Raw genomic sequence first — 71,654 nt, forward strand, 5'->3', positions numbered from 1 at the left:
ATGTGGAAGTTATGAACATGAACTATCTTGTTGAGCTTTGCCAGAGTGATGTGAAGATTGGTCATGTCATAGGGATGCTACATTTTTTGTAAACAAATTCAAAAAGTTTACTGAAACTCAATTGCCGCCAAGATTGGATATTCCACCGAAGTGAGAGGCTATCTAGTCAACCACACATTCTACACTGCAACTCATACAGGAACAATTAGCCGGTTGGCGCTCAATGAATAGGAACACATTGCGTCTGCAAGTAGTTGACGCTCGAGCAATAGGATCACATTTCGGCCATAGCGTGGTACCCCCACCCCAGTCGGTTGGCGCATGATTCGAGGACGTCGTGAGTTTAGGCCGGCCCATGTAATGGTGGGGTGCCCTGTGCTTTTTTGTTTCGTTTTTTGTTCCTGTTTGTGTCTTTTTCTTCGTTAAAAATGTTCAACATTTCAAATGAAATTGAATTCAAAACTCTTCAAGAATTAAAAAAATGATCGTGATATTGAAAAAAATGTTCTTAAATTTGAAAGTTGTTCGTGAATTAAAAAATGTTCGCGCATTTGGAAAATGTCTGTGATTCCAAAAAATGTTCCCGAATTAAAAAATATGTTCGTGTGTTTCAAAGAAATGTTTGTGAATTCAAAAAAATGTTTGTTATTTTGAAAAATGTTCACGATTTCAGAAAATGTATGTGGATTCGAAAAATGTTCATGGTTTGAAAATTGCTGATGATTTCAAAAAAAACTTAATTTAGAGAAATGTTCATGACTTCAAAAAGTGTTTGCAAATTTGTAAGAAATGTTCCTGATTGCAAGTTTTGAATTGGATGAACAATTTACGAATTAGATAAACAATTTTTGAATTTGATGAAAATTGAAGAACATTTTCTGAATTTTGATGATCATGTTTATTTTAAAAAAAATATGAATTCCGTATTAATTTTTTGAATTCGATAACAAAAAATCTTTAAAAACTTGAACTAAAAAAGGAAAAAAAATAAGAGAAGAAAGAAAAAGGCCGAAACCGGAAGTGGATCTACGCTATTGGGCCGGCCGAAAACACGTAGCGAGCGGAATAGAAGGTGGGTTCTCTCTACCTTCAAAAAAAAAAAAGGTGGGTTCTCTCAAGAAAAAAAGTAACTGGAGGTGGGAGGCCGGAGACGGAGAGGGGAAAGAGAGCGACAGAAGGGCGACCATGGCGGCGGTGGATCTGTCGAAGCTGGTCAAGGAGAAGCGGTTCTGGGCAGCCTCCTTCCTCATCGCGTGGGCGGCCGCGCTGCAGGTTCCATCTCATCTCCTTCCTTGCTCCCCTCCCCTCTGCTCCAGAAATCAGTCAAGACGGGATCTTTAACGGCGGCGGGACGGGAAATGGCACTGTTTGCAGGGGCACATGATGTGGTTGAAGCGGCAGGACGCCTTCAAGGACAAGTTCGGCGACCCCGAAGCCCCCAACAAGGTCACAGAGCAGGGGCACCAGCAGCCGCCGGCCGGCGAGCAGGGGGAGCTCACCGCCGACGCCGAGATCAGATAGGTATCTGGGTAGATGGATGAGTAGGAGATCCCTCTTTTATTTTGCCCTTTTTACCTTGACCGGTCGATCACCAGGGGCGCGTCTATCTCTGTGTAATTAGTACTAGTTCTTGCAGTGCAAGCTTGCTCACATAAATAATGTTGGGAGTTGTTATAATACCTGCTGTCTCTCTGAAGGTAGGAAATTGCTGCTGTTCATCACGGCTAATTAGAGCATCTCTTAATCTTGTGAACATCAAATTATCATCATCCCAAAGCTGCTCTGCTTTAGCCTCCTCATTGAATGCTGGATTGCAGTTTCTGTTTGGTTTTCCTGTCTGAAGTACGAAATCTGGGAGTGTTTGTTTTACTACTCGTAATTACAAGTAGCAATCTGTGACCAGATTAACCATCCCAAACCCGCTTTTCTTGGGCTTTCTTCATCTTAGCCAGCAGCTTCTCAGTCCTGCCTCACTCACTCACTCTCCACTGCACTTTCTGATTGGCTTTTCTTATCTCAGATCCCAAAACAGAGTAACAGACCGGCCATTATAAATCTGGGAGTGTTTTCTAGTGATGTGTAAGAACCCGCTATCTCAGATCACCGTTCTATTTTGCCCAGTTTTCCTAGACCGATCGATCGCCAGGGGGCGTAAGTAGCACTGCCAGCGCAAGCTTGCTCAGATAAATAATGTTTGTTTGTTTGTTAGACTGCGGCTGTTCCTCACGACTAATTAGGGCTTCACCTATCCCGTGAACATTGAATTATCATCATCCCAAACCCGCTTTGCTTGGGCTTAGTACATCTCACTCAGCAGCAGCTTCTCAATCCTGTCCCACTCACTGAATGGATCGTAATCTCTGTTTAGTTTCCTTATCTGAATTCGGAGGTGCATTGTCTGCTCACGATTTCAGAAGAGAATCCGGGGAGTGAATTCTTGTGACCTGTAAAAACAGAAACTTCTGTGGTTCTGTCACCGGATAAATCATTAGCAGCCTCCTTCACAGTCCTGCCTACCTCACCGAGCTGCAATTTCTGACTAGTTTCCGTACCCTGACTCTTGGAGTTACTGATGCCTTCAAGCACAAGCTCAGTGACCGCGACGGCTCCACCGAGGTCACTGAGCACGGGCAGCTCCTGACTGGCGAGCAGGAGAAGCTCACTGCCGATGCTGAGTTCAGAACTTCAGAAAGTTTTTTTTTTTGAGAATCACCGCGCGGGGGGGGGGGGGGGGGGGGGGGAGTTTCCCCACCTGAATATATTACTCAAGTGGCCAAAATGCCAGATTGGTGATCCGGTTTATAAGGAAAACCGGATCGAAAACCTTAACAAATTGACCCCGTTTATAAGGGAAACCGGGCCGAAAACCGTACAAGGCACGGCCTAGCTAGCAGACATAAGACCATCACCATGAGAGACACAAGTAGATGTGGGGTGTCGTCGAGAGATCACAATACCAGGACTTTGCAAACAGCCGAACGCATCGGCGGGTATACCGGCCCCATGGCACAACTCAGGAGCATCCATAATCAACGAGTGTCATCCCAGACATGAACCTTTACTGGGGCTCCGCCATAGAAAGAACGGAACGAATAGCAGTTTGAGAGGCTTGCGCCGTCCTTGAGCAAAGATGAGTTGAGACAACACCAAGAGCACCAAGCTCGCCGCAACACAACGGTAACCATGAGAGGGTCTTGAGCAACCATTACCAACCTGAGCCGCACGAGAACACCACCACCATAGACGAAGAGCTCCAATCAACCGAGACCATCCATGATGCCTCAAGGCTATTGGTGCAGCCGAAAGGCAATGAGCGACCGAGTCCACACCCGGACGAAGAGTCACACGCTGCCGAGTCTACATCACAACAGCGGCACCGCCGGCGAAGCCGAAGGGCATCAAGGAGCCGAGTCTACACCCGGATCGCTTCTCCGAGCACACCAGCAGAAGCCGGCTGCGCCACCACCACCGTCCAACCCGCAGTGAGCAGCCACCGCACAATCCAACAAGCTGATGCCTTCAGGAAGGAATGCGACGCGAATAGCGCCGCCATCGGCCGTTCCGGACGAACCAGGAACATGGGTTTCCCCAGGAGCCTCGAAGGGGAAGTCACCATGACAGCGATGCCTCCAAGTAGGTAAGCGTCACCCGCGGGCGTCACCATCGCCGGCTCCGGCAGGAGCAGTGGCTTTCGCCCAAGTGAGCAGACCACCTCCGAGGAGCACCGGTAGACTGCGAATCGCTGCTCCCTGCACCACCACAGAGCAAGGGTCACTGCAGCCCGCCGCCGCACGTGACCAAATCCGGACCACCGCAGGCCAGATCCTGCTCAGCCGCCATTGAGCAGCACCACCGCCTCAGGAGCACCGCACCTTGCCACCGACGAAGTCGAGCAGCACCACCGCACCGCAGCCGTAAGCCTGCGAGCAGAGGACGGGGGGGCTGCCACCCCGCCCCATCGAGGTCGGCCAGATTTGAGAGCCGAGGCAGGGGCCCCACGCGCCGTCACACGAGCCGGTCCCTGACCGCCGGATCCGCTCCACGCCAGGCCTGGAGACACTGCCGGAGGAGCCACCCACCGGACCTGCTCCCAGGCCACCAGGACGATGCCGCCGGCCGCCGAGCAGACCGAAGAAGAGGCAACGCCATCCTTCACCGCGAGCACCCGGCGCGGCAGCAGCACCGCGCCCAGGCCCGACCACCACGCCGCCCGAGTGGCCGCCGTTGCCACACAGACCGAGGCCGCCGCCTCGGGGCTCAAGCTCCGCCTCGCCCAACGCTTCGGCCGGAGATCCCCCTCCCCTTAGAGGAACGGGGCCCGCCGCCACCGCGGCAGGGGCCGGCGGCGGCGGCGGCGGCAGGGGAGCAGCGGAGGGCCGGCCTGGCGGCGCTGGGATCTGGGGGCCCTCGGGTCGCCTCGCGAGGGAGAGGCTATCCGGCTGGGATTTCAATATGGATGGATGTGGCGAGCCGTATGAGTCTGTTTCTTCAGAAAGGTTTGGTTTTCTTGTATTAAGTCAATGGGTGTTGGGTATTTCACAAGAAAACCTGGGGAGTGTTGCTCTTGTGATCAGTAAGAAGAATCCGTGTTTTTGTTACCGGATCAGTCAGTACCTCTCCAGTGCGGCTACTCTGCGCCTATACAAATAAATATACATATTGAGCAGGGCAGCAGGAGAGCTAAGCTGCTGGCATTACTGCATTTCTAAAGAGAACCATGTTGTGTCAATGCCGCCAGGCTCAGTCTCCTCCATGCTTCTTTGTCCATTCATGAGGCAACTGATTTTGAGTACCAGCAGCAGCACTGCAGAAGAAGAAAATCAGGAAGAGGGAGTTTTGCTTCCAAGTCTGATGGATGGTGGATCACTCTCTTTGCTTCCGCTGGTGGATGGAGCATCTATCTAACTGATTTTATTTAAATTGGTGTAGTGGGAAGCTGGCTGTGTGCTTGAATTATGCCCTCCGCTCACTGAATGAGTTGCAATTTCTCCACCGGAAAGAGGTCATCATCTGTCGAAAAATCGTTATTGCCTTTCTAGTGACGAGTACCGGATCGACCAGTGGGTCTGCAGTAGATACTTGTGTGCTGAGTCTTTTTTTAAGCAAATTCTTTTTGCTCATGGCATTCATGGACGTACTGATTGCTTTGCTTGGCCTCGCTACATCAGTCAGCAGTTTCAGCCTTGCCTGACTTACTGAATGATGGATTGCAGTTTTTGTTGGGTTTGCTTAATTACCTCAACTCCCAGAGTCCAGGGCAGGGCAGACGCAAAACAGATCATTGTCATCTGTTTATTGTTATTTCAGAAGAAATCGCGGGTGTTCGCCTACGATTTTGTCCGTGACCGGATGAATCATTAGCTATGCAGTGTCGGCCTAGTTGGGTTCCGTTTGGTTTTCTTATCATAGTGGAGTAACTACCAAAACAGATGATTGGCGTTTACAGTTCCTGTTTGGATTTCCAGACCTGATTAATCATCCAAAGCTTTCTTTGCTTGGGCGTACCTATTCTCAGTCAGTAGCAGCTTCTCAGTTCTGATCCCACTCAATGTCTGAATGGACTGCAATATCTTTCTTTTTTTTCTTTCTTTATCTAAAATAAAATAAAATCTGATTGGCTTTTACTATTTACTCCCAAAAAAGGACCACTGGAACCTGATTAACACCTTCCTGCGTGGGTGTTCGTCTGATCACGAGCTAGGTACTTACTGCATTTTCGATCATCTGGAATGAATGGGTGAGTTCCCAAAAGAAAGACAATGTCTCTGATCGTTATCAGATCACACACCTTGTCAGCTCCTGCTGGAGACTTCATCGTCATCTCACAACTGTGAACGTCTTCAGGTTCACCGGTGCGTGCTCCTTTTCCCATCAATGAAGTACGTACAAGGTTTTCTGCATCTTTCTCGACGGACTTTGGTTCTGGTGGATCGCCTTTTATTTTTCTTCTTCAACTGAGGTATTTATGGATGGAGCTGGCATAGATTAAATTGATAAGAAGGCCTTTTATTTTTCTTCTTCAACTGAGGTATTTATGGATGGAGCTGGCATAGATTAAATTGATAAGAGGGAGAAGGACCTTCGGAACTGTGTGTGTGTGTGTGTGTGTGTTGTGGAATTATGCCTCGGCAAGTTGCTGGCACACACGAACCACTAATATGGGACATGGATCAAACTGGCTATTCTAGCGTTATTCTTTCTTTCCAACGCACATGGTACTCCCTCTGTAAAGAAATACAAGAGCGTTTAGATCACTACGGAGGGAGTATATTTGTAGAACCGAGCTTGTAACCCTTCAGCATGCGGTTACGCTGAAATTTATGATAGAAATGAGTGGTGAGAGATGGTGATGAATGATGATGCCTTGCTCGCTGTTGTTGGTTGAGTTGCAGGCTGCACATGGGGAGGGGGACGATCTGTCTAAGGGGGGAAGAGATAGATGCCAAGTCAAGCCACATATGTCATGTGTGTGCGCTTACTGATGTGTCATATGCGCGTGAATCATTCGATTCGATTCGATTCGACTGGTACATGCATATAAGTGGCATATTTCTTGTGCTTATAAACAATCTGATTTCGGTGGGTGCATCTTAATATATGGCAAGCTGTGAGCACTAAGCTAAGCATCTGTTATATCTCCCGCCGAACTGATAAAAAAGAAGATAAATTGAAAAGAAAGACAGGTGGATAGATGGATCGCATCGGTGTGGTTGTCGGTTAGGCGCGTAGTTGAGCTTGAGTCTCTATATCTCCCGCAATAAAAAAAAAGAAAAAAAAAGAGCTTGAGTCTGTATCCATGCCATGTGCGTGTGCCGCCAGCTATCCGTTGCAGTTCAGTCAGTCAGTCCACATACATACATACAGCAGGCCCCTTTTGCCCCCATTTAGTAGTAAGAATTATTCGTCCAAGGTCAAGAGCATTGCTGCTAATACTACGACCACTAAAAGTGTAGTGGACTGCCTGCCTGCTGGCTGCTGCATGTTTAACAGGGCAAGCGAGTCCAATAAAGGTAACTTGGACTGGATTTAATTTTTCCCTGATGCAGCTGTCGATGGCGTTCTTGAATTGAGAGATGCCGTTGTTCTCGTCCATCGTCATCAGCTGCTGCTTGACTTGTTAGCTTGCCCATAAGGCCGTAACAGCTACTGCATAGCTACATAGATAGGCAAGCCATTGCTCGATTCCATCTGCCGGCCAAAGTCTCACGAGGAGCACGCGCGTGCCAACGGCATATACTGCATTTTCGATGATCGATAACGATACCCCCGGCCAGCTCAAAGGGAGGTCTCGCGGCTCGTGCGTTTTCGCTTTCGGTGAGATTTACACTGACTGGATTTTAGCCATGTCAGTGCGTGTTGAGATGTTTACCTTCCGGTCGAAACATTCAAAGTAGTTTAAGTAACACAACATTTCAAACTATTATCATTATTTGTTTTTGAAATATTTAGTCGAATTTGCATCGAGTGTTTAGTTTAGGTCGTTTGGCTGAACCGTAATATTGTGCTTGTGTTTTGCTATCTTTCTGAAAGACAAACAAAAAGTTTGTCATGTGCATGCAATGCAAGCATAGTTTTTGAGGGAAAGACCTTCATGGCTAGCTTTATTAATTTAAACAACAGTTGCATCGTTCGCTAAAAGGCTGCAAATAAAATCCGGAGGTGAGTCCAACCACAAATTTGGCCGATCATCACGTCCATTATGAGCTAGCGCATGGGCAACCATATTAGATTCACGATTGCAATGCTCTAATAAGACCTCTCCGAAATCACTTAACAAGGATCGACAAGTTTCCAGTATTGGAGCCGCAACTATTGAGTGTCCAGAATTTTTCTCAAGGGCTTCTACAATGATCGATCACACTGTCTGATTGTACCAAGATAGAGTTAGCTCCAACTATGCTGGCAAGTTTAAGGCCTTCAGCAAGAGCCGCTTCAGCTGAAATCACGTCAGCCACATGCTCTAATTTTGCCGTGCGGCACCCACGAACATCCCACTACTATCTCTAATAATCGCACCGCAGGCCCCCGAGTTGTCTTCCTCTAAAAAAGAAGCATCCACATTGAGAATAAGCTGACCTTGCAGTGGTTTTCTCCATTGATTCAGTCTAGGAGCCATAGTAGGCTTACTAGCAGATCGCACAAAATTCAGTGTGCGAGCCCGAATGGCTTGGCTGGACCGGACCGGATTCTAGACCTCCTCCTGTCTCACCATTAGTCTCTTTGCCACCATAAGTACCAGCTAGCAACCGCAATCAACTCGGGCAACTCGACAGCATCCATATATTGCGTTTGATGCGCCGAATCACAAAGGAAAATTTCAACTATCTCTGCTCCCGATCTCCCATGTATTGCCGCATTTTCTATTATCTCCAGCCCTCCAAGATTCCTCCATATTTCCTTCGCTCGGTCAATGCATAGTTGGAGATATTTTGCTCCATCTATCCCGGCCGCTTGTTGCGTGGACAGACCATACATGCAGGGAGGGCCCTCTTGAGGAAGATAACAAGTAATCAACCTCTGCAGCAAATTGAAAAACTGGTTTCGTGGTGTAGTTGGTTATCACGTCAGTCTAACACACTGAAGGTCTCCGGTTCGAACCCGCGCGAAGTACGTCAACCTCTGCAGCTCCGGTGAGGAGAATTGAGCGTCCTTCTCCTCCACGGCGTCGTCTATTTTGCCGCGACCTCGCCGCCGTCGGATCCGACCCCTCTAGTACTACTATTAACGTAGTATGTAGTATGAACTATGTTTGTAGTGTGTTGATCATGTAAAATCTATGTAGTATGTGATGAACTACTATGTGCAATTTCTCCCGCGAAAGTGTTTTTTCAAATTATGCAATTTTAGATACGGTTTCTGTTCGGCCGCGCTAGTTTTCGACCCGCAAACGCGATCTTCGTGAAACCGCAAGTTTTGCGGGTCAAGTTTTTGCGGGGTCTGTTAGAGTTGCTCTTAGTGTCACATGACACTGATCAATGGGCCCGATATATCAGAAATTGGATTATTTCGCTTCAAATCGACCATCAGTGTATATTGAGAAAATTAGCCAGAAAACCGGTTGATTTTTGGGGGGGCCAAGAAAGGTGGTGGCAGTTCCAAAATTAAACTTGAAATGTGGTGGTTTTTTGCAATTCACTCCTGACGGACGAAGAGGTACAACGGACGTGGAGTGTGTGGTTGCAAAGCAAGGGGGGAAGGGGCGGAGTGGAAGAAAATGAGACCGAGAGGGTGGATTTATTGAGCCTCGGGTGTCAGAGTCCTACGTGGTTGTTGTCCGGTCTCCCGCAACCCCCCCCCCCCTACTATGTGTCCACTTTGCGCGAAAAATTATGTCCGGACCGCCGAGCGAACCGATACAAGGCCACGTTGGATGGCACAACACATCCGAACCGCATGGTTTGAACGATTGTGGACGGTTTGAGGGTCTGCGTTGAAGATGCCCTTAGTTTGCTATTATGCGTGACACGCGACTTAAGGATGCGTGAACTGGTCGGCGTAAGTTTTTTTTGGAAATGGAGGCGTACCCCCGGTCTCTGCATCATGGTGATGCATGCAGCTATCTTATTAAAAATCCTGGCGTAAGTATTAGCCTTCCTCAATTCGTGAACTAGGTATTTTGTAAGTATGCACACGGACGTGATCGTTGACTGTGCACATTGCAATGAAATGAAGGGATGATAACTAACTAAAGGTGTACCAATGTATGTATGTATGTACTCCTTCCATAATGAGATATAAGAGTATTTAGATCAGTAAAATAATGATCTAAACGCTCTTATATTTCTTTGCAGAGGGAGTATTACTCGTAGTCAAAGTAAACGATATGCCATGATGGAGATACATCAAGTGCTGCTGCATGTCGTGCAGCAGCAGACAAGAAAAAAAACAATCTCTACGAGTACAGAGGTGTAATTGTGCGTGTGACTGGTCTCGGGGTGTCTTTTTTGGTTAGCTAGATCACGCGTTAGTTAATTCTGAAAGTTGAATCGATTGCCTCCAACCGTCGACGTACTGCGCTGCTGTCTGTGGTGGCTTCAGTACATGACATATGAGACACAGACAAGCAGATTCAGATTCAGTTAATTTGCCTCCAAGTGGAGACGGTTAGACTTGGACGGGCAGACAGACACACGCATGGCTGAGTTGCAGGCAGGCTGCGCCCCGGGGAGTGATGGAGGGAGGGAGGGGGAGATCTATTGGCGAATCGAGTATCCGATGTTTTAATAATTTACTTATATGTGGCATATGCGAAGGAATATATCAGCTGATTCGGTTGGTACGACGGCATATTATTTATATGTATGGGTCGAAGTGGGAGTGAGCTAGTTGTGGATGCTAAATTGTTAAGCATCCCAAGGAAGGAACGAACCAGGAGGCAGGAAAAAAGAAAGAAAGAAAGAAATGTTGGGATATCATCAAGGATGACATCATGAAAGCCATCACTCTCTTCGGCAATCTCCGGACCACCAATCTACAATGGCTCAACTCCGCAAATGTAGTTCCCCTCCCGAAGAAGGAGGGAGCAGAAAGCATTCGGACAACCGCCCTATCAGTCTCATCCATGTGGTGGCCAAGATCATAGCGAAAGTTCTGGCCATCAGACTCGCCAGTCATATGCACACCACCTAGTCCCATGCCTAGAGTGCCTTCATCAAGACAAGGAGCATCCACGACAACTTCATGTAAGTTAGGAATTTTGCGCCAACTTCACAAGTGCAAGACATTGCGCTTCTTTTTAAGCTGGACATACACAAGGCTTTTGACTCGGTGAGGTGGGAGTACTTGCTGGACCTCCTGCAGAAACAGGGATTCCCACGTATCTTTTGAGACTGGGTCGCTGCCTAGTTTGCTCATCCTCCTCGCGCATCCTGCTAAATGGGGTTGCTGGCAAACCCATCACCCATGGTTGTGGCCTGCAGGGTGACAGCTTTGTCTCCGCTTCTCTTTGCACTCGTGATTGACCCGCTCCAGAAATTGCTCGAGGTGGCAACACAGAAAGGACTGTTATACAAAATCCGTGGTTGGGGCGCGGCCCTACACATCGTCCTCTACGTGGATGATGTTGTGGTCTTCTTGGCACCCATCAAAAGCGATGTTGACAACCTCTCCAGCATCTTGCGTCTTTTTGGGAACTTCACTGGGCTGTGCACAAATTTCCTCAAAAGTTCGGTCGTCCAAATTCGGTGCAGGGGCATCAGTTTGCCGCATGTCACCCAAGGCTTACCGGCCGTGAGAGCTTCTTTCCCCATCAAATACTTTGGCCCCCTCTCTCAGTGTGGCAGCTCAAAACTGTTGACTTTCAGTTCCTTCAGGATAAGGCGGCGGCCAAATTGGTTGGTTGGGGTGGTCAAAATATGACCGCTACTGGGAGAGCGGCCTTGGTCAAGTCCGGTTTTGTCCTCCCTGGCGGTCTACTTCATCACGCCGCTCATTGTGCCTACGAGCACCCTCCGACAACTCATTAAGCTTCAAAGGGCCTTCCTATGGGCTGGTACGGACAAGACAACAGGAGCCAAGTGCAAGGTCAATTGGGATATTGTGTGCAGGCCATCCGAGTTTGAGGGTCAGGTGTGCTCAACACGGAAAAATTCGCAAGGGCCCTTATAGACTGTGATGGCCTTGGTTTGAGTGGAAGGAGCCGTCCAAGATGTGGGTCGGTTTGTGGAACCCGTGTGACAACAAGGACTATGATCTCTTCTATGCCTTCACGACCGTCACTGTCGGCAATGGTGCCCGCACGCCTTTTTAGGATTCTCCTTGAGTGCAAGGTAGAAATCCCAAAGACATTGCTCCGCTCATCTATGATGCAACCGTAAGAAAGAATTGGAAAATCAGATAGGCCCTTTTGGACAATGCTTGGATATCCGAAACAAAATTGTCCAACAATTTCTCAATTGCTCACTTCCGTCAATTCCTCCAACTTTGGGCTAGCATTCGAGGCTTCCAGCTGCAACATGACATGGAGGACGAAATTGTGTGAAAACACACCGACAGTGGGCTCTACTCCGCAGCTTCCGCCTACAAGGCACAGTTCCATGGCATACTCCGCTTGCCATTAGAACAAGTGATATGAAATGCTTGGGCGCCTCCCAAAGTGAAGTTCTTCGCTTGGTTGGCCGCCCAAATTAGAGTGTGGACTACGAACATATTGGCCAAATGAGGATGGCCAAACTGTGGCCTTTGTCTCCTCTGTAGGCACGAGCAGGAAATGGTCAATCACCTTATTATCATATGTTGATTTTCTATTCGGCTTTGGGGCATGATCAAGGAATGGCTGCAACTCAAAATCTGGCATCATTTTGAATCCGCCAAAGCATGGTGGATCGTGCTCTCCGACTCCTCCGTCCCCAACAGGAAGGCGTTAGCCTCCCTTGCCTTGTTCACCTCTTGGGCCATCTGGAACGAGCTTAATGCACGGGTGTTTTGCCACAAAAGTGCACCGCCATTTGTAATTCTAGCCCTCATCAAAGGGGAGGCGGCACTTTGGGTTGTCGCCGGGGCTAAGAGGTTGCGTTCAATCATGCCGGGGGAGTAATCCCTTTGTTTGGCGGTGGAGTGTGTTGTAGCCCTAATAAATTCTAGGGAGAATGTCATATGGAAACCAACATTCGGTGAAAACCTGTGAAAACCACGAGAAGTAGATGTTTTAAAGTTTCAAAAAAATCTAAAAAAAAAATACGGGATGTTAAGAGGATGATGTTTTATTGCCACACAAAATTTTAAGTTGAAACATATTACGAGATGTGAGCTATGAAAAAGATAAAATCAGCGTTGAATAGTGCCGAACAGTAATGTCACTATTCAGGCCTGATTTTTTTAATAGCTTACATCTCGTAATGTGTTTCAAGTTGAAATTTTGCGTGACAATAAAACATCACCCTCTTAACATCCCATATTTTTTTCAGATTATTTCAAAACTTTAAAGTATGGTTTGCACAAAGTTTTCATTGAATATCCACGCCGCCACCGTCGTCGTCGATCAGTCACCACTTACCAGATGCTTGCCCGCAACAGCTACTGCATAGCTAGATAGGCAGGCGATGGGTCGATTCCATCTCCCGGCCGGCCGATCCAGCGGAACCGCAGACCACGCGCCGTCACTGCCCAACGTACGGACCAGTTTGGCACTAGGAAGCACCGTCGGTCAAAGAGAGGTCGTCTTAAAGCTCGTTGGTTTTCACTTTCAGTGAGATTTCACCGAGTGGATTTTAGTCACGCCAGTACATGTTGAAACAGTGGCGGACCCAGGCCCCAGGCAGCCAGGGCCTCGGCCTGGGGCGTGGCTGGCCGTTGCTTCGTTGGATGCGGGCATAGCTACAGTATTTTTCACTGTTTGGCACTGTACATACGTTGTTTGCCTGGGACGTCACTTTTACCTGGGACCGCTACTGCGTTGAAATGTTAATCTTTGGGTCAAAATATTTAAGTAGTTTCAGTAACACACAACATCGCAATTCATTATTTTGTCTTTTACTTCCTCCGTCCCAAAATAAGTGTTTCAACTTTCTACTAACTTTAGTATAAAGTTGTACTAAGATTGAGACACTTATTTTGGAACGGATGGAGTATAATATTTTGTTGAATTTGCATCGTATGTTTCTAAGTCGCTTGGCTTGACTGAAATCTTGTCTTTGTGTTTTCTGCTATCTATCTACTCCCTCTGTTCCTAAATATAAGTCTTTATAGAGATTTCACTACTGTTAATCTAAAAATGGGACAATGGTCATTGTACCTTATGATTTTCTTTGTTGACTATAGCTATTGTTCATTACTGTTAATTACTGTGTGAGGGTCATTTTTAGATTTCAGGCTCGAGGCCATGGCCAATATAGCCTGGGCCTGGCTACACACCCATACTTGTAGTGTGGATCAATAAGTCTTTCATAGGAGAAATGAGCAAATGTGAAGGCATGGATAAAGGCAGAAAGTAAAATTGATTTACAATATTGCACAATGAATAATCACAAATCTTGGATTAACAATGAACGAGTTTAGTGAGGATAGTCTCCATGCCATAATAAAAACAGGTGGAATATCGTGGCCTAAAAGATTAGCAGGAAGATGATTCATCATACAAGTAACGTCGAGGGGTAGTTTTGAGCAATAAGCATTACACACTAGAAAAGTAATAGAAATTTTGAGAAAGTTGCAAAAAGCTTCTAGAAGATTTTTGTGTGTTAGACACGAGAAAGATGTCTGAGAACAGGGCTCTAGAGGACATCAAGAACAACCATGAGATATTTTTAGAAAACCTCTAGGTCTATAGAATATTCTAAAGTTGTATGTTCTAGGTCTTGAATGTAGAATATTCATGGAACGGAAGTACCACGACATGATTAATTTAGAGAATTCCTTAGTAAGTTTGTTATGTACCGAAGAGATTGCAGTAGGGTGTTTCATATCTTGGATCTAGAATATTCATGAATTGGAAATATCTCGACATCATTACTTTAGATAACTCTACAATAAATATGTTATGTATTGAATGACCTGGATGGTTGCCACTTTTCATCAATCCGGTTACAACCCCTCCCACTTGTGTAATCTTATTATAACTATCAAATAATTCATATGTTGACGATTAGTAGGTTCCGAAATAAGAATACAATTGTTTTATTTACCAGTCGCATGAGAATTTCTTAGTATGTCATCAACGTTGAGAATATTAATCCAATGTTATGATTCATGCAAGATTCTACATTTTATTGCAGTTTATGAATAAGTAATATATATTTTCCCTAGATGAACAAATTGTTACAACATGGTGAACATTTATCATATTAAATTTTTGTAGATAAAACATTTTCTAGTTTCTATATTTTATTTTGTCCAAATGAACAAAGTATCATAATATGATGTGCCTACTTTTTATTTGTTTCAAACTTTTTGTAAAATCGACAGATAAAATCAGTGATTGCCCATTTCCAAACCGGGCTTATTTCTTTCCCAATTGATTCGATTTTTTGTCGAGCTTCTCACCGTCTGCTTCATTATTTATCACCATTAGCCCTTTCTTTCTCATCTCTTTAGAATAGGTACAAGACGAAGAAACATGAAGAAGCTCGCACTACTGCAACTGCTAGCCGTAGCCATTATAGTTGGAGCACTCCTCACGGCCTTTACACCAGAGACATCTCACCGCTACGACGCGGCGCAGGCGGTGGCTAAAAGTATCTTCGTCGACCAGACGGGCCGTGGTGACTTCAAGACTAGCCATCGACTCCGTCCCTTTCAGCAACAACCAATGGATCCGAGTCCACGTCGTCGCCGGCACTTACACGTGATCTGTGAATCTTTTTTTCACATATATAAACGTTGTCTCAAAAAATATATTTCATATATACATCATGAGCGTAGTTGATTGGTATAATAATGAAGCAGATTTTGACTATGTGTGTTTTTCTTATTCGTATTCTCATAATGGATACACCATGAAGTGAGAAGGTGACTGTGCCGTAATCTTGTGCTTGTGCATGCAAGCATAGTTGATACATTGTTCATTGATGAGTAAAATGCATCCGTGATCATTGAACTTGTGTCAAAAGCCCACTTTGGTCACTGTACTTATGAATACGATCAATACGGTCATTATATACGACTTGAGGTGATTATATGGTCACTGACTCAGCGTATAGCTCCGTATTTTACTCTGTTGACTGGTCAAACATCATAGCACCCTCTCTCTACCTTATGTAGGCCCCGTCAGTCAGTGAAAAAACGCTATGCGTTGCACGAGAATCGAACCAGCGATCATCTGCTAAGCCCACGTACGCTAACAATTGTGCCCACGCAACTTCGTTTTAATTTCTCAATAAAAAAACTCACCTTCATGTTAAACATATATACTCACAGAACACGCACACGCCCGAGACGCTGGTCGAGAATGCAAGACGAGATGGCACGAGAGACACTGCAACTGCAACTATATTCATCTGGATTCATTCACCGGCTCAACTGTATTCACCATCGTCGCATGAGAGAGAATGTACAGGGATGACAAGCACGTAGGTGCGGCCACTACGCTGACAACCTCCGTATCTAACTCATCTAGATAAGCTCACGCAATCATGATGTACATGAGACTAGGTCTAGTTGTTACAGTTTCTCTAAAAAAAGGTCTAGTGGTTACAGGGAGAGAGCTACGTGAATGAATCTCACGCTGGTGCAGCCGGTCTTCTAGGGGCATTCCAACAGAGAACACGCTATTCCTCGTTGTTGGCTGCGTGCATAAGCCTGCGCGTGGAGCTCAAGATGTGAAGAAGAGGATACTGGTACTTTTCGACGACATGTGACGAACGACGACGAATGACACTAACGATTCCGGTGAAGTTCCCTTACGCCGAGAGGTACCGTAGAATGCAAAGCTAGCTTGTAGTACTAGCTAGTCTGCTCCCGATCGATCGTTTAACATGCAATACCAAAAAACACACACCCGTACACAACGGCGAGCCGCCGGAAGACAAACGCACGCACGTGATATTTGGATAGTCACATGACCGTGTCGTTCCTGTTTATATTTATTTGCTTCACGTCTCGATGCAAAAAAAATTCAAGGGGATATAGGAGTATATATACTAGCTCTAACGGCTGCGCAATGCATGCGGCTATGGTGGCCGGCTCGTCGGTCGGAGTGCAGGTGGCGATGGCGTGCGGCATGGCGTGGAGCGGCGCCCTGGGGATGTGTCTGCGTGGGAGAAGACGGCGAACGTCCTACATACATACGTACGTAACATGCAGAGGGAGTAGGATGCCCCGTCCCGCCCGCGCACGATAGCATGCATGCACACACGCGGCGGCTACGGACACGACAAATTGTGCACTGCTTGATCCTACGGTGCTGCGGCTGATCCCTGGTTCTTTCCCCTTCAAAGCATAGTGTTTTATTTCTTTTTTCTGCTGAAAGGCGGGACCCACATAAAGGTAGAGGTAGGGTTCTTTGACGTTTGACCGATCAATAGAGTAAAATACGGAGCTATACAGTGAGGGAGTGACCGTAGAATCACCCCAAATCATATATAGTGACCGTATTCTTATGTAGAGTGATCAAAGTGAGCTTTTGATACAAGTTCAGTGACCATGAATGCATTTTACTCCTCATTGATCCCGGCCACTTCTTGTGTGGACTGTCAGACAGGTCTAATCCCCGGTAGAGATAGCCGGCAAGGTTTTGTGGTGTAGTTGGTTATCACGTCAGTCTAATCCCCGGTCGAAGCCATCCATTAACCAGCTGAGCTAATAGGCCTGTTGTCGTTCTTCATGCTTTTTCAAGTTAGATATTTAAACATATGGAATAAAACTTGTATATTACACAATAAGAAGACCACGGGAGCCTCTTTTGGTCCTTGTTATGTTATCTTATGGTTCCTCATACTGCTGGATCGATCGTATGGAGTGCTGGGTGTATTGCATTTTGAATACAATGGTTTCAATTTATCTAGTTTTTTGCGAGCCGACCGGGTTGGGTGGAAAACAAACAATGGTTCGACGCGCATCGATGGATGGAACCATGTGATCGGTGTCGTCGAAAAGAAGACCGAGCTGTGCAGGAAGAAAAGAACCAGCACGTAGCTAGCGTGTCGGTGCTGCAACATGCGCGCGCACGCACGATGAAAAGCACCTGCTTGGCAGTAGATTGGCATAATTGGATCCGTCCGTCCATCCGTCCGCAGTGGTGGTTGGCGTTGGTTAGATCACGCGCACGTTACTACTGTACGTTTTATCATTCCATGTACTATGATTCAGTCTAGAATAGAGTAAGGGAGGCCACCGACAGGAGACTGTGCCATGGAATAGGAGCATCGGTGCTTTACTCTTAAACAGAATTATTGGTATCTCTAGCAAGCAAGCCAAATTCAAGGTTACCTTGACTGCATTTGCTGAAGCCGTCCGCGGCGTGCGTGTGCGTACGCAGAGATGGTTTCAGATGGAAGTATGGATGGATATTCGATCTGACGGACGGGATATCCATGTATCATCATCGTCACCCGCTGCTCAATTAGCAGTTACTAGCTTGATTGGCCGTCACAACAAGCTAGATAAGATGGTTCAATTCCATCTCCCGGCGGATGGATCCAGCACGAACAGATACAAAATGCTGGGGAAAAAAAATCCTCATGCAAGCAAGCCAATGGAAAAATGACATTTGAGCTAGTGAAAAAAAATAAAATCCTAAAACCACAACACACACAAAAAAAAACGAGACACCACACCTAACATGAGACACCATAACAACACATACAACATATGTTGTGCCAACAATTAATTAATCACCCATTGTTGATTGCGTTTTCCTGTGCTAGATTGAGTGCCAACAAAGCATATTATGTATCATGCGGAGCGCGTGTGTGCCAACAGCAACAGGCAACAACATGCTACTCCCCTGCCTGCCTGCACCGACTATATACAATATACTTAATCAATGCAATTATTAAACCGTACGTGCCTAAAGTGTTCGCATTAAAGAGATGTTCAACTCTAACTAGCAGGTCTTGCAACTTAAATATTGGCTTAACAAACTTCATTGCAAGCGGCAGGTCACCGTCAGTCCTTGTTGTCGTACATCAATGGATTGTTTAGGAGTCGGTTTAATTATATACTCCCTCCGTCCCATAATATAAGATCGTTTTTGACACTAGTGTAAAAAACACTTTTATATTATGGGACGGAGGGAGTATTAGTTAAAAAGACCATGTACTTCTAGTACTACCTCCGTCCTGGTTTATTGGTTATCTTCGCATTTTGTTCTAAACTTTGACCTTAGATTTAACTAACAAAATGTTAATGCATGTAATAAAAAATAATATCACTGAAAACTATGTTCAAATACGAATCAAACACTATAATTTTTGGTGAAATGCATTATTATTTTCATAGTTAAATCTATGGTCAAATGGCACAAAATACTAAGGGGCCGGGACCAAAACCAGGATGGAGGTAGTAACACGCACGATCGAGCTGGAGCGATATATTTTGCTGGATCTCCCGGCCACTTAGCCTTTGTGTCTCGATACTCGCAGACACAACTCTCTCAACGGTGACAGCTATGCACCTCTTCTAAAAAAATGTAGTGCCTCTAGTACGAATCCAGGATGGAAGTCTGCAAATTAGTACCCACGCCATCGAGCAGCGGAGCTAGGGATTCAAATGATTGGCTAATGGAGCTCGGTTAATTAGCATGAATAGGTCGCCTTAAGTATATCCTCCTTAGTTAATTAAGTATGTATGTATATAGTTTGATTGTAACCAAACGTGCATCCATGTATGTATGTATGTATGTATGTATGTATGCATGTGTTAAGTCAAACGAACGGGCCGCGTCGATGATGGAGGAACTAGTCGTAGTACTTCTACTGCTTGTCGTGCAACAGCGGACAGGAAAATAATATTTTTAGTGCATGCACGCATGCACTCTCGGGGACGAGGGTGCATGCACTCTCGGGGACGAGGTGGCCTCATCAGACAGACAGACAGAGAGAGAGAGACTCTCGGGGATGCGGTTGGTGCCACGTGGATGCACGCCTTCATATACGAGGACTGATTGACTGGATGGCACGCCGGCAGACCAGCATCACGCATTGCACATATGTAGGGGTCCTAGACTCCTAGTGGGAGCTAGCTAAATTGCCAAGCATCTATTCTATTCTATTCTTGCCGAACGAACGAGCCTGTCCAACAGGGAAAAGAAGAGACAGACAGAGGGCAGCATGCATGCGATGCAGGAGGAAGATCCGAATGGGGATCGATGCCCCTGCTGGAATAATTGAGTTGGGGTTTCCGTGTCGGTGTCGGTGTCGGTGTCGTCGGTTGAGTCTGCAATTCTGTATGCCACCACCCGTTTCCAAGATAAAACTTCCAGGTGCTATTAATCCGTCACTGGTGGCCTGCTGGACTGTGTTCACCAGGAGCACAAACAAGCAAGATGAAGGTTAATTACTGTAGTTGGACCCGAGTTATTACTGGTAATTGGCTGCAGGAGCTGTTTTAAAGGACTTTGCGACATGAGTTCAAATATATAAAAAGTTTATAAATCGAAATGTTGGTTCAAGAATATGAATGATTTTAGATTAGCAAAGATGAAATAAGTTGATGAATTAGTTTGGGAGAGAGAATGGGCAGCACATGCATGCAAGCCATGTACCATCTGACTAAAAGTTGATTTCAGTGGGACCCATATACTATATTTGCAGGTGTATTCTTGAAGCAAAATAACTCGCTCTTAATAATGAACGGTGCCGCCGCACGAATTCTTGACATGAAAACAAGCAATTTTTCACTTTATCCCAGTCATCGTATGCAGGCTTTACCCGGACAACAGAACGCTCTCAGCTTGGTCTTAATGGAGACAGGGGTTGATCCAGTGCACCCCTCCAAAATTGTAAAATATTTTTTACTATGTACGTAACACTAAATACCCAATAAATTGTTGAGATTATGATGATGTTTAGTGTAAATTTTGAACCATGACACCCCAAACCTGCGATTCTAGGTCCGCCACTGAGCGGAGACCGCCGAGGGGTGGTACTAGTAGATCAATTCAAATTATTGAGTGCATTCAGGTCGATCGGTGGAGATGGGCGGACACGCGGTGCGGAGAGAACAGGTGCCGTGCATGCATAAATTGTTTTTTTACGGAGTGCATGCGTAAATTGTTAATTGCTAGTATTAATTATTTACTTAACCTACACTCCAGGTTTTGTTTGATTCATTATTTCTTGGGGCGGGAAGGAAGACCGCCCGGCCACGCGAGATGGACGATGGAGACGAGACCGACCGACGGAGCTGTGCACGCCAGCAGCAGCAAGACCAGATGGATCCAATCCAGCCAGCACCACAAGCGCGTCGTCCTAGTGGTTCGCGTGCATGCCACTATGTATGTATGCCAGTAAGTAGTAGTCGTACGTACGTATGGCATGCCGCACGCGCGCAGGAAGGACGAAAGCGTGCGCGTACCAGCTGCAATGCAATGCGTTGTGCGATCCAACTTTTTTGGGCTCGTTGGCGGTAGTAGCTGGATCACGCGTTTTAATAAGTTTGATTCTATTCAATCACACTGACCGTGCTCACAGGAGTAGTACTCCATCCATAAACTAATATAAAAGCGTTTAGATCATTATTTTTAGTAATCTAAACGACCTTATATTAATTTACAGAGGGAGGGAGTACAACATAAGTGGAACGGAAGGGAAGGCCACCGACACGCATAAAGAAAAAAAGAGAGAGAGGGGCAGAGGCAGGCGACAGTAGAGCTTTGACATCTTTGTGAAATGGGAGGATGAATGGCGTTCGAACCACATCAACAAACCAACCACTGAAGAAAAATAAATATTAGTCTTTTTAAACATTTCACTACAAACTACGTACGAAGCAAAATGAATAAACTTATACTATAGAAGGTGTCTATATACATCTGAATATAGTCTTTAGAGTGAAATCTCTAAGAGCATCTCCAACAGCAGCGCTATTTAAGCGCCGCGCCGGAAATTTGTCGTTTTTAGCGCGCGCGCAATCGTTAAGTGAGCTCCAGCGGACGCCCAATAACCGCGCACGCGGCATAAAGAGTTCGTCGCGCGGTCCGAAACGCCATTGCACGCTGTTTATTTGCTGCACCCGCTACCACGCGCCGCACACTCGAGCGCCCGCTCGCGAGTTCCACCTACCCCGACCCAGGAGCTGGCGCCGCCGCCCGCACCAGCCCATTTGTTCCGGCGACCATTCCGGCGCTTCCCCGGCCTGTTCCCGCGCCGCCGCCGCTTCCTCCTTCTTCCTCCAGTCGCCGCCGCCCCTCGTCCGCGTCATTCCTCCGAGAACAGCGCCCGGCCGCCCACTGCCGCTCGGCGCCCACAAGGTGTTCGACAAAACGCTTGCAAGGTATGTATTGCTTCAACTTAACATTTTTTACATAAATTTTGTGCATGTTGTTGTAGTCTTTACAACTAGTTTTAATTGAACATTGTAGATGAGTTCGTCATATGATTCTTCCGAAGAAGAATTTGATATTGAAAAGGAAGAGGATCTTGCAATGATCCTAGCTATGCACATCAATAAAAAACCGAAGCACGGTGGTTCGGTTATGGGTCGGCAAAAATTTGGAGCGATAGGATCGATGCCGACAACAGATTGGTTAGGCACTATTTTGCGGATAATCCCGTGTACCCCGAGTCGTACTTCCGGCGCGGGTTTAGGATGAGCACCGAGTTGTTCAGGCGCATTGCAGAGAAACTAGCGAGCCATGACCGGTTTTTTCAGCAAAGGAGGAATGCCGTCGGAGAGCTCGGGCATATCACCTTTCAGACAGCTGCTTTGCGTATGTTGGCATACGGTAATCCCGCTGATCTAGTTGATGACCACTTGGCCATGGGTGAGAGTGAAACCATCATGTGTGTCAAGCGCTTCGCAGTCGGAATTGTGCAAGTGTTTGGCCAGGAGTATTTGAGATCTCCCAATGCTAAAGACGCCGCAAGGCTATTGAAGATCAACAAAGCTCGCGGCTTCCCAGGTATGCTTGGCTCAATAGGTTGCATGCATTGGAGTTGGAAGAATTGTCCTAAGGCATGGCATGGGCAATTCCATGGCCAAAAAGAGGGTTCCACTATAATCCTTGAAGCAGTGGCCGATCAAGAGACTTGTATTTGGCATGCTCTTTTTGGAATGCCTGGATCTTTGAATGACATCAACGTTGTTAATCGGTCACCACTGCTGAATAAGATTGCAAATGGTGAACTGCCACCGGTGCAGTTTGTAACAAATGGCCATACATACAATTATGGCTACTATCTTGCGGATGTCATCTACCCAAAGTGGCAAACATTTGTGAAGCCGTTTAAAAAAACGGAAGGTAAGAAAATTCTTGATTTCCACAATGCTCAACCCAATTTGCTATTGTGAGAAGGCCGGCTAGATTTTGGGATCAAGAGATGCTTTGATATATCATGCACGCTTGTGTGATCATGCACAACATGATCATCGAGAATGAGCGTGGCCAAGATTTAGACTACTCTTAGTATGAGTTCTTGGGACATCCCGTGCGACTGCGGCGGACGGCTGCCAGGGTGGCCCGTTTTGTTGCCTCCTATCATGCCATTCGATGTGCCGAAACGCATTTGGATCTTCAGAAGGATCTCATTAAGGAGTGGTGGGCATGGAATGGCCGACAAAGAGCATCATGATTTGTGCGTTTGATGTTGTATTGTTGAACTATTTGGTCTATTGCAAGATAAACTATTTGTTTGAGTTGTAATAATGAAATTGAACTATTTATTGTTGATTTATATTGTTTGTGTTTGATCTTGTTGGTTGTGTTTAGAGTGCATATGTTGTTTGCGTGAGAGCGCGCGCAGTTTTTTTGCAGCGGCCGCTGGAGGAAGCGCTCCGCACGGCGCAAAAACTCGCGAACCACGCACTTCAAACGCTTTTTTAGCACGCCGCGCATAGCGCGGCTGTTGGAGATGCTTTAAAAAGATTTATACTTACACTACAGGAATCAGCTATTTTGCCGTCTGCCACAGCGGACGGCAAAGGCATGAACGGCGGACGGCAAAGGCCTTTGCCGTTAGCCGCGGACGGCAAAAGGCTCCGGCAAAGTAGGCTACGGTAAACAGCTACTTTGCCGTCTGCTTCCTGGCGGCTGACGGCAACGAGAGCGGACGGCAATAATTGCGCTGCCGGTCCGTTAAGTGGCTAACGGCAGGCCTTTGCCGTCCGCCGCTGACGGCAAACATTCTAGTGCCTTTGCCGTCTGCCGCTGACGGCAAACGTTCTAGTGTCTTTGTCGTCCGCCGTATGATGTCATCTACACGTCACTACATGGCAGGCCTTTGCCGTCTGCCGCTGACGGCAAAATCGTTTACTCTTTGCCGTCTGCCACTGTAGGCAAACTGACCAAATGGGTCAGCTCCCAGGAAGCACAGCTGGATGCCACGTGCCTTCTTTGCCGTCCGCGGCAGACGGCAAAGAGCCTGCATATTGGGTCTTTTTTCTGTTTTTTATTAAATCCAACAATTTTCACAGAAAATATATATGACATATATAGATATATTTCAGAAGGCAATTACAGAGCAAACATATAAGATATCCAACATGCATAGTTCCATCATACATAGTTCCATCACATAACTTCATCACATATGTTCCATCGAACTACCAAGTTCCATGCATAGTTCCATCCAACTACCAAGTTCCATGCATAGTTCCATCATACATAGCAAGTTCAACATAGAGGCATCCAACCATATATATTACAATAGTTTCATCCAACGATACATGCATAGTTCAACGATACAAAAGAAACAGAGAAAGGGATAAGGAGCATTCCATCTATGCAAGCTTTCGTCAAGTGAATGAAATCTGCAAAATGAAAAATAAGAAAGTTAGAAATAGGTGACTAAAATAAGAAGACTAGAACAAGAAGAGTAGAACAAGAAGAAGACTAGAACAAGAAGAGTAGAACAAGAAGAAGACTAGAACAAGAAGAGTATGTCATTTATGAGCTAACTTACGTGAAATGGATCATATATGAGCTAACTAAGTTGAAATGGGTCGTTTATGAGCTAGCTAAGGTGAAATGGATCATTTATGAGCTAACTTAGTTGAAATGGGTCGTTTATGAGCTAACTAAGGTCAAATGGATCGTTTTTGAGGTAACTAAGGTGAAATGGATCGTTTTTTAGCTCACTTAGGTGAAATGGATCATTTATGAGCTAACTTAGTTGAAATGGATCGTTTTTGAGCTAACTTAGGTGAAATGGATCATTTATGAGCTAATTTAGTTGAAATGGATATTTTTGAGCCAACTTAGGTGAAATGGATCATTTAAGAGCTAATTTAGGTGAAATGAATCGTTTTTTAGCTAACTTGGTGAAATAGATCGTTTATGAGCTAAATTAGTTGAAATGGATCGTTTATGAGATAACCTAGGTAAGATGTGTCATTTTGGAGTTAACCTAGGTGAAATGGGTCATTTTAAAGCTAACGTAGGTAAAATGGATCATTTAGGAGCTAATCTAGGTAAAATGGGTCATTTTTTAGCTAACTTGGATGAACTGTATCATTTATAAGCTAACCTAGGTAAAATGGGTCATTTTAGAGCTAACTTAGGTAAAATGGATCGTTTATGAGCTAACTAAGCTAATTATGCAATTTTTGACATAAGTAAGCTAAGTACAGATCGTTTTAGAGCTAACTTAGGTAAAATGGATGGTTTTGGAGGTCAGTAAGCTTATTAACTCATTTTGGAGGAGAAGAAGCTAAGTCTAGGTCATTATGGTAAGCATTGGAGGAAATAAAGCTAAGTCTAGGTCTTTATGCATGTGTTAAGCAAAACACTAGATAAACTTACCAAGATCCAGGAGGTGTAGGAGCGGGCTGGCTCGTGTCGGTAGCTGGAGAAGGATCGTGCGATGCTTGTCTGGAGTTACGCTGCACCAAAGATCATTTGCAATGTCTTGTTAGCATGATGACACTCAAATGTTAAGACTAGCAAGTAATGTCCATTCAAAATTAAACTAACCGTGGTCCCAGGAGCAATCACTGGCATCGGTGGAGCGGTCTGACCGGTCTTCTCGCACACTGACTGCACATTTGGTTTTGACGACTCAGTCATACTAGTTAGTAATGAGACAAACACTACATGAATGTTTTGGCTAATCTGCAGAAGAAACTTACCACAAGGAGCTCGTACATGGCCCTTGCCTGCATGTCATTCCGTGCCCTCTCCTCCTCCATCATCTTTGTCGTCCTCTCCTCCAACTCCCGCTGCCTCTCCGCCGCCTCCGCCAGAAGTTTCTCCGTTCTATCTCTCTCACTCTGTATAGCAGCCTGCAACACCACTCACATGACCATTTGTAATCATTGATGGAAGCTCACACAATGTAATGGAGAAAGATAACTGAGTACGTATCACTAACCTTGATGGCGAGTTGCACTGGCCGTTCACGAGGCCTTATCTCAGGAGCGGAGCTCGACTGGCGCGCCTTGATCTCCGGGTGGGATGTGCACGGTGGCGGGGCGCGTCGGGGAGGAGAGAGAGGGAGAGAACAGAGAGTAACGGGCGGGGGGTACGGGCCGTTAGGTAATCGGCTCTTTGCCGTCCGGCAATCTTTGCCGTCCGCCTTTTTGCCTCTGGCAGACGGCAAAGAGGTGGGGCGTTAAGTTTTTTTTCAAACGGGCGGGGGGTGGGGGCCACCTCTCTTTGCCGTCCGCTGGCAGACGGCAAAGAGCTCGCAGATGGCAAAGAGCTTCTTTGCCGTCTGCCATTTCTTTGCCGTCTGCTTTTGGGTAGCTGATGGCAAAGAGCTTCTTTGCCGTCAGCTAGCAGACGGCAAAGAGCTGGCAGATGGCAAATTAGCTGATTCGAGTAGTGTTAGGAATGGGGAGAGTAGTTTATTACTATTTCCTACGTTCCTAAATATGAGTCTTTTTTAGATATTTTAATATAGACTACATACGGATGTATATAGACGTAGTTTAATGCGTAGATTCACTCATTTTGCTTCGTCATATTGAAATCTTAAAAAAAATTAGGAACGGAGGAGTATATAATACGGAAAAACTACGTACGGTGAACGCAGATGCACACGCAGTGACTCCTCTTGATCAAGTCTCGTCTTCTCTCCAGGGTAGGGCCGTTGACGTGGCCTCGCCGTCACGGCAACATGCCTGCTTGACCCCACGTGGAGGCACGTCATAGACAGTCAGTCACACAGATATTAATTCACGCCGGCGGCCCGGCAACATATCTCGCAGGAGGAACCCAAGGCCAAGTCAGCACCGCCGATCTCATCATCATCTTCGAGGCACCTTCAGTGACAGTGAAGCTAGCAAATTCAGGCATTCCGTGATGCACAACTCACTCTCAGCGATGAATGGCGTGAAATACAGAGTTACAGGCGTAGTTGCCCACGCACCTTCGAGACACGCCTAGTCCCTGTTCCGGTGACTAGGGTTAAGGTTTGTCTCCTATTCAGGAAGGCGAGGTGGCGGCGATCTTTTGAAGATGGAATAAAGGTTTTCCCGTCTAGTCCCCGTTCCGGTGATGCGTATAGCATCGTCGGTGGGCGTGTGGAGGTGTGTCTCCGGTGGATCTGTCTCTGGTGGATTTGCTCGGATCTGTTCGTCGTTCGTCTTTGTTCGTGTGTCTTCAGATTGGATCCTTCTTATCTACACTCTTCATCGGCGGCGGTTGCTGTTCTGTTGCGTTGGTTCTACGGGGCCTTAGCACGACGACTTCCCGACTGTCAACTACAACAAGGTTTGCCCCGCTCCGACGAGGGAGGGGCGATGACAGCGGCGCGCCTTCGGCTCGCTTCAGTGCTTGTAGTCGTCGCTAGGTGGTCTACGAATCAGAATGTAATTTTTATTATTTCTAGTGTTCGTTGTACTACCATGATTGAAGATGAATAAATCGGAAGTTTATCCCGAAAGAAAAAAACAAAGTTACAGAACCACATCAACCAACGATATATACAAACATGGGCCTAATAATGGCAAAAAAAAATACAGAGTGTAATGACTCTGGTTAAGTAATGAAAGTGGTTTTATTGAAAAAAAAATGAAAGTGGCCTAATAATCCCGAATGGGGGGAGTACTCCATTTCTTCTTTGGTGGACTATGATGACGCATACAAATAGTAATAATTGGCTGCTGTCGGTGGCGGATACAGATAGTTTCAGATGGAAAGATGGGCGCGGATATTCGGACGGACGGGATATCTCAATCATCATCCTCGTCGTTGTAGTACCACCAGCTTGCTTAATCAGTTAGTTAGCATACGTGCATACGTAGATTGTTCCTCAATCCCATCTGTCGGGAGACCCAGCGGAACCGCATATATGCAAACGACTCCCCGACCGGCCGAACAATCCACCCCACCATGCCACCATCCATCTCTCCGTCTCCTTCGACTAATTAATAAGAGCAACACTAGCAGACCCCGCAAAACGCCCCAGCCCGCAAAATAACCGCCAAATTGCGGGTCGGGGCCCAAAAAACTGCACGACCAGACTCCGCATCCGGCACCGGCCCGCAAAATTTTTTGCGGGATGCGGCAAATCTTTTCCCCCAACCTCTATCTTCACGGGCTGGGAGGCCGACCCGAGCTCAACCCCCATCCGGCGCAAGATTTGGCGGGAGGGACATTTCCGCGCACCCTTTCCCGCTCCCCGCACCCTCCGTCACCATTGCCCCCCCCCCCTCCGAAAGCTCCGGCTGCTCCTCCCCGGCCGTCCCTCGCCGCCATGGACGACCCCGTGCTGTCCCCCGTCACCGTCGAGGTCGCGCACGCCCCTTCCCCTCGAGCAGATCTCGTCGCCGGCCATGTTGGCCCCGCCGGCGTCGCCCAAGCACACGCCGCGCCTGCCCGCAAGCGGCAGGGCAACATGCTTGTGCAGGGCGGAAATCCGGCTGCCCCCGCCGCGATGGCCCGCGCTCCGGGCGCCAATGCCGCTGTGCGATCCCGGCCGGCGACGGAGAAGGCCGGCAAGGCCGCGGGCGCAAAGCGGAGGAAGGTTCCGACTTCAAGGAAGCCATCTTCTTCAACCTCTCACTCCATCCCCCGCAAGGAGGTGCTCCGGCGATGCCGTTCGACTGTGCCGCTCCACCCGCGAGCGAGGTGTTCGACGAAATGGCCGGAAGGTATATCTCTTCGGACTTCGGCCATTCTCTTTCATTTTCGCCATTGTTTTCGATAGCTCGTGACTTGTTATCGTTCGCTATAGCGGTGGTTCGAACAATGCAACAACCGAGTTCGTGAACTTGTTGGACACGAACGCGGTTGACATCGATCAAGCCCCTTTCGAACCTTTCGACTACAATGAAACGGAGGGCGGTATGGACGATCATGGTTGTGCGGACGACTTGGCGGAGATCGAAGCGGAAGCGTTTGAGAATTCACAAGCAAAAACTGGGAAAAGCCAAAGATCGAAGAACTACATTATCTTGGAAGATCAAGCTTTGATCAAAGCATAGAGTGCGGTGTCTCTTGATGCATGCACGGGTACTAATCAAACCGCCAAGAGATATTGGCAAAGAATTGAAGATCAATACTTCCGCATTATGAAAAACTACCCCAATAAGACTCCACGCACATTTCGGTCTCTTCAAGGTCGTTGGGAGAACATCAAGTCTATGTGCAGCCGTTGGGCAGCTTGCTTGGAGCAAGTACGCAATGCACCTCCAAGTGGCACCGTGGAGTCCGACTATGTGAGTTTGCTTTGCCTTTGTTCAAGTTGTGCATCATCATAATGTATCATGAAAAATGATTGCATCACTTTGTTCACATTGTGTAGGACAAGATTGCTCAACATAGATACAAGGACATGGAAGCTTCGGAAGGCAGATTCTTCAAATTAGAGCATTGTTGGGAGTTGCTCCAAAAGTGCGACAAGTGGAAGTTGATCGACAAAGAGTCCCCACCAAAGAGAGGCTCACTTACAAACATGGATGAAGATGAGGATGATGATGGCCCAAGAAATTTGAACAAGCCCGATGGCGACAAGAAGACTAGAGAGAAGATAAAGAGAGAGCAAGAAGCATCGAGCTTGAGGGAGAAGATTGATGCCATGGTGCAATCAAACGAGTTGATGTTGTTGAAGTCGTTGGAGATCAAGAAAGAGTTGGCCGAAAAGAAGGCAAAAGAGAAGCAAGAAAAATGGCAAATGCTCAAGGAGGAGGGGCTGCGCAGAGCTGCCATTGAGGAGAGAAAAGTACGCGCCTCTGAAAACAAATCGCTGTCATTGTTGCTCGCCGAAGAGAACAAGATCATGTTAATGAACCGCAATGATATGGACGACGTCACCAAAACATGGCATGATATGGCAAGGAGAGAGATCTTGAAGAGGAGAATGGTCGCCTCGGCCGGTCCGTCTGCCAGTTTCGGTGATGTTTTCTCTGCTCCATATGGTGGCAATGTGGATGATTTCGGTGCGGGACTTGGAACAAGCGACGGAGGTGGCTACGGTGGCGCCGATGAACTTCAAGATGGACTCCATGGCGCGGAGTGAAGATCGACCCCCAAGATGATGCCGGACATGGGCGCATACCTTTGCATGTCCTCTTTTGCGTAATGAACTTCGCTTTTATTTGCGCGCAAACTGTTTATGTCATTTGAATTTGAACTTGTTTGTGAAACCCTATGACAAATTTCAGATTTGCAGTTTTTCTGTTTGCGGGTCGTTGCGCTGTTGCCCGAGCAAAACCCGCATAGCCGACCCGTAGAAAGGCATATTCCGCGAATATACTTTTTTACGGGTCCGTTTGGGGAGTCTGCATCTGTGCTAGCCCTCGCCGACCCGCAAAAGCGGTTTTGTGCGAACTGCAAATGCGTTTTGCAGGGTCTGCTAGAGTTGCTCTAAATAGATTCGCCAGCTAGTTAGTTACTCTCTACATTTTAATTAAACTGCAAAAACGTCGTATATTATGAACAGAGGTAGTTGTTCACATACATATGTCGTATCAGCAACCCATTTATTATTAATTGATATATTGTGTTTTTTTTTTTGCAATGGAATTGATATATTGTGTTGTTGATCGTTACGCATCGGCTGATCGGCATGCGTTTTTCTGTTGCCCCGCATGTGGTGTGGCACACGATAGGATTGCATGTCATCCATCGATCGAGTGCCCTCAATGTTGATTTATTTTTTTACTAAGATGGTCAAACTTTACAAAATTTGACTTGAGACAAACCTACTCGTATGCAACGTAAAAATGACTAGTAATCGAGTGCACCCGGGCAGCCAACTGAGTGTAGATGGATTCGCATGGCGACGGACGAAGAGAAGAGAAGAGAAGAGGTCGCCGCCATGCGCAACGGATTTTACCACGCTTTTTTGACAGTGAGACGATATAAAATTTCAACAGAGACCGAGACCGACGGAGCGGTGCTAGCTAGGTACGCGCATACGTGTATGCCACGATGCCAGCAAGCAGCAGCATGCAGGAAGAACATATGGAATCCAGTCAGCAGAAGCGCGTATTTGTATATGGTAGTACTAGTAGTAGTGGTTCGCATGCATGTATTTATGTATGTATGTATGTATGCATACGACGCCAGGACGTACTATGTTATGATACGCCACACGCACGACGAAAGCGCGTTCGCGTTTGATCCTCTGCTCTGCTCTGGGGTGGTTGGATCACGCGTTTTTTCAATAAGTTTGATTGATGATTGAACACGGACAGTGCTGACAGTACTAGTACTACAACACAAGCGAACGGAAGGCCACCGACACGCGAAAAAGGCAGAGGCATATGACATTACAGCAAATTCAGACATTCAGTGGTGGGCGACTCTGTTTTACTTTGTCTACAAACAAAAGAGGGAAAAATGGGTAAAAAAAGAAGCCTATGGCGGCTTTGTGAAATGTGAGGATGAATGGCCCGGCAACGTACTATCACGCAGGAAAGGCCACCCATCTTCTCATCTTCTTCTTCCTCCTCTCCTCTGCCCTCCCTGCACGCAGTCTATAAGAAGGGAGGCACAGCATCCTCTCCTCTCATCACCACAACACAGCCGCTGAGTCCACAGCACTCTTCTCTTCCATTCAACTCCACGCAAAGTCTCTCTCCCTCAGCTACGTTTGCTTCGTTGCCTTGTGTCGCGTTCGTCTCATCCCTCCTCGTCTTCCTTCTGACACTCTCATCTCCTCCATACCAGATTCATTGCCAGGCCCCGACTGATACACTTCCAATTTCGCACATCACATCAGATCAGATCAAATCGAGCGCTAGGCTGTAAGATCCATCCATGGCTCCTTCACAGCAAGTCGCCGCCACCAAGGAGCCATCCGCCAACGGCACGGCCGCACCAGCCCCCAAGACCAAGACCCCGGCGCTGAACGAGCGGATCCTCTCCTCGATCACGCGCCGGTCGGTGGCGGCGCACCCGTGGCACGACCTGGAGATCGGCCCGGACGCTCCCACAATCTTCAACTGCGTAAGCACGCAACCTTCTTCTTCCTCCTCCCGCCACCACCAATTCCGGCCGCCACGCAAACTAAATCATCTCCGCAACTCCGTGCAGGTGATCGAGATCCCCAAGGGGAGCAAGGTCAAGTACGAGCTGGACAAGAAGACGGGGCTCATCAAGGTGGACCGGGTGCTCTACTCCTCCGTCGTCTACCCGCACAACTACGGCTTCATCCCGCGCACCCTCTGCGACGACTCCGACCCCATCGACGTCCTCGTCATCATGCAGGAGCCCGTCGTCCCCGGATGCTTCCTCCGCGCCAAGGCCATCGGACTCATGCCCATGATCGACCAGGGCGAGGCCGACGACAAGATCATCGCCGTCTGCGCCGACGACCCCGAGTACCGCCACTTCAACGACATCAAGGACCTCCCTCCCCACCGCCTCGCAGAGATCAGGCGATTCTTCGAGGACTGTAAGTCATTGATGACTCTGATCAGGTTAATTCGTCAGAAGACAATGTGCTCCTGAATGTGTTTTCCTCTGTTTCTGAATGTGTTTCTTTGATTGATTTGGGGTTTCAGACAAGAAGAACGAGAACAAGGAGGTTGCCGTCAACGACTTCCTGCCGTCAGAGGACGCCTACGAGGCCATCCAGCACTCCATGTCAGTCCCCATTCCCCGGTTTATTCATGTCGATCCATCGAGTAATATATGCATTGAACTGATATGGCGTCATTTTATTTTTCAGGGATCTTTATGCTACTTACATTGTTGAGGGCCTGAGAAGGTAGAAGGAGGATGCTGCCTGATGGATGCTGGTCTGGTGCTGCCTTGCCACTTGCTGCAGAACGATGTTGACGAAAAAATTATGCCTCATAAACATACATACAATACATTCTTGTTTTGTTACATACATATAGTAGTATATGATGATGGAGCTACACCTCATCTAAAACAGCCTTGATCAAGTCAGTAGTAGCCAGATAAAGAAAGTCACTCCTTTTCCATCTAGCTTCTGTAATACGTTTTCCTGGCTGAATATGAGATGTTGGTATACTGTATTTTTTTTCCCCCATTGCTAATCTCTGCCGAATCGTTTATTTCGTCGCACAAGCCCGGGCACTAAATACTTGTGACCGACCGAGCCACGAGTTAGAAAATGAATTTCCTATTTTACCAGTGCAGATTCTGCAAAAATAAACGTTTGCCCTACCAGATAAGGTCAGAAAGTGCTCAGTGCTCTTTCCTTTTCCAGTTGTAAATGTGCAAACCATCTCACCAGCAAACAAATATGCTCTAAAGAAGTAACATACATCAATGGTTGTGGTGTGGTGCTATCTGTTGAGCGATGTGTGCATTTTCTGGAATGCCTAGAACTAGAATCACTTCACCAAAGTCAGGTATTACTGAGAAATGTCATTCAAGAACTCGTATGTACAAGCCACAGCTAGCCATTTTCATAGACATTCACCATAGCCATGTTTCTTGAAGCTGGGGGCACCAATCATATTCAAATCATAAAAGAGAAGGACACCTGGCATGCTAACCGATTTAGTTACAAGTGCCATTCCTCATTTCACCTTCCATGCAGTAAAGTAAATAAATCATCAGCAAAACAATGTGAATTTAACGAGATTTCATGCCATCAAGTCATAGATAGATCTTGGCACATCTGTGATCAAGTCATGCCCTGCCATGGTATGCACTTGACCATCGGTGTAGGCAGGGGTGTACAAATGGAAGATGAGATATGCATAGAAAATACTATCGGCAGCTCATCATCGTCTCTATCTTCATCATCACTTTCGTCCTCTGCGATGAGTGAGCATCAAACAACAAACATATATCATAAGTAGACCTTTTCAAGGGACCCATAAATTTCATCAGTGGCAGACAGGCCATGTTTGTCATGTTTCACAAATTTGGTGATCTGGTGCCTGGGAAGGTAGGAGGAGGATGCTGCCTGACGGATGGTGATCTAGTGATGCCTTGCCACTTGATGCACGAACGAGGCTGGCGAAAAAATTATGTCTCATAAACATACATACATTACATTCTTGTTTTGTGTTACATACATACCTACATATACATATGCTAGTATATGATTAAGCTACAGCTCATCTTAAGCCTTGATTAAGGCAGTAGTAGTGGCCAGGTGATAAAAGGAAGTCATTCTATTTTCAACTACCTTATGTAATACTCCCTTAGTACATAATTGCTTGTCGCAAAAATGGATGTATAGAAATGCATTTTAGTTCTAGATATATCCATTTCTACGACAAGTAATTCCAGACGTATGAGTATGATTTCTAGCTGCAAGATCTGGCACTTGGAAGGAAAATAATCAATAAAAGCGGGTCCTCACGATGATAGAGATAGCTTGGAAGGAACTACTGTAAGTCTAGACGCAGCGCATCACAAAAAAGTGGAGTTCATACGACTTTCTTTACCACGGCCACTTCATCAACTAAATCGTCATTATTGCTTGTCACATACACGATCGAATGATGTGCATAATAAATAACATAGTGCAAGTGTCGCGGTGGACTAAGCTGAAATATGCAAACAACTGTACACAAAAAGAGAAGACATGAAAATAATTTTGGGTATCTTTATTAGATCAAAGATAAATCACATAAGAGCCAAACAAAATTCTTGTTGTTGTTTTCTCTTTTCTAAACACAAGACTCAAAAAGACACAAAGAAGAGAGAAATCAACAAAAGAAGCAACAAACAAGAATCAAAAGAAAAGATTAAAAACAAACCAAATAAAATAAGCAAAAAAAAAGCATAAGAACAGCACGAAGAATGATCGCTCCTATGGCCCTGTGGATCGTTGCTCCCCAACACAAAGTACGAACGAAGAACGAGGAAGAAGAAAAACAAGAGAGAAGGTAAAGGTGAAGGTAAAAAGTGATATATTGATTGCTCGATTGTGTGCTCAATTAGTCATCACCTCTCATCTATTTATGAGGTGGTTGAACTTACCGTACAATAAAAATACTTCAAATCTCGTCCAAATTCTTCCAAAATCCATCAAAACTCATATTTAGGTAGGTCTGAGACACTAGTACAATTTTCGGGATCCACAGACCGCATACGACTTCGGATGGCGATGCACCCCGAATTTGTTTATCTGTTTCGACCAGACAAACAAGTTTCGTGTTAAACATTTTAGATTAGAGGCCATCTTGAGGGTCGAGTCGCTCGCGCAAAAGAGATGACAACTCTCGTCATGTATTAGACATGGGTTATATGGGTGTCTTGTTCCGGCTGAAACTTTTCATTAGTGGTCGGGCCGCACTGTGTTAGCCGTAACTTTTGCAAAGGACCACATATTGAGATTATTCAAATATCAAAATCGATCGCCTCGACGAGACGAAGACAATCAACTAGAACAATTTTTCATCTAAGGTCGTCTTGGAGGCATAATCGGCTGAACAGTACTCCAAATTTAAAATCTCAGCACTCCGAGCAAATCTCACCATGCTTTGGAGGTAAGCAAATGAATGGTTCGGATTTGGCATTACCCCATTTAGCTATGCATTGTGTGCTATGCCCCTCATGATAGATGTAATAGCCTACTCCTTCTTGATTGCTAATGATGATGATGATCTCGATTATAAGGGTGCTACTTTGCTACCAATGACTCGAGAGATTCTAACATGTCCTTTGGATGACCTAGGAACCCACTTTGTATAATAGCCAGGTCCCTGGGGTTTACAATAGGTTTCTGCGTTCTACCCATAGTCGGCGTCCTTCTCTAAGTCTTGTAAACCTTCTGTGTCTTCCAAGTTAGGTGGACTCCTTCTGGTGCCGGGACTCCGGGTCTTGCCGGGTCCACTCCCCACCGGCCGGGTCTTATCTTCAACATAGAGAGCCGACCCCTATGGCGCCCTAAATGACGCGATCATGGGCCTTCTGGTCTAGCCGCGGGTAATTTCGCCGACACCCACCAAAAGAAAATGTATTATTTTTGATTCGATGTACAATGGTATATAGTAATTTTTTTTTCAGAGTCCATATTTTAGTTTTTTTTTGAGACAAAGAATCCATATTTTAGTGGTGCCGTGTGGACAGATTGGGCCCATGTGGCGGATGGGCTTTCCCCATCCACGTCCGTTCCTTCCCCTCTGCCCTCCCACAGCCTCGCTCCTCACTCTCTTCCCCCACCCACCCCCTGTTCTCGAAGAAAAAAAAAAACTCCCCCTTTCCCCCCTTATCCGCCGGCGACGAGCTCGAGCTCGAGCTCTCTACAGTCGGCGGAGGAAGAGGCGACGCCGGTAGAGGCGGCGCCTACGAGCGTGGACAGCAGCGGCGGCGGGGCCCCTGGACGGGCAGATCGAGCAGCTCATGCAGCGCCGCCGGCTCGCCGAGCAAGAGGTGAGATTTCCGTACGGCCGTTCTATCTGGCTTTCTCGCTCGCTCGCCGGTGCTTCCGCCGGATCTGGCGAACGCTGGCTTCGATCTGTTATGACCTGGGCGTCGTCTCTAGGTTTTCATTTTTCGCCTGGCCTGATGGCCGGAGTCCTTGGATTTGGAGCATCAGCACAACCGGGATTATAGAATATGTAAGAACATCATTGTCGTCAGTTTGTACTCCTATCCATCAAATTCAGCGGCCATGGTCAGAAAGGAGAGGACAAGTAGCTCACCATGGCTAAGGAGTGCTGGCAGAGAGGGTAAAATAACGACATTACTACATGATTGGCATACACATAGCAGTCCAACCTAGGGATAACGAGAGTAGTAATTCAGGCTAGGCTGCTGGGATTCTTAGATATTTTGTAATGGCAGTCGTGCTGAATTGCTGATGTTGATGAAGCTTGTCAGTTGCAGTGTCAATGTAGAAGTGTGTAATCGATTCTTTATTTTTGTGAAATCATTTTAGTGACATGTTAGGGTCACTTTGATCTAAGAGATATTGTGCAAGCGCTACCTCTTTGGTTAGACATGGAAATTTAATATGAGTGTTACACATTTGTGATAAAGAGAGTATTCTTTTCCTTCGGTTTCGGGAAATCATTTGGGTTACAGTTTAGTGTTGCTTTTGGCTTAGAGTTGATGTGTAAGTGCAATCCCTGTTTTTCTCAGTCAGAAACAGCGTTGCTTGAGAATTCCGTATGTACATTGAGTTAGGGTTATTGCTTTGGTGTCTGGTGCTTAATGCTTTTGGTTGAAACTTATGGATCTTGCAATTGATCGAGAGAGCTTTTGACATAAAGTTTTTATCTTCCAAGGGCGCGGTCAAAATTATGTTCATTTTGTGATATTTTGGTGACATGTTAGCGTTGCTTTGATCTGAGAGATGCTGTGCAAGTGATACTTCCTTGGTTAGAAACACCATTACATGGAAATTTCATATGAGCAGTACATATTTGTGATAATTCCATCTCTTTTCTGCATGATCTTCTTCACATGGAATAGTTATATAGGGAGGATCATCTGATGCATTTATATCTGTGGCTGAAGGAGCTTAATGAGTGTGCCTTTATCAGTTTAGGAATTAGTATCACAACCAAAGCCAAAGCCAATCTGTTATAACTTTAGCTGCTAAATTCTCCTGTACTACTTTAATCCAAGTACCAATTCCTTTTTCTACCATCTTTCTATTCATATTTTGTTCCTTTCTCATGCGGAGTTCAGTGGAACAAGAATAGTACTGGGTTCCAACTTTTAAGCCAAGTCACAGCCACTTGATCTTACATCCATAAGTTATACATATTTTAAATTCAGTACAGTTGACTGATCTGTTCCCTGTATTTCATATGATACACAACAATTAACGATGAGTTCGAACACGGTTACTCTTCCAGTTCAAAGTGTTATTTCCACTATATTTTGCTAATGGGTGGACAAGCTGTGTGTGTCTTTGATAGTAAATGATAATACATAGCTAAGAGGATGATTTCTTTCCGTTGGTTTTGTTTCATCCTTTTGTTGTTCCACATTCAGATGAATAAAAGCATCTTATTTATATGATTGGTCAATGTGTTTGCAGGGAGAGTCTGTCTCTTGCTACTGCAGGGTAGATGGGGGCCTTAAAACAGTCGTCAATGCTAGAAAGTTTGTCCCTGGTGCTAGGTTGTGCATGCAACCTGATGTCAAACCGAACAAGCGCAAGACAAGGAGCTCACGCAAGGAGAGGTGCCGAACTCCGGCGCCGCTTCTGCCTGGCCTTCCTGATGACCTGGCTATTTCATGTCTGATGCGGGTTTCTCGAGCCGAGCACCCTAATCTTCGTTTAGTCTGTAAAAAGTGGAGCCGACTTTTATCTGGGAATTACTATTACTCGCTGCGGAAGAAATTTGGCATGGCAGAAGAATGGGTTTACGTCTTCAAAAGGGATCGTGATCAGAAACTATCTTGGCATGCCTTTGATCCAGTGCACCAGCTCTGGAGGTCACTTCCTCCAGTTCCACCAGAGTATTCGGAAGCCGTGGGCTTTGGTTGCGCTGTTCTCAGTGGCTGCTATTTGTACCTATTTGGTGGCAAAAACCCAGTACGGGGGTCTATGAGGCATGTCGTGTATTACAATACTCGGACAAACAAGTGGCACCGGGCTCCAGATATGCTACGGAAGCGGCACTTGTTTGGCTCTTGTGTCATAAACAACTGTCTCTATGTTGCCGGCGGGGAGTGTGAAGGGACACAGAGAACTCTAAGATCTGCTGAGGTTTACAATCCGAACAGGAATAGATGGTCTTGCATCACTGAAATGAGCACAGGAATGGTGCCGTTCACTGGAATTGTATATGATGGCAAATGGTTCCTAAGAGGACTTGATTCTCACCGCCAGGTTGTGAGCGAGGTCTATCTGCCAACATCCAACACGTGGTCAACCACTGGTAATGCACTGGTTGCAGGCTTGCGGAATCCAACCATTTCCTTTAATGGTCGTCTTTATTCAGCGGATTGTCGGGATGCCTGCAAGCTAAGAGTTTATGATGGGGACATAGGATCGTGGACAAGATTCATGGACAGTAGACGCCATCTGGGCAGCTCACGAGCTTTTGAAGCCGTGGCTTTGGTCTCACTGAATGGAAAGATCTGTGTTATCCGTAATAACATGGGCATGACCCTTGTTGATGTCTGTGACCCAACAAAAGTTATTGAGATGGAGAGTGCCCGTGTGTGGGAGACTTTTGCCCGGAAGGGCCACCAGCACAGGTCTTTGATGGCGAACTTGTGGTCAGCAATTGCAGGTCGTAATTTGAAGGCCCACATCATACATTGTCAAGTTCTCCAAGCTTGAATGTATCTGCCTGTTTAGTGGAAATATGTTCAAATGTACTGTACTTATTTTTTTGCTGGAAAGATGCTCTGATTTTGAAAGAACCCCTCGGCTAGATCCTGGAATGTGGAGTACCCCAGCATTGCTTGTAGGGAAGACACACCATGCTGCCATATTTAATATCTACTGGTTGCATTCCTACAAATTCTCTGAGATTTTGACCAAGTTGTATGATGTTTATGAAAGAGGAGAGCGGAGCTGACGACAGTCTTTCATTGTGAGATGAACAGGAACCTTCTATAGCACCAATTTTGGTTGGCCGATGCTGCTGGCGATAGGCAGCAGAAGATTTCACTTGATCATCATATCCATGGATGTGTCTTTCTTGCTTTTTGGCAGATTAGGCATGCCAAAATGTGTGCTGTAGCAGCAGACTAGACTTATGTAAGAAATGTAATACAAGTGTCTTTGGTTTGTGCCAAAACCAACCCTAGCAACAAGTTTTGTTTGAATGATTTGGGCACAAACCAATGCACACCCTAGATCAATCTTATGTTTATTATGCTTTGGAATCATCCTTGCTGCCTGGCAGCTTTTCGCATCTGACAAGTGGATGTGTGTTGTGGGTGAAAATGATTATCTGAGACATTTTGTGTGGTCTCGTAGTGATCCGCTCGCTGATGCTAATTACTAACATCGTATATCTGACAAATGGATTTGTCTTGTAAGTTTGTTGTACCGCTGATGAAGATGGTGATGAAATAATTCACCAAATTTGCAGAACATGGCAAACATGGCCTGCCACTCATGAAATTCACAGGACGAAAGAGATGAAATATGTTGTGATTCTTTTGACGATCAATCATCGCAGAGGACAAAAGAGATGACGATGAGCCGCTGATAGCATTTTCTATGTTGATATCTGATGTTCCATTTGTACACACCTGTGGTCAAGAGCAGAGCATAGCAGGGCATGACTTGATCTGAGATCTGCAACGATCTATGACTTGATGGCATGAAATCTGTTCTTGAATTCACATTGTTTTGACCAGCTACGGCGAGAGGATGATTTATCTATTTTACTGCATGAAAGGTGAAATGCGCCTTTCTCTTTTCTGATTTTATAAGAAACTGTTTGGAAGATGGTATATGACGCGTCTTTCTGTATTTCAGCACAATTCTCAAAATACTGTTGATGAAGGTACTTTCTGTTGATGTGAATAACAAAATCAACTTATCACTGTTGATGAAAGGATTGAAACACCACTGCTTTCTTCCTTGTGTTGGCACAAGCATGCCCTTAACGGACTGACTTTGGTGAAGTGATTCTAGGCATTCCAGAGTATCCAGACAACACTCGTAGATTTGTTATTCAAAATAAACGACTCAGCAGAGATTTGCAAAAAATAGGGGGAAAAAAGATATACCAACATCTCATATTCATTCAGCCAGGAAATCGTATTACATAAGGTAGTTGGGAAAAGAATGCCCTGTTTATCTGGCTGCTACTGCCTTAACGCAAGGCTTTGGGCGATCATATCATATACTAGTATGTGTATGTATATGTATGCAGGTAGGTAACTGAAAACAAGAATGTATGTATGTTCGCTCTCGACACGAGTAATTTTTCATCAACATCCTCCAGCAAGCGGGGCGGCATCACCGGATCTATCTATCTTCTCAGGCCCTCGCAAATGTAGGTGGCATAGAGATCCCTGTAAAGGAAAAATCATGAAACGTCATCATCAGTTGGATGCATATATCACTTTGAATGGTTTGCTAATTGCTCGTGTTTCGACATGAATCGAGAATCGAAAACCGGGGAATGGGGACTGACATGGAGTGCTGGATGGCCTCGTAGGCGTCCTCCGACGGCAGGAAGTCGTTGACGGCCACCTCCTTGTTCTCGTTCTTCTTGTCTGATGAATTCCCCAATAAAATTGTCAGTCAGCATCAGTCTAAAACATTGCAGTCGGTCAGTAGTAAAAACATGACAAGTAGCAGTAGTATGACTCACAGTCCTCGAAGAATCGCCTGATCTCGGCGAGGCGGTGCGGGGGCAGCTCCTTGATGTCGTTGAAGTGGCGGTACTCGGGATCGTCGGCGCAGACGGCGATGATCTTGTCGTCGGCCTCGCCCTGGTCGATCATGGGCATGAGTCCGATGGCCTTGGCGCGGAGGAAGCATCCGGGGACGACGGGCTCCTGCATGATGACGAGGACGTCGATGGGGTCGGAGTCGTCGCAGAGGGTGCGCGGGATGAAGCCGTAGTTGTGCGGGTAGACGACGGAGGAGTAGAGCACGCGGTCCACCTTGATGAGCCCCGTCTTCTTGTCCAGCTCGTACTTGACCTTGCTCCCCTTGGGGATCTCGATCACCTGCACGGAGTTGCGGAGATGATTTAGTTTGCGTGGCGGCCGGAATTGGTGGTGGCGGGAGGAGGAAGAAGAAGGTTGCGTGCTTACGCAGTTGAAGATTGTGGGAGCGTCCGGGCCGATCTCCAGGTCGTGCCACGGGTGGGCGGCGACGGAGCGGCGGGTGATGGAGGAGAGGATCCGCTCGTTCAGCGCCGGGGCCTTGGTCTTGGGGGCGGCTGCGGGCGTGCCGTTGGTCCCGTTGCCGTTGGCGGATGGCTCCTTGGTGGCGGTGGCGGCGGGGGCCGCGACTTCCTGTGAGGGGGCCATGGTTGGATCTTACAGCCTAGCGCTCGATCTGATCTGATCTGATCTGCGAAAATGGAGGTGTGCGGTATGTTAGTCGGGGCCTGGCAGTCGATCTTGGGGTGGAGGAGATGTGGGCGGAGCAGAGTATGAGGGGGAAGAGCAGGAGGAGGGAGACGACGCAACGCAACGAAGCAAACGTACCTGAGATAGAGAGACTTTGCGTTGAGTAGAATGGAAGAGAAGAATGCTGCTCTGCTCTGCTCTGCTGTGGACTCAGCGGCTGTGCTGTGTTGTGGTGATGAGAGGAGAAGAGACCCTGCCTCCCGTCTTATAGGCCTCGACTACCTGCCTGCCTGCCGGTGCAGGGAGGGCAGAGGAAGAAGATGAAGATGAGAACGGCGGTGCTGAACTGCTGACTTGGCCTTCCGGGCCGGCGTGAATTAAAATCAGGCTGACCATGAATGACGTGCCTCCACGTGGGATAAGGTCAGGCAGGCATGTTGCCCTGATGGCCAGGCCACGTCAACGCCAACGCCAGCACACGCTCCTACCCTGGAGATGAGAGGAGACTGGATCAGAAGTGACTGCGTGTGCATGTGCGTTACTTTTCTGTAGAGTGCTCACATTTTTTTTACTGTATGTATGTATGGCTGCTTGATGTGGTTCTGTACCTCTGTATTTCACGCCATTCGTCGCTGAGAGTGAGTTGTGCATCACTGAATGCCTGAATTTGGTAGCTCTACAACTGTCGCCTGCCCTTTTTGCGTGTCGGTGGCCTTCCCTTCCCTTCTGTTGTAAGCACGGTCCGTGTTTAATCATCAATCAAACTTATTAAAAAAACCGCGTGATCCAGCCAACGCCAACCACCCCAGAGCAGAGCAGAGGATCAAACGCGAACGCGCTTTCGTCGTTCGTGCGGCGTATCATACATAGTACTGGCGTATGCATACATGCATGCGAACCACTGACTGGATTCCATATCATACATACTACTACCAAATACCATATCGGTCTCCGTTGAAAATTTATACCGCCTCATTGTCAAAAAAGCGTGGTAATAAAATTCGTTGCGCGGCGACCTGTTCTGTTCGGTTCGTCCGTCCGTCCGTCGCCGTGCGCATCATTCTACACTGAGTTGAGTGAGTTGCCTGCCCGGGGTGCTCTCGATTACTAGTCAATAGTTTGAATTGTTCCGCTGGATTAGTAGTCATTTTTTTACTTTACACTAACAATTATTGCCCGTGCGTTGCAATGTGAATATAAACATTCTACTCCCTCCGTCCCATAATATAAGAGCGTTTTTTTACACTAGCGTAGTGTAAAAAACGCTCTTATATTATGGGACGGAGGGAGTAGTAGATTAGCCCGTGACTGCGCGTCTATTATTATATTGATTGATGCGCTAAAATTTTAGCAAGTTTTTGTACGCAATCGCCATGATATACTAGTCATTTTATTTTTAACCACTTACTACCTTTGTCCTGGTTTATTGGCCCCCTTACTGTTTTGTGTCATATTTTGACCATATATTTAACTAAAATAATAATAATGCATGTCACTAAAATCATATTGTTGGGTTCGTATTTGGACATAGTTTCCAATGATATTATTTTTAGTTATATGAATTAATACTCTTTTAGTTAAATCTAAGGTAAAAATTTAGCACAAAACGCAAGATGGAGAGATGGATGGTGGCATGGTGAGGTGGATTGTTCGGCCGGTCGGGGAGTCGTTATTACTATCTGCATGCGTCATCGTAGTCCACCAAAGAAGAAATGGAGTATTACCCTGTCCGAGTTTATTAGGCCACCTTTCATTTTAAGCCAAAGTTTGACATAAATTTAACTAATAACATATAAACTATATGTCACAAAAATTATACCATAGAAAACCTCTTTCAAATACAAATCCAACAATATACTTTGTGTAGCATATACTTTATATAATTTTAATCAAATACATGGTCAAAACCGAACCCAAAATATAAGGGGTCTAATAAACCCGAATGAAGGTGGTACTAATTAACCTTGCTCGGCCGGTAAAGACGGACCAGGCCACCAGGCTTCCCGCCCCGTGTGGACGGACTCAACCGACATATGCTTGCACTGCACCGACGACACCGACACGCTCCAGGCTCCATTATTCTATCAGTGGCATCGATCCCCATTCGGATCTTCCTCCTGCCCTCTGTCTTTCTTTTCCTTGCCTGTTGGTTCGTTTGTTCCTTGGGCAAGAATAGAATATATAACAGATGCTTAGCTTAGCATCCACAGCTAGCTCACTCCCACTTCCCTTATATAATTATGGGTCTGTCTAGAACTCAGTCGACTTAGACTTCGCGAAGTCTAAGTCGACTGATGGCAGTGTTCTGCAGATGCTCCGTTTGATTTCCTTGTTGTTCCTTCGTTTCCCTTTGGGCTTGTTTAACGTGTAGAGGGCTTTCTTTTTGTCTTTTTTTTTCTTGTCTTGCTAGTTGGGCTTCTTTTTCTTGCTTGTACGTGGGCAGCCTCCTATTGTTTTTTGTTCTCTTTCTTTTAGATTTTTTTTTTTTGTATTTGGGTTGTCAAATATATGGGTGTCTGTGTCAGCTCTCCTAGTCGATTTGCACTGTAGTGTGTCTCAAACATACAAAAAGTGTAGTTGCTCTAAAAAAAAAGTAGCGTGTTTGTATTTCTTTGAGCACATATTTTTGCCACAAAAAAGAAGAAAAACAAATTAAGAAAAAATGTGTGGTCCACGTGTGCACAAAATCGACTGGCATTATTCTTTAGATAAATATCCAAAACATGACTAATTTAGAAAAAACACAATAACACAAATCCAAAACGTAAAAATAAATAGAAATAAAAACAGAAACTACAAAATCAAAAATGAAAAATTGAAAATATATTCACATACTGGAGTCTGGAGGGGCACCCGCGTCGCCAAGCATCTTGTCACCGGCGAATTCCGCCGCGGAAAGCTTCGATGTGCCCACCCCCATGATGCGGCTTCCTTCCTAGCCCGTTCTCTCTCTCCCCGCTTGTCTCTCAGTTCAAACAGTACCGTTGGGGTGGCCTCTAGAAAGATGTTGAGCCTGGGTCCACATTCCAGAGACTTCAAACAGAAAAAAGAGCAGCACACCGTCTATAGATACTCCATTCCACCACAGCAAACATTTATGTGTCCCTAGATCTACACAAAAGTAACTATTTCAGCTTTAATATGCTCTTTTTTCCGCAAAAACAAATTAAATTTTTTGTTCTGGTTCCTTGGGAAAAAATATATTCAATGCAAAAAAAATTGTATATGATTTTTGAAAAATAACAAAAAGACCAAAATATCTTGAAAAATGCCACTCCCCACTGTGAGAAAATAAAAAAGCTAGTTGTAAGATCAGTTGCGTGGCTATAGTTGGACATGCTTCTCTCTTGCCGCCGCCCTCTCCGACAAAACAAAGGCGCTTACAAAATGCAACCATGTTAGAAGACATGCAGTTGCATGCCTATTCTGCGACATGCAACTGGCCCCTCACCTCATCCGACAAAAAAACAAAAAGGTCGTGTTGCAACCAAGTTAGAAGACACGTAGTTGCGGCCATATTGGAAGACATGCAGTTGCATGACTACATTTAGGCATGCAAGTGCCCCCCGTCACTTGTCGCCGCCCCCTTCGACAAAACAATGGAAGCCGCTTACAGTTGGAACCAAGTTAGAAGACATGTAGTTGCGTGCCTAGCGCGGGACATGCAACTGGCCCATCTCCTCATCCGACAAAAAAAATGTCGAGTTGCAACCATGTTGGAAGACATGCGACTGGCCCCACTCCTTGCCCGACAGAAGAAAAAGTCGAGTTGCGACCAAAGTTAGAAGACATGCAATTGCATGACTACATTTGAGCATGCAAGTGCCCCCTCCCCCCTCTCTCTTGATGCCGCCCCTCTGACAAACAAAGGCCCCAATTGCAACCAAGTTAGAAGATATGCAGTTGTGTGCCTAGCGTGGGACATGCAAACTACTCCCTCTTGTCGTCCGACGAAAAACAAGACGGGTTGCAACCAAGTTTGAAGACATGCAGCTGCGAACATGTTGGAAGACATGCAATTGCATGACTACAATTGCCCCCCCCCCCACTCTCTTTCCGCCGCCACCTCCGACAAAACAAAGGCGCTTACAAAAATGCAACCAGGTTAGAAAAGACATGTACTTGTGTGCCTATTCCGCGACATGCAACTGGCCCCTCACCTCATCCGACAAACAGAAAAGGTCGAGTCGCAACCAAATTATAAGACATGCAGCTGCCATACCTCTCCCGCCGTCCTCCGACAAAAACACAAGATCAATTGCAGCGAGGAGGGAGGCATGCAGTTGTAGATGGGGTGACACTTGTAGCTGCAAAGCCTAGTGTCGGACATGCAACTGTACCCCTCTTGCATAACCCACTTACAAAACAGAAAACAAAGGTCAGTTTAGATCGGGGTGTGTGGGCATGCAGTTGCGTGCCTAATGACAGACATGCAACTGCCTCCCTGAACAAAACAGCAGAGAGTTGCGGCAGGAGTGACACTTGCAGTTACGTGTCTAGTGGCAAACATGCAACTTCTCCCTTCCCGATAAAACATCACAAAGTTGCAGTCGCATTAAACACATGCAATTGCACTCGGGGACGACACTTGTAGTTGCATGCCTATTGATAGACATGCAGCTATCCCCCTCTCCCGACAAACAAATCGTTGAGTTGCCGTTGCATCGAAGACATGCAGTTTTAGTCGGGGACGACCCTTGCAGTTGCGTGCCTATTGACAAACATGCAACTGCCCCCTCTCCAGACGAAGAAAGGAAAAAAAAGAGTAATATACGCAAAGGCCACTCCTTCACCAATTGCTTGTGTAGTAAGACGTGTTTAGTTGTGCATGGATTAACGGACATGCATACTGTAATGTTTTCCTTCGAGGCTAAAGAATAACGAATTAATAAAAAAACATAGTTACACGCGGATATGATGTGTGCAGTCGCATGTGGATAGATGTACATGTAGCTGATAGTATGGTTACAAAATTGACGACAATAAATGTGAACAATTAAGAATTAATAAAAGCCAAAAAGTAAAAATGAAAAAAGCACACGAACATATTTCAAGGAAGGAATTATGAGAGAAAAAGAGAACAAGAAAAGAATGAGAAGAATGAAAATAGCTAATAATTTTAAAAGAACAAACAAAAACAAACAAAATCAAAAGGAAAACTAACCTGCAAATCCAAAATGAATTGGCTCAATCCATTTTGAAAAAAATATTACACAATGTTGCGACCGGAAAAAGGAAATGCAACACAAATTTGCACGAATCTTGGCGCATAGATTAAATAGTTTATCGCATTACCAAATATTATAGTATGAGCAAACCTTGACCTACTGGACGGTGACCTCTTCCTGGCCACCGCCGCCATCGTCGTCGTAGTCCTGCTAGCGGTGGAAGGGCACGTGGGGGGGGGGGGGGGGGGCACCGCCCCACATCGTGGAGGAAAATAAAAATGTTTATTGATTTAGACATGAAGATATAGGGGAAGATAGGACACACACGTTGATCTACTAAAAAAACAAGACAACACAGTTTGCACTTTGCATGGTCTATTTCCATCCACAACCCAATAGACAAAAAAAAAAAGAAACAGGCCGGCCGGCGCGTCATCCTAGCAGGCCGATTATACGTGACAAGGAACTAGCATAAAAGAAAAATCAATCGAGGGATCGACTGAGACTTCCTAAGAAATCAGTCGACTGAGTTTTAGTCGTTCCATATAATTATATGCAGACGTAGCAATCAAATCGGATGATATATCCGCATATGCCACACAAGCAAATTATTAAAACATGTATATGATTCATTCATATATACACTACTCCTACATAGCTGCATCTGTTGTTAAGAGAGCTGTGTGTGCCGAGTGTCGACACAACAGACGAGCGGCCGGGATATACATCCAACAAAATATCTCGCCTCCAGCTCGAACGTAGTGACGGTGACCTGCCGCTTCCAAGTTTGTTTGTTGAGCCAAAAGTTGCGCGTCTTGCTAGTTCGTTAGAGATGGACATCTCTTCAATTCGAGCACTTTAGGCACACTTTAATTAAAAATACTAGTACTAGTACCATTTTAGCATAGTCGGTGCAGGCAGGCAGGCAGGGGACACACGCTTTGATCAACAACACGCGATTAATTAATTTTCATGGTACGACACACTACTAGTATTATATTAAGGCTGGTGGTGGCGTCCAATTGCAATTGCATGCGGTTGAGGTGGATCGATCGACCGGGAGATGGAATTAAACCATCTTATCAACCTAACTAGCTAGCTGTTACGGCCAAGCAAGCTAACTGCTAATTGAGCAGCGGGTGACGATGAATCGATGATGGTACATGGAGACTGCTTCCGCTGGCTGGCTCAACCATTAGCTAGCTAGCTAGAGTCTCGTCTCATGAACTGCTGGAGCCCCCAATAATTCTGCTTAAGAAGAGTAATGCACTGATGCTCCTAATCCATGGCAGAATCTGTCGGTGGCCTTCCTTAATCTGAACTGAATGATGCATGCAATGCAATTTGATAAAAACGTAGTAACGCGTGATCTAACCAACGCCAACCACCACCACTACGGACGGACGGACGGACGGATCCAATTATGCCAATCTACACTGTACGAAGCAGGTGCTTTCATCCATCGTGCGCGCGTGTTGCAGCACCGACACGCTAGCTACGTGCTGATCCTTTTCTTCCTGCACAGCTCGGACATCTTTTCTATGACATCGATGCACCGATGCACGTTGAACCATTGTTTGTTTTCACCAAATGAGGCTCCCGTGATCCTCTTACTGTTTTCTTAACGTCGTTATAAGTGATGTTAATATACAATTAAGTTTTATTCCATATCTTTGTATATGTGGTGTGAAAAATTGCACAGACACACAGAAGGCCTAGTAGCTCAGCTGGTTAGAGGGTCGTGCTAATAACGCGAAGGTCACAGGTTCGACATCTGTATGGGCCACCATTCTTTTTTTTTCTTTTCTCTTTTTTTTACTCAGATCTGGATAATAAAAACGAGAAAAAGAAAAACAATTAGGAGTGGCTTCGCCCGGGTTCGAACCGGAGACCTTCAGTGTGTTAGACTGACGTGATAACCAACTACACCACGAAACCTATTAGTTCCGTATTTGAAAAATCTTCAGTGATCACGTAATGATACTAAAGTCAGTATATGATTCCTCACACTGCTGGATCGTAGGAGTAGGTGTATCCGTGGAGAGGGCCCTCCCCGCATGCCTGGTCTGTCTTTTTTTTTTTATAGAAAAGGAGGATGACCCCCGGCCTCTGCATTTAGGAGATGCATGCGGCCATTTTATTGATTATTCTCGAGGACCTTACAAAGTAGTACAACAATATGCCTGAATCCGCCATCTTGGCAACATATGCCGCTACTCCTATCCATATGATGAAGGAGTGCAAGCTGGGCCATATACCCAGACCTCTCACCTAAGCCTAACATCTAAAGTCGGAAGCCCCGACCGAGCCACATACCGGGTCCGGGGCACAATCCAGTCCGACGCACTCACATGTGTCATCGCCACCATCTTCCGCTGGTCCATCTTCAGAGCAGATTGAGGTACCAACCTAGGCAGGATCCTCCGTCATCGACGCCACCATGACACCAAACGACGACCACCACCTATGCCAATCCATCTCCAAGCCGAAGGAGCGCTACCACAAGATGAAGACCGGCGGTAGAATAGATGAAACTTTGCACACATTGCCGCCGCCAAACACCTCACACGCACCGCAAAGCGCCCACCGTGCTTCCGAGAACCCGAGGCGACGCCTTCAAGAAGGAGCGCGACGAGGGTACGACGCCGTCGCCCACAAGGGGAACTAGAGCTTTCGCCCAAAAGAAGAGCACAATGAAAGATGGGAGAGGACCTCGACAAGGCCTCCAAGAAGGGAACCGACGCCCAGCAAAGGCGCCGCCATTGTCGTGGCCTCCGCCAACGGCCAAGGGCTTCCCCCGGTCCTGCCCCCATCCACCCACCCGGCCATGTGCACGCATCTACAGTCGACACAAGAAGCGGCCGGGATAGATGGAGCAGAATATCTCCAACTATTCTTGCATGCACATGACTAACTTTTTGCTTGTCTTTTAGATAGATACTCCCTTCGTCCTAAAATATAAAAGCGTTTTTAACAATAGTGTTAAAAACGCTCTTATATTTTGAGACGGAGGGAGTAGATAGCAAAACACAAAGACAAGGTCCAGCCAAACGACTTATAAACATTCGATGCAAATTCAACAAAATATTAAAAAATACAAAAAAAATGAATTGCGATGTTGTCTGTTACCGAAACTACTTGAATATTTCGACCCAAAGATCATTAACATTTCAACGTGTACTGGCGTGACTAAAATCCAGTCGGTGAAATCTCACTGAAAGTGAAAACACATGAGCTTTGAGACGGCCTCTCTTTGACCGACGGTGCTTCCTAGTGCCAAACTGGTCCGTACCTTGGGCAGTGACGGCGCGTGGTCTGCGGTTCCGCTGGATCGGCCGGCCGGGAGATGGAATCGACCCATCGTCGTCTACCTATCTAGCTATGCAGTAGCTGTTTGCGGGCAAGCATCTGGTAAGTGGTGACTGATCGACTACCACGACGGATATGCAGTCAGAATATCCATCCATCTCTTCCATTTCTCGCGGTCCAAGAAGGCCACCGACAGCTGCTCAAGCAAAAAAGAAAAGAAAAAAAAGAAAAGAAAAGCAAATTCAGTCCAAGTAAAAAAATGGCTTGCTTGCCCTGCCGGTAAACAGGCAGCAGCAGGCAGGCCACTAGCACTGCTAATGGCCTTCGAGCTAGCGCAGCTAGGATTATTAGCAATGCAGTTGACCTGGAAGAATCGTACTACAGAACGCGCCCGCTGTATATATGTGGACTGACTAAACTGCAACTGATAGCTGGGGCGCACACACACACACATCATTTGCTATATGCACACTCAACTAACGTGCCTAAGCGACGACGACGACGACGACACCGTCACGCACGCTTCATCTAGTATCTATATGCATGCTCGGTCGGATATTCGTCCTGCAAATGGTTATGGTATCATCTACCATTCTTTTTTTCCTTTCTCTTCTTTTATTTTTTTTGAAACTGAGGCAAAATGTTTGCCTCATATATTAATTAAGAGTGAAGAATAGAGTTTATTAGGGCTACAACACACTCCACCGCCATACATAGGGATTACTCTCCCGGCATGATTGAACGCAACTTCTTAGCCCTGGCCGCAACCCAAAGTGCCGCCTCCCCTTTGATGAGGGCTAGAATTACAAATGGCGGTGCACTTTTGTAGCGAAACACCCGTGCATTACGCTCGTTTCAGAGGGTCCAAGAGGTGAGCAAGGCAAGAGAGGCCAACACGCCTTTCCTGTTGGGGATGGAGGAGTCGGAGGGCGCGACCCACCACTCTTTGGCGGATTCAAAATGATGCCTGATAAAGGTGTCGATGCTTTCGAGTTGCATCCATTCCTTGATCATGACCCAAAGCCGAGTGGAAAACTGACATCTGAAAATAAGGTGATCGACGGTTTATTGCTCGCGCCTACAGACAGGACAAAGGCCACAGTTTGGCCATCCTCGTTTGGCCAATCTGTTCGCAGTCCACACTCTATTTTGGGCGACCAACCAAGCGAAGAACTTCACTTTGGGAGGCGCCCAAACTTTCCATATCACTTGTTCCAATGGCGAGCGGAGCATACCATGGAACTGTGCCTTGTAGGCGGAAGCTGCGGAGTAGAGCCCACTGTCAGTGTGTTTCCACACAATTTCGCCATCCATGTCATGTTGCAGCTGGAAGCCTCGAATGCTAGCCCAAAGTTGGAGGAACTGAAGGAAGTGAGCAATCGAGAAATTGTTGGACAATTTTATTTTGGATATCCAAGCATTGTCCAAAAGTGCCTCTCTGATTTTTCGAATTATTTCTTATGGTTGCATCATAGATGAGGGGAGCAATATCTTAGGGCTTTCTACCTTTGCACCCAAGGAGCATCCCAAAAAGGCGTGCAGGCACCATTGCCGACAGTAATGGTCGTGAAGGCGTAGAAGAGATCATAGTCCTTGTTGTCACACGGTTTCCCCAAACCGACCCACATCTTGGACAGCTCCTTCCACTCAAACCAAGGCATCACAGCCTAAGGGCCCTTGCGAATTTTTTCGTGTTGAGAACACCTAGACCCCCAAACTCGGATGGCCTGCACACAATATCCCAATTGACCTTGCACTTGGCTCCGGTTGTCTTGTCTGTACCAGCCCATATAGGAAGGCACTCTGAAGCTTAATGAGTTGCCGGAGGGTGCTAGTAGGCACAATGAGCGGGGTGATGAAGTAGACCACCAGGAAGGACATACCCGACTTGACCAAGGCCGCTCTCCCAATAGCGGTAATATTTTGACTGTCCCAACCAACCAATTTGGCCGCCGCCTTATCCTGAAGGAACTGAAAGTCAACAGTTTTGAGCTGCCACACTGAGAGAGGGAGGCCCAAGTATTTGATGGGGAAAGAAGCTCTCACAACCGGTAAGCTTTGGGTGACATGCGGCAAACTGATGCCCCCACACCAAATTGGGACAACCGAACTTTTGAGGAAATTTGTGCACAACCCAGTCATGTTCCCAAAAAGACGCAAGATGTTGGAGAGGTTGCCGACATCGCTTTTGATGGGGCCAAGAAGACCACAACATCATCCGCGTAGAGGGAGGTGTGTAGGGGCCGCGCCTCGCCCACAGATTTTGTGTAACAGTCCTTTCTGTGTTGCCACCTCTAGCAATTTCTGGAGCGAGTCAATCGTGAGTACGAAGAGAAGCGGAGACAAAGGGTCACCCTGCCGCAGGTCACAACCATGGGTGATGGGTTCGCCAGCAACCCCATTCAGTAGGATGCGCGAGGAGGATAAGCAAAGTAGGGCACCGACCCAGTCTCGAAAGATACTTGGGAATCCCCGTTTATGCACGGGGTCCAACAGATACTCCCACCTCACAGAGTCAAAAGCCTTGCGTATGTCCAGCTTAAAAAGAATGTGAAGTCGGCGCGCAAGATTCCTAACATACATGAAGTTGTCGTGGATGCTCCTTGTCTTGATGAAGGCACTCTGGGCATGGGGCACAAGGGTGTGCATATGACTGGCGAGTCTGATGGCCAGAACTTTCGCTATGATCTTGGCCACTACATGGATGAGACTGATAGGATGGTAGTCCACAATGCTTTCGGCTCCCTCCTTCTTCGGGAGGAGAACTACATTCTCGGAGTTGAACCATTGTATATTGGTGGTCCGGAGATAGCCGAAGAGAGTGATGGCTTTCATGATGTCATCCTTGATGATGTCCCAACATTTCTTTCTTTCTTTCTTTTCCCTGCCTAACAATTTAGCATCCACAACTAGCTCACTCCCACTTTGACCCATACATATAAATAATATGCCGTCGTACCAACCGAATCAGATGATATATTCCTTCGCATATGCCACATATAAGTAAATTATTAAAACATCGGATATTCGATTCGCCAATAGATCTCCTCCCTCCCTCCCTGGGGTGCAGCCTGCAACTCAACCATGCATGTGTCTGTTTGCCCGTCCAAGTCTAACTGTCTTCAGTTGGAGGCAAATTAACTGAATCTGAATCTGCTTGTCTGTGTCTTATATGTCATGTACTCAAGCCACCACAGACAGCAGCGTAGTACGTCGACGGCTGGAGGCAATCGATTCAACTTTGAGAATTAACTAACGCGTGATCTAGCTAACCAAAAAGGCACCAAGACTAGTCACACGCACAATCGCACCTCTGTACTGGTAGAGATTTTTTTTTTCGTGTGTCTGCTGCAGCACTTGATGTATCTCCATCGTGGCATATCGTTCCCCTTGACTACGAGTAATACTCCCTCTTTAAAGAAATATAAAAGCATTTAGATCACTATTTTACTGATCTAAATGTTCTTATATTTCATTACAGAGCGAGTACATACAGACGTACATTGGTTTCCTATTAGTTATCATCCCTTCATTTCATTGCAATGTGCACAATCAACGATCACATCCATGTGCATGCTTGAGAAAATACCTAGTTCACGAATTGAGGAGGGCTAATACTTACGACGACCAGTTCTCGCATCCTTCTAGTCGTGTGTCAACGCACAAATAACTAAGGGCATCTTCAACGCAGACCCTCAAACCGCCAGCAACCGTTCGAACCATGCGGTTCAGATGTATTGTGCCATCCAATGTGAGCCTGTATCGGTTCGCTCGGCGGTCCGGCCGTCAGAGAGGCATTGCCAAACGTCCCGCAACAAGGACCGACGCACCCGCTCGCCTTTTACGACGGCGCTGTCCACCCTGGAGCCGTTTGTACCCAGGTACACTCCATCCCCCTATCGACGACCTTCATGGCGGCCATCACGCCTAGCAGGTGTTCGATCAAATGCCATTTAACTTAATTTCGGACGTCATGTCGTTTTTAGAATACGAAGAATGGCGGGGGTACTCGACCATAGAGGATGAGCTGTTGTGCGATGTGTGGTTGCATTGTTGTGCTAGACTTGTTTGCATGCTATGTATGGATGATTTGTGATGTTCTGCTCTGCTGTGGACTCAGCAGCTGTGTTGTGGCGATGAGAGGAGAGGTGACTCTGCTTCCCTTCTTATAGTCTTGCCGGTGCAGGGCAGAGCAGAGGAGGAAGAAGAAGAAGACGATGCCGGCGGTGCTGACTTGGCCTTGGCCTTTTCTGCGTGATAGGTTGGCTGGCCGGCGTGAATTAAAATCAGGCTGACTATGACTGACGTGCCTCCACGTGGGATCAGGCATGTTGCCCTGATGGCTAGGCCACGTCAACGCCACCACATGCTATATGGAGTATCCTAGAAGAGACTCGATCATCAGAATATCCATCCTTCCTTGTGTCTGAAACTAGTGTAGGAGCCACCAACAGCAGCCAATTGTGAGTAGAGATCCAACTCAAGTGTAGTACTCCATTGTGATGTCGTCCTTCTTCGGCTGTCTTGTTTGCTTGCATTTGCATGTCTTCCTGGCCCGTGGGGACGGACTCAACCGACACATGCTTGCAGTGCACCGACACGCTCCAGCGCCATATTCTAACCGGTGGCAGTGGCATCCATCCCTCTGTCTCTCTTTCTTTTCGCCGGTTGGTTCCTTCGTTGGGCAAGAATAGAATAGATGCTTAGCTTAGCATTCACAGCTAGATCACTCCCACTTGGTCCCAGATATAAATAATATGCAGTCGTACCAAACGAATCAGATGATATATCCTTTCGCATATGCCACATTACCAAATAAAATTATTGAAACACACTAGCCAACGATCGATCTGCACACATCCAGACCAATTGAACTACATAGAACGACAGTTCTAAGGTTCAGGCTTACAAAAAATACCTAATTAATTGCCGAGGAGGGGACTAATATATACTTACGGCGACCTGCTCAAGCATCCTCGGTTAGTCGTGTGCTCCAGCTAATGAACCGCGCTCCATTTTAATCCATCCATCCATCCATGGGTAACACCACGACGTGCTGCCTGCCATTTCTTCTCCTTTTCTTCAGCTACACATACTACATCAAACTGCCCGCATCGTAGATTCATACTGTACTCCGTTACGAGAGTGCTTTTTTTAATTAATACTCCCTCCTTCCCAACATAATTAAGCATCTCAATTTTAGTACAACAAAGTTGAAACGCTTATTTTGGAACGAAATAAGTATTAATAAAACTGATTCCTAAACGATTGATTGATGTAGTACAAGGACTGACGGTGACCTACCGCTTCCAAGTTTGTGAAGCAAAAAGTTGTGACTCTTTGTTATGTTACAGATGGACATTTATTTAATTCAAGCACTTTAGGCGCGGTTTTATTAAGAATGCACTATTCTAATATATATAGTGGGTGCAGGCAAGCAAGCAGTATCTATGCTTTGATGATACACAACACACACACACACACACACACACGCTCCTCGTTATACTTATGCGCTTTGGTGGCACTCAATCAGGCACTGAAAAATATGATCAACAAGGGGCGATTAATTAGTCGCTTGTACGACATATATCGTATGTGTTGTGATTGAAGGAAGGTGGTGGCGTCCAATTGCGATTGCATGCGGTTGAGCTGGATCAATCGACCGGGAGATGGGATTGAACCATCAATATGTATGTGACTGTTACGGGCAAGCAAGGAACTGCCAATTAAGCAGCTGGTGACAACAGCGATGATGTGGATATCCAGTCCGTCAGAATATCCATCGGTCCATCGCATATTCACATCTGAAACTGTCTGTCTATCGACCGATCTCTGCTTGCACGCATGCCACCGACGGCCCCTAGATCTACCGTCAGTACTGCAGTAGTGTACCCACATATCTGTCACCGTTAGGAGGGTCCTGTCTGGGTTAGTGTCGACAAAAGCGGTCAGGAGATCACTTGTCTGGTTTCTTTTTTTGAATGTTGGTAGGAGATCTACCAAATTCATTGATCAGGAGAAGAAGTCACAAACATAAGCCTAAAAACAGGCTTGTCTGGGTTTAGTCACAACTTTTCACTTGTTAGCTAGACTATCACTGAGATTCAACGATCTCGGTTCAACCAAAAGACCTCAACATTCATCCGACCAGGATGCAACCAAATATAAAACAAAAAAAAACAATTTTCAAGTGTTGTGAGCTACTGAGACTGCCGAAACATCTTGACCGGAGAAGATATACAATTTAATCACTGCTTTGCAAGTGATCTTTTTTTTCGTTTACTGAGATCATTAATATGCGGCATGCAAGGAAGGAATAGGAAGTTGAGCAGGGGTGGAGCGAGGAAGTAACTGAGTGTCGTTATGAATGCATGTGATGCAAGTATTAAACAAATTGCTACTAATTTAGTCTCGATGAATAAGTGTACTTCTACCTTTTGTCTCGATTAATGTTGATGGTTTTGCATAAATGTAAAATGTATTTTTCATAGTGGTCATGTTTAAAGAAAATGAAGGGATACTAGTGATCAACAACGCAATATTAGTTCATTATTTAACTCAACGTGATTAGCTTACTGTTCGTACGGCATAGTATTACTACTAGTATGTGTTTGTAACTGACTGGCCAGTTGGGCAGTCATGCGCGTTTGATGGATGGATCGGTGGCTGGAATCGCACCATCATCTAGCTGTTACGGCCAAGCTAAATAGTTAGGCAGCTGGTGACGATGAAGTCGGCGGCGGCGACGACGACGATGATACGGACATACCGTCAGAACATCTCTCGATGGAAGAAGGAACGCACGCCACGGACAGCTTCAGCAAATTCAGTCCAAGTAGCCTTTATTTGGATTGTGTGCCCTGGTAAACATGCAAACCCGCTAGTGGCCTTTGCTGTATAACAGGAGTACTAGTAGGTAATACTCTACTGTTGACCTGGCGAAATTATCTGTCAGTTGAAAATTATACGCCAGCTTCAACGCGCCTTGGGCTAACATTTTTTTTCCTTTTTTAAAAAGGAGGATAATCCCCGGCCTTTGGGGCTAACTGAACCTGAACGAACCTACTAAGTATACTTTTACCTTTTGTGCTAAGTATAATTTCAACCAATTTTATAGATAAGAGTAATAATAGCATCCACAGCTACCTAGCACATTCCTTGCCACCGAATCGAATCTGATGGCTTATAAGCAGAATATGCCGCTTACATGTGTACAAGTAATTAAGCGCGAGCGCACAAAACGCATTCAACTTTCAGAATTATTTGTTTTGAGGAAAACTTTCAGAAATAACTAAGCATGATCTAGCCAACCGAAAAGACACCAAGACCAGTCACAATCACAATCGCACCTCTGTACTGGTAGAGATTTATTTTCCTTGTCTGCTGCTGCACGAAATGCAGCAGCACTTGATGTAGTTTCGTTTGACTACGATTAATACATAAATACCCCACAGAAAAAGATTAGTACATACATGGATGCACGTTTAGTTAGTTATTAACCATTTCTTTGACTGTGATGTGATGAACACAGGCAACGATCGATCTGCACACGTCGATACCAATTGATTGTTCTAAGGTTCAGGCTTACAAAAAATACGTAACAAATTGAGGAGGGGACTAATATATGCTTACGGCGACCTGTTGAAGCATCCTCAGTTAGTCGTGTGCCACGCGCTCCAGCTAATTAACTAACGGAGACAAGAGACGAGCGGCCGGGAGATCCAGCAAAATATCGTCTCCAGCTCGATCGTATGTGTAGTACTAGTATATACAGTATCTTTTTCATTAATGATAAAACTGATTCCTAAACGATTGATTGATGTAGTACAAGGAAGGACTGACGGTGACCTACCGCTTCCAAGTTTGTTGAGCAAAAAAGTTGCGACTCTTTGTTAGTTACAGATGGACATCTCTTTAATTCGATCGATTGCTTTAGGCATGGTTTTATTAAGAATACACTATTCTAGTATAGTCGGTGCAGGCAGTATCTATGCTTTGATGATATATATGCTTTGGGGGCACTCAATCAGGCACTGAATCGCGATCAACTACGCGCAATTAATTAGTCGCTTGTACAACATATATTGTATGTGTTGTAATTGAAGGGAAGGATAGTGTGGTGGCGTCCAGTTGCAATTGCATGCGGTTTAGGTGGATCGATCGACCGGAAGATCGAATTGAGACATCTATATGTATGTATGTGGCTGTTACGGCAAAGCTAATTGCATGCTAATTAAGCAGCAGCTGGTGGTTACCATGGTGATGTATGGATATCCGGTCAGAATATTCATCCATCGATCTGAAACTATCTATCGATCGATATCTGCCTATCTACACGCCACCGACAGCTCCCATGATGATGTAAGGTAAACAATGCACCAGGCCAGTCGCTACTGCTCTTTCTGTACATGACTGTAGTACTGCTCTATTAGGGCATCTCCAACGGCGATCAGTAAATTTCCTTCCGCATACGGGAGGCCGCCATCCAACCGTAGCCGCATTCATTTTGACAACAGTTCAAACCATCCGGACGAAATCCAATCAAACATATGCAGATTACATATAAAGTAAACATAATGGATTTCATTACATTTACATCAACTAATCGGTGCCAGTCCGGCTCTGTAGGTATAATTAATACCTAATCTAAATGGTCGCCGGCGCCCGTTCACCATGTCCAGTCATGAGCGCCGAGAACTTAAGCGCTTCTCCTTCTCCAGCTCCGACTCGGCGCTCTCCAGCTCCACCTCCGTAACCTCCGCCTCCGAAGACCCGAGAAGTGAAGTTGTCCGCCTCCACGTCGCCGCCAAACGGCTAATCAACCGCTGATGTTGAGCCCGCCAAGCTTGGTGTCGACGGGAGGGCAGGGCGATGGCCTTCCTAAGACCCGAGCGGCGGTGACCTACCGTGCACTACTCTTCCTCGCTACCGGCGGTGAACGCGGACGTGCCGGCTTTGTGATCTTGGCGGCAGGGCGTGGCCTCAGCGTTGTCCTCCTCCTCGTCGCCGGTCTGGCCGAACACCGCCTCGCCTGCCTTGTCGTCGCACTCCTTGTAGGTGGCCGCCACATTCGCCGCCCACCAGCGAGCGAGGCGAATCTCGCGGGCGGAGCGGTAGGACAACGCTTCTCCTTCTCCAGCTCCGACTCGGCGCTCTCCAGCTCCACCTCCGTAACCTCCGCCTCCGAAGACCCGAGAAGTGAAGTTGTCCGCCTCCACGTCGCCGCCAAACGGCTAATCAACCGCTGATGTTGAGCCCGCCAAGCTTGGTGTCGACGGGAGGGCAGGGCGATGGCCTTCCTAAGACCCGAGCGGCGGTGACCTACCGTGCACTACTCTTCCTCGCTACCGGCGGTGAACGCGGACGTGCCGGCTTTGTGATCTTGGCGGCAGGGCGTGGCCTCAGCGTTGTCCTCCTCCTCGTCGCCGGTCTGGCCGAACACCGCCTCGCCTGCCTTGTCGTCGCACTCCTTGTAGGTGGCCGCCACATTCGCCGCCCACCAGCGAATCTCGCGGGCGGAGCGGTAGGACTATAGCGGCGCCTCCTGCTCCGCAGGGTCCGTGTCCGGCATGATCGCCCTGTCGGCGGTGAGCTGCTCCTCCGCCTGTAGGTGCTCCTGGAGGAGGTGGTGGTTTTAGGTGGTGTCGGCCTGCGCCTCCCGGAACTGGTCCTCCCGCTCCTCCCGCGCCATGTCCATGTAATGGGCACGGGCCTCGCCGATGGTCACGGTGCAATGCACCGACGAGAGTGGCGGGAGCAGGAGAAGGGTGGCGTCGGCTCATCGTCGTCCGCGTCCTCCGTTGGGTTGTCATCGTTCTCCGGCTGTCCGCCAGCAGCAATGGCGGCCATCTCCTTCTTCTGGTCCGGCGTCAGCCCGTCCCAGAGAGCTTTGGAGGGGAGAAATCCATGGTGGGAGTGGTGCGGAGATGGATCAGAGGCGGATGACTACGGCTATGGCGGAGGCAGCGGTTTATATAGCAATTGTGGGCGATGGAGGGACGAACGGGTGGCGCCGGAGTAGGCACCTCGGCAACCGTGTCTCATTAATGTGGGCGACATATGGACGGACGAACGGTTGTCGTGTCGTTTGCACCGGGAAGTGGAGCAGACGGCGCTCTCTCGGCCATCGCGCCGCTTCAATGCCGGCGCCAGTGAGTGGTCGCATCTGCTCTGGCCGGGCACGAATGGGGGGACTGGCACTCCGGAGGGCGCCGACCGTTTCAGGCGGGAAGCGCGCGGGGGAGGGATGAGTGATTTGGGTGGGCTAGCACGGTTAGAAGCGGGTTGGCAGCGGTCCGGACTCCCGCAAAGCCCCCACGTTTGTCTCTGATTTGCGGGAGAAAACACGCTCTAACTGTGTCACGGACCGATACATGGCCGTGTTGGATGGCGTCCACAGTTCAGATGTATGCAGACGGTTTGCGGGTCGGCGTTAGACATGCCCTTACCAACCCCAATCCATCACAGAATCTGCTGCACCGTCGATCCCCTGCCTGCCTCCCTACCTGTCGGTGGCCTTCCTTCCAGCATCTGCATAATCTGAATGAATTCAGATGTGATTAAAACGTAACGTGTGATCTAACCAGCAACAGTGATAGCTTGGGACCCGCGGATCCAATATTATAAGCTAATAATCACACGAGGCGCTATAGCTAGGAGCTTTTGTAGTGCACTATTATGTACCTACGGATTATTTTCTTCTGCCTGCTGGCGTGGTCTTCTTTTCCGAGACGTCACATGGATCCATCGACCCATGCACGTCAAACTATTCTTTAGTTTCAAGATCAACCCGGCGCGACCCGATCAACTCGCAAACTGTCTCCGTGTACGTGCTGGTGCCGGAGCCTGGAGGAGAGTTCAATTCAGATGAGATCACGCTGTGAATCTGTGATAAGTCAACGAAGATAGTTTGCATCGATCGACCGATCGTTATACTACTATATAGTATATGGTATATAAAATATTTATGATTCCTCATACTGCTGGATCGTGTGTGTATAGCATGCACGTTAGGAAGGTCTTGTCTGGGCTAGTGTTGACGCAAGCGGTCTACGGAGAAAAATATCTCATCTCCGAGTACTTGCACATGATTTGCTTTCAATCTTTTGGTTTAAGCTTCCCCTTTGCTAGTGTCGTCGTGTGTAAGATCAAGGATGAGCCGCCTTGTTGGTTGTCGCTGGGGAGATACATATATACTGGCGATATGCAATAATACCCATGTTGGGCAGTGTACAATAATACTCCATGGGTCAGTTGGGCAGTCATGGCGCGTTTGATGGATGTATCGGAGGCTGGAATCGCACCATCATCTACTAGCTGTTACGGCCAAGCAAACTAATTAGGCGGCTAGCAAGTGACGATCATATCACGATGATGATATGGATATGTCGTCAGAATATCCATCCATCTCCATTTCTCCATCTCTCGGTGGAAGAAGATAGGAACGCAAATTCAGTCCAAGTAACCAGCCTTTAATTGGCTTGCTTGCTTGCCCTGGTAAACATGCACACCGGAAATCCCAGTGGCCTTTCCTGTACTAGTAGTAGGTAACTGTTGACCTGGCGAAATTATCTGTTGAAGAAGGAACGCATGCATGCCACCGACAGCTGCAGCAAATTCAGTCCAAGTAGCCTTGAAATGGCTTGCTTGCCCTGGTAAACATGCACATTGGAAGGCCACTAGCGCCTAATAGGTAATACTGTTGACCCGGCGAAATTACTTATTATTGGAAATTTTATGCCAGATTCAACGTGCTAACTGAACCGCAACGAACCGAGGAATGTAGATAGTGGAGCACACACGGCGTGCATATAGACGCACCGACACCAACTATACCTCCTCCATGGTTCCATGGTAGCCTCTGCCTTCTTTTCGCTTGCCCCCTTTTATTTGTTCGATGGGAAATAGAAGAGATGATTAGCTTAGCATTCACAGCCGCATAGCACATTCCTTCTTGTCATGAACTAATAGAGAACGCACCCACCAAATCAAATCGGAATCGGATGGTTTAAAAGCAGGATTGAGTACAATGATTCGCATATCTATGCCACATAAGCAAACATACACACATGACATGTATCTTGACTTGTCATCTATCGCTTCCCCACTTAGATAGATCGTCCCTCGCTCGCAACATATACACATATCCAGTCTGCCACTCAACCAACAACAGCAAGGAATTGAGGCATCATCATCTCTCACCTCGCAACAAACACGTGATCAATTCTCTCTTAAAAAAGGGTTACAAGTCATCATACGTGCCATATGCTTTGGAAGGCAGAACTAATAAAAGCTAGCTTGGCCACTATGATCCACGTCCGACGATGGTGGTGGTGCGTGTACGTGTGATGGCAACCTCCAACAGACAAACGCATACACACTCAGCACTAATGGTCCTTCTCACTCTACCAATTTGATCTAGTTACCAATTCCATCCATACACACTGTAACACACATCCGCCAAACACCAGTGGGAAAACACAGCATTGAAAAAGTACATGGCGAAAATTGTATGCAGTCCTTTCTTCTTCAGCAGCACCGATACTCGAAGGCCCAAATTTAATTTAGTTACCAGCTCCATCCACCCACCAATGGGAAAAAAAAGTCTGAAGTGATCCACCAGTCGGTCACCAAACTTGGAAGCAAAGTCCATTAAAAGAAATGCCGTTGCTTCATCAATGGGCAAAGAAGCACTGACAGATGAACCTGACGACGTTGACAGCTTTGGGATGATGCTGAATTCTCCAGCCAAACAAGCAGGATCTCACAAATTGCATAGTCTGCAACGATTGGATAGCCTATCTTTCTTACTCTCCTTTGTAATTCCTGGGGTGGTTAATCTAAGACAAAAAAATCCCATATTTATAGTCTGGCCCTCTATAACATATTTTTCTGTTTATTTTTCTTGCGAACAATTCGCTGGTTCGAACGTTTCGGTAGTGACCGATTCACTGTTTTTTTGGACCAATCGTTTCTTTTCTTTTCTGTTTCTTCATTTCTTTACATGTTTTCATTGGATCTTTTCTCTTTTCTTTAGTTGTTCATCGTTTTTCTTCATTTTTGCATTGTTCTTACCGATTTTTCTAGTTTTTCACGGGTTTCTTCACTTTTCTGTTTTCTTTGTTTTGTCATCGGGTTTCTTTGTTTTTTCTTGATTTTCACCAGGTTTTTCCTTTTCTTTTGTTTTTATTCATTCTCGGTTTTCTTTGGGTTTTCTTGTTTCTTTCTTTCCTTTCCCCTTTTCGGTTTTCTCAGTTTTTAGTACACATTCAACATTTTTGTATACATTACAAACATTTTTTTATATACATGTTTATCATTTTTAAAAACACAATTAACATTTTTTGAATCTTATATTTTTTATGTCTGCTTTTTTAATACAAATTGTACATTTTTGGTATATATACTTCATACATTTTGTAATACACGTTTAATATTTTTCAAATACAAGTTTAAGATTTTTTGAATATGTGGCCAATATTTTCTCTATACACATTTAACATTTTTTCAAATACTTGATTAAAGATTTTGAAGAACAAGATTAAAGAAAAGTTGATACATGGTCAACATTTTTTCTATAGACATTTAACACTTTTCAAATGCTTGATCAACATTTTATTAAATGCTAGATTAATTTTGTTTGAATATATAGTCAACATTTTTCGCACATTTAACATTTTTGAAATGCTTGATCTACATTTTAAATACCTTTTTAATATTTTTAAATGCTTCATTAACATTTTTTAATACATGATCGACTTTTTCACACATATTGTATATTTTTTGTATACATTTTTCATATACTCGGTCAACATTTTTTTTATACATACTTAACATTTTTAAAATGCGTGATTAACATTTTAAAAACATCATGTATTGTATATTTTTGTATATATATTTTAGAATTTTTGGAAGTGTAACCAAAAGTCAAAAACGAATAAAACAGATAAAAAACATGAAAAAGAAATGAGGCTGTGATATCTAGCGCACCCGTATCTTCCCATCTGGTGCTGCCCTTGACTCAGTGGTTCCCTTCATCTCACTATAAGCGAGACATAGGGGCACCCAGCAAGATGAGCCCTCCGTGGCCGCCCCGTAGGCCGAGGCCCATTTATGACTGGTTTCCCGCTCTCTAGTTTGGACTGCTCAATTCGCTCGCTGACTGGTCACACATGTGTTCACTTACCTAGTTTTTTTGCTCGCCGTTTCTTTCGGGTGCTGCTCTATAGTTTAAGAAAAAAATCAATCACGTATTGAGTTGCAATCTAAAAGACGTCCATGGATTTGGAAAGGGTTCATAGATTTGAAAATATTTAGCAATTTGATTTTTTTGCAAATTAGGTAAAAGTATGTGGATTTGAAAAAACATTGTGAATTTTAAAAACTTTACAAGTTTGAATTTTGTTCATGAATTTCAAAAAGTTCAATAATGTTAAAATTTTCAGCTATTTAAAAACAGATCATGGATTTTAAAATTTCATGAATTTAGGAAAAAGTCCATGATTTTGAAAATTTTCATGAATTTTGAAAATTTTAAGAGTTTTAAAAAATTCACAAATTTGAAACTATTTCATGAATTTGGGAAAATATCTGAAATTTGAAATGTTTCTAAATTTAACTTTATGGAAAATTAAATAAGGTAATAAACATACAATCAAATAAAAAGAAAAAAAAGAAAATAATAAAGTCAACCAGGAAACCAAAAAAATACAAAAAGAAAAAATGAGATCTTTTGAGATGTCCTCGGCACCGGCGTGTCACCCAACATATCATTGTCTGCCAAATTCTATGCATTTGAGAAGCCAAGGAGATCTTTTGCTAATGGATGCAACTCTCATCTTTTGCTAGATATATGGAAATATTAGGAGAGATCCACTGAGCATCTAAAAGATGATCGATCTTATTCCACCACTTATTGTGATGAGAGAGGAGAAGCAGGAAATTGAGAAAAGACCTCATGGTTATACCTTGTCGCAACTAATAGAGCTTGACGAATGGCGAGCGATACCGACATATTTTTGGCCCGCCTTATCTTTTGCATTATCCGAACTGATTAAACATCAGTTCACAAAGTGCCACCTTGTCATACTGGGCTCGACCGAGGCATCAAGTTTGGTCATAAATATAATACTTAACAAGGAAACGTAGACACACTATTTAGATGGGCAGCGCTAGGGATCAGACTACTGATCCCTGCCTCCCATCAGACTAGCGAAACATCATAGGATTAGAAGCATCATAGCCGTCCAATCTACTAGTATGACCCACACATGGGCTGTTGGTTTGGGATGTTAATTGATTCCTCCTATAACTGCTTCCGCTGAACATGTCCCCTACCATCGTCCCGCACCTGTTAAAAAGAAAACAATTCCTTTGCTTCCTAATTCCCGCACTTGTTAATTAGGAAACAATCCATTTGCTTCCTAATTGATTACTTCCTAGCTTGAACGTGAGGATCAGCGTGGTAGACTGATACTAGTACTTTGCCATTAGCTAAAAATTGCTTCCCAGAAATCATGCCAAATATCTTTTGTTATCCAATTTTTCTGGTAAGTTATGATTTTCTTCTAACAAACAAATATAAGAAAATAATTATTATTGAAGATGCATTTTTGTGCAACGAAACATGCTAAGGTGGCATGGAAGCATTATTCTTTGTCAATAAAAGCATCCTTTTATGTTGCAGTCGGAACATATTTTTCGATCGTATGGATATAATTTTTTTTCTATGTTGACTGAAGCATTGTTTCTCGCTTTGAAATTTATTTTGGTGTAGCAAAAGCAATATTCACGTTTGATGTACGCATTTACATTTCGTAGAATAAACTGTGCAGAGGCAAACGAAAATATACATGGACAGCGATTTATTTGATAAGAACAGTATACACCTTTATTTTTACAAAACTACAATAATTCGCTTCTACATAGCCAGTATCACTTCGCGTTGAACTAGCCGATCATGGGTGAGCTCCATGCGTGATGCGAGCTCTTCATTGTCAACAAGGTAACCACCACATACAACGGTGCCTAGTGTCTGCATCTCACTCAACATTGTGGCCAATGTGCTTGAAATGAAGAAGCACGGCTGAACCGAGCACAACAAAGTGTCTGTACAATAGAAAAATCAGTGACAAATAATGAAGCTCACATTAGTAGTGATTGAAACAAAAAATTACTCCTCCACAAGAAACGTCTCCTTCCTCCTCCCGTCGGCGCCGCCGCGGATCCGCCCCCGCCTCCGATGGCCTTTGGCCTATGGAGGTGCGGAGGATCTCGGCCCCCTGCCGGCAGGAGGGACCCCGTTCTCGTTTTTTCAAGGTCGAACGTCTTGGTTGGGGCTGTGTGGCGGCGGCGATGTCCCTCTGTAGCAATAATGTCTCCCACATCCTATCTCCGCCCCGATGGTGCGAATAGCGTTGTCGGAGGATGTGTGGAGGTGTGTCTCCGTCGGATCTCATGGGATTCGATCGGTGCTGGTCTTCGGTGGATCTCTTTGGATCCAGTTTTTGTCCGTCTTCGTTCGTGTGGTTTCAGGTTTGATCTTTCCAATCTACAACTCTCTTCATCGGCGATGGTTGCTGCTCTGGTGTGTTGGTCTTTTGGGGCCTTAGCACGACGACTTCCCGACTGTCTACTACAACAAGGTTTGCCCGACTCCGGTGATGGATGGGCGATGACGGCGGCACGCCTTCGGCTCGCTCCAGTGCTTGTAGTTGTCGCTAGGTGGTCCATAGACCTAGTTGTAATTTTTATTACCTCTTGTGTTCTCTGTACTGCCATGATTGCTGAATAGATTGGAAATTTCTCTCGCAAAAAAAAGAAACAAAAAATTACTACAAGAAACAAAATGCTTGTACAATAATATCAGTAAAAAAATAGAAGGGGTATTCCCTACTGTTTTGCTAAACAATATCAGTAAAAGAAGCAAACACTAGCCATGGTTCAAGGACATAATACAATTGGTCGAACCAAAATATCTTTACAATAAAAGAAGCACACACAAGCAATGGTTGAAGCAAAAGTTTTCTACCATGGAAGCATATACAAAACCCTAAATCAGTGAAAAACAATGAAGCACACATCAATAGTGGTTCAAACAAAAAAGGTGTAGTGGAAGAACAAAAATGTATGCACAATAACTTTAGTCAAAGAAGCAGCGCCAGTCATGGTTGAAGCACACACAAATATTGACGGCAGCATGAACAAGTATTGGTCGAAGCAGAATTTATGTGCTGCGAGCGGTATTGCAGCGCCATCTGGCCACCATTCCTTCGGTGCTGCGAGCGGCCGTTAGGTGTGACGCAAGTGGCGGCGTTCTGAGGGTGGCGACGCCGACGACGTGGTGCTCCGAGCGGCGGGAGTCTACAATGGTGGCAACACTGGTGCTGCTGTGAGAGCAGCCACCAATGCTTCAAGTGGTGGCTCCGAGGGTGGCAACTATGATTGAAGTACGATCGCCGGGTGTCCGTGGGATGAACTGCTCTTGTGCAAGATGTCCAATTCTGTAATGTTGATTTTGCCAATCTGTATTGTTCATTTATGCTGCAGTTTAATTCAGTTCCATTTTGCCACTTTCATCTTACAGTGATGTTCAATTTCATGACTAGAGTATCCAAAATTCATCTCATTCAGTTATAGCATCAATGAAGATTAAACAAAGACATGACAACATGAAGATTAAACACAACATGGCAAATTTTATGGAAGCAAGGCATTAGAAGTAAGAAGCTAATTTGTTAAACACAACATGGCAAATTGTAGGAAGCACGGAAAATGGCAACTCAACATTACCCGTCTAGGTTGGAAGCATACAATAGAAGTCCAATAATGAAATAAACAAAACATGTGGCTACCATCAGGAAGCCTCTCTTGTGTCATCATCATATGAATTTAATGGATTTTTTGTTGACCCATTGGAATGATTATCAATCGAAGAAAGCAATAATATTACAGTGTAGAAGCACCAAAAATGGTACTGGATACATAAGTAGTGTTACTTGGAAGTATGGGAATTGGAAAATGGAACAAAAACTACTATTGGCGCCAATAGGGGTATGGAAGCAAGGCATTGGAATTAACAAGCTTATCCTATGTACCCATGAATAGTTTACTAAACACAGTATCACATTTCGTAGCAAGCATGAAAGTATGACAGCTCAACAATATTCGTCTTGGTCGGAAGCAGAGAAATTGATAATAAAACAAATAAGGTTGCTGCCAATATGAGGATGCATGCTTTGCGTCCCCTACGTGCAGATTTAATAAAAAAAGTTGACCAATGGAAGTGTAACTTTCTTACCCAAAGAAGCATGAAAACGTACGCTGGGAACATATGTATTGTACTTGGAAGCATTGAAAATTGAAAAGAGAAGAAGACCCAAATAATAATATTGCTGCCAACCAAGGAGACATATTTGTGCGCTTCACCTACCCAGTTCATAAAAAACTTGTGAATCATTTAGTAATCAATTACATACTGGTTGACCAAATTCACACCCACAAACATGGCATAACCAAGGTACTGGCATCTACTCTAGATATCAAACAAAAATCAGAAAACAATTATTTTAGGAATCAACTAGCTCTGCATGATAAAAAATTGCCAAGAGGAGAGGACTCAAACCCTTATTTTAGAAAACAATTATTTTAGGAATCAGAAAACAATTATTTTAAGAATCAAACGGAGTCCAGAATGGTGGAGGAGGGCCTGATCCCGGTGGAGATAAGCGCGACAGTGAGTTACATTCTGAGCTCGTCGGTGACCACGGAGGCGGAGCTGGCTGGCCCGTGGGGTCACCGAGCGGCTGGACAAAGAGGAGAGAAGGAGACTCCTGCGTGCGCGGCAAGGGGGAAGTGTATCTGGGCGAGGCGAGTTGGGGACGATGCGTGCAAGGCGGAGGGAGAGCCCGGCAAGCTCGTGCAACCAGGGACGATTGCAACCAGGGGGGATTAAGGAGGAGAGGTTAAGGGGCGGGGATTGCGGGTGGTTAGTTGCCTGCATATTTTTTATTTTTTTATTTACATAATAAGAGGCAGAATCTTAAGCGTCCAATCTCAATTGAATCAACGGCATTTGAGATCTGACGTTGGTGTCTTTCCAGACTATAGATAGGAAGCGTTTCCCTATTTAGATTCATTGCAGACAAGGTATCCTTTGTGCTAATTTTTTTATGAATCACTCTAAAATTCAAGCTTTGGGTGACTGATACCAATTCATAACATTATTGTCTCACTTTCAGTTATAATTTGGTGTTTTCTTTTCGACAAAAACAACAACTAATCCAATATCAATTTCAGAGTCTTAAATATTTTGTTTTCCATCACGCATGTTACCCGTAAATATAGAAAAGGGTGTGCTGGATCGTTCCAATAGCGTGCTGAATTTCGACAACTTTCCTTCTAGCTAATTTCCAGTATATTCCCTACTTTTAGTGCTTATATTTGTCGAGACATGAGAGATCATATCCTACTTGTGCTCTTACTCTTGTGACCGTCATTAGAGAAACAATTAGCTACTATTATATGCATTATAGTTGCTATGTTGATCTTATGAGTCATTTTATGTGTGTGTCTCTAACAATCAATGCAATATTATTTACCTGTCGATTTTACACAAAGTTTGAAACAAATATAAATAAACCTCATCATATTGCGATATTTTGTTCATTTGGACCAAATAAAATATAGTATTTTGTCAAACTAGAAAATATTCTATTTAGGAAAACTTTATCTGATAAATGTCCGCCATGTTATAAAATTTTCTTAACCTAGTGCAAAATCTAGAGTACTTGTTCATACAGTTCAATAAAAGGTAGAATCGTGCATGAATCATAAAATTGGATGAATATTCTCAGTGTTGATTACACACTAAGAAATTCTCATGCGGTTGAGAATTAAAACAATTGTATTCCCATTTGGGAACCTATTAATCGTCAACATATAAATTATTTGATAGTTATAGTATGATTATACAAGTGGGTGGGTTTGTAACCAGATTGATGAAAAGTGGCAACCACCAAGAATACATAACATATTTAATCTAGAGTTATCTAAAGTAATGATGTCTAGATATTTCCAATCCATGAATAATCTACATCCAAGATATGAAACATCGAGCTTGAATCTCTTTGGTACATAACATACTTACTATGGACTTCCCTAAATTAATCATGTCTAGATACTTCTGTTCCATGAATGTTGTACATTCAAGACCTAGAACATACAACTAGAATATTTTGTAGTCGTAGAGGTTTTCCAAAAACTAAGGATGTTCGGTGACGCACCGGTGATGAGGATATCCACCCGATGCGCCACAGGGACAACTCAAACGGCGTATCCATGGTGGCTTTCGCTAACTGTATTGCCATCCCTTGCCGCTCCAAGCTAGTGCAACCCCATATCCTCCGTGGTTTGCTGCTCCAAACCCGAGCATCAAATCCTTGGGCTGAGAATGAACATCGTCCCCTGTTTTGCGGCATCGCCTATCACCGGCCTCCTCCATCTTCCTTACAACCCACCACGATGGGAGCGCTGCCGCCGCTGTTTCTTGTCGCCAGAACCGTCATCATCACCCACCGACCCACCCCTGTTCCTCCACATGAAACATCACAGATGCCCTCCGCTGCTTACCCCGATGACCCGACCGCCCCTATGGTGCTGCAGATGGAAGGTGGAGGGGCTATCCTGGGGAGGAGGAGGAGAGGTGGCGGCATGGGAAAGAGAGAGGAGGAAGAGGAGAGGCGGCGGCTGCTAGGAGGGAGTGACAGTGTCCTGGACTAGGGGGTACTCACCACGTCGTCTCCCGGCCAGGTGGATTGGATCGAGGACCCCCATGGTGGTTCACTCATGGGCCACTTCAGGCAGCCCATGACACATAGACAAGGAGGTTTCCACAAGACTTGGCGCACAAGACAAGGACTCCTCTAAATCCTAGGCCTCCGGTGCATTATATAAACCGAGGCCGGCTAGTGAATAGATGATCTCATATTCAGAAGAAGCATCATCCTACTCACCTAGGGTTTAGTTCATACGATCTCGTGATAGATCCACTCTGTAACCGTATACACACATCAATATAATCAAGCAGGACGTAGGGGTTTACCTCTTCGAGAGGGCCCGAACCTAGGTAAATATTTTCCCTGTGTTTTCTGTTCCCCATTGATCCAAGATCCTCAGCTCGGGACCCCTTATGCGAGATCCGCCGGTTTTGATACTGACATTTGTGCTTTCATTGAGAGTTCCACTGTGAGATCGACGAAGGATCAATGACTCGCCTGCAGATCAACTACGACATTGGCATCTTCGTCGCCGGCTCG

General features: G+C 45.7%; 4 protein-coding genes and 1 non-coding gene across 5 annotated transcripts; 3 read left to right on the top strand and 2 right to left on the bottom strand.

Moving 5' to 3' along the window:
- Positions 1-1,097: 1,097 nt before the first annotated feature.
- Positions 1,098-1,799, top strand: LOC123075972 (uncharacterized). Its single transcript, XM_044498456.1, has 2 exons — positions 1,098-1,272; positions 1,375-1,799. The coding sequence occupies exons 1-2, from the start codon at positions 1,186-1,188 to the stop codon at positions 1,519-1,521; spliced, it is 234 nt and encodes a 77-aa protein (XP_044354391.1). The 5' UTR covers positions 1,098-1,185; the 3' UTR covers positions 1,522-1,799.
- A 29,655-nt stretch (positions 1,800-31,454) lies between these two features.
- On the top strand, positions 31,455-32,964 carry LOC123081039 (soluble inorganic pyrophosphatase 4). Its single transcript, XM_044504006.1, has 5 exons — positions 31,455-31,593; positions 31,701-31,927; positions 32,015-32,375; positions 32,485-32,566; positions 32,652-32,964. The coding sequence occupies exons 2-5, from the start codon at positions 31,739-31,741 to the stop codon at positions 32,692-32,694; spliced, it is 675 nt and encodes a 224-aa protein (XP_044359941.1). The 5' UTR covers positions 31,455-31,593; positions 31,701-31,738; the 3' UTR covers positions 32,695-32,964.
- A 3,100-nt stretch (positions 32,965-36,064) lies between these two features.
- LOC123081040 (F-box/kelch-repeat protein At1g55270) lies at positions 36,065-39,738 on the top strand. The gene is made up of 2 exons (XM_044504007.1): positions 36,065-36,286; positions 37,905-39,738. Exons 1-2 carry the CDS (start codon positions 36,257-36,259, stop codon positions 39,156-39,158), a joined length of 1,284 nt encoding a protein of 427 aa, XP_044359942.1. The 5' UTR covers positions 36,065-36,256; the 3' UTR covers positions 39,159-39,738.
- An 806-nt stretch (positions 39,739-40,544) lies between these two features.
- LOC123081041 (soluble inorganic pyrophosphatase 1) lies at positions 40,545-42,245 on the bottom strand. Its single transcript, XM_044504008.1, has 5 exons — positions 42,002-42,245; positions 41,603-41,864; positions 41,155-41,515; positions 40,975-41,056; positions 40,545-40,852 (listed from the first exon to the last, which is right to left on the bottom strand). The coding sequence occupies exons 2-5, from the start codon at positions 41,819-41,821 to the stop codon at positions 40,810-40,812; spliced, it is 705 nt and encodes a 234-aa protein (XP_044359943.1). The 5' UTR covers positions 41,822-41,864; positions 42,002-42,245; the 3' UTR covers positions 40,545-40,809.
- A 6,650-nt stretch (positions 42,246-48,895) lies between these two features.
- Positions 48,896-48,969, bottom strand: TRNAV-AAC (transfer RNA valine (anticodon AAC)). The gene has a single exon. It is a non-coding gene; the product is annotated as a tRNA-Val (tRNA).
- Between the last annotated feature and the right edge of the window lie 22,685 nt (positions 48,970-71,654).

Source organism: Triticum aestivum, chromosome 3D, assembly GCF_018294505.1.
Source record: "Triticum aestivum cultivar Chinese Spring chromosome 3D, IWGSC CS RefSeq v2.1, whole genome shotgun sequence".
Taxonomy (NCBI): Eukaryota; Viridiplantae; Streptophyta; class Magnoliopsida; order Poales; family Poaceae; genus Triticum; species Triticum aestivum.

Excerpts from the sequence above, each read along its gene's own strand:
- LOC123075972 (XM_044498456.1), top strand. The coding sequence starts at position 1,186 with ATGGCGGCGGTGGATCTGTCGAAGCTGGTCAAGGAGAAGCGGTTCTGG. Across the intron at positions 1,273-1,374 it reads CGTGGGCGGCCGCGCTGCAG|GGGCACATGATGTGGTTGAA; the intron begins GTTCCATCTCAT and ends CACTGTTTGCAG.
- LOC123081039 (XM_044504006.1), top strand. The coding sequence starts at position 31,739 with ATGGCTCCTTCACAGCAAGTCGCCGCCACCAAGGAGCCATCCGCCAAC. Across the intron at positions 32,376-32,484 it reads CAGGCGATTCTTCGAGGACT|ACAAGAAGAACGAGAACAAG; the intron begins GTAAGTCATTGA and ends TTGGGGTTTCAG. Across the intron at positions 32,567-32,651 it reads GAGGCCATCCAGCACTCCAT|GGATCTTTATGCTACTTACA; the intron begins GTCAGTCCCCAT and ends TTTATTTTTCAG.
- LOC123081040 (XM_044504007.1), top strand. The coding sequence starts at position 36,257 with ATGCAGCGCCGCCGGCTCGCCGAGCAAGAG. Across the intron at positions 36,287-37,904 it reads GCCGGCTCGCCGAGCAAGAG|GGAGAGTCTGTCTCTTGCTA; the intron begins GTGAGATTTCCG and ends ATGTGTTTGCAG.
- LOC123081041 (XM_044504008.1), bottom strand. The coding sequence starts at position 41,821 with ATGGCCCCCTCACAGGAAGTCGCGGCCCCCGCCGCCACCGCCACCAAG. Across the intron at positions 41,516-41,602 it reads CTCCCACAATCTTCAACTGC|GTGATCGAGATCCCCAAGGG; the intron begins GTAAGCACGCAA and ends AACTCCGTGCAG. Across the intron at positions 40,853-40,974 it reads GAGGCCATCCAGCACTCCAT|GGATCTCTATGCCACCTACA; the intron begins GTCAGTCCCCAT and ends TTTCCTTTACAG.